This window comes from Labrus mixtus, chromosome 8, assembly GCF_963584025.1.
Source record: "Labrus mixtus chromosome 8, fLabMix1.1, whole genome shotgun sequence".
Classification (NCBI taxonomy): domain Eukaryota; kingdom Metazoa; phylum Chordata; class Actinopteri; order Labriformes; family Labridae; genus Labrus; species Labrus mixtus.
The window spans coordinates 24,468,921-24,537,524 of NC_083619.1; the positions used below are offsets into that span (position 1 = coordinate 24,468,921).

At 41.0% G+C, this 68,604-nt stretch overlaps 5 protein-coding genes across 6 annotated transcripts in view; 4 read left to right on the top strand and 1 right to left on the bottom strand.

Annotated features, from left to right (window-relative positions):
• The window catches only part of nfatc4 (nuclear factor of activated T cells 4), a 14,191-nt gene extending 7,976 nt beyond the window's left edge, over positions 1-6,215 (top strand). For both annotated transcript variants that reach the window (XM_061045342.1, XM_061045343.1), the window contains exons 5-13: positions 352-514; positions 793-893; positions 1,439-1,540; positions 1,828-2,015; positions 2,474-2,614; positions 3,522-3,577; positions 3,693-3,819; positions 4,398-5,120; positions 5,943-6,215. In XM_061045342.1, coding sequence (XP_060901325.1) covers positions 352-514; positions 793-893; positions 1,439-1,540; positions 1,828-2,015; positions 2,474-2,614; positions 3,522-3,577; positions 3,693-3,819; positions 4,398-5,120; positions 5,943-6,013 — 1,672 coding nt within the window. In that variant the 3' untranslated portion in view covers positions 6,014-6,215. The remainder of the gene's footprint in view (positions 1-351; positions 515-792; positions 894-1,438; positions 1,541-1,827; positions 2,016-2,473; positions 2,615-3,521; positions 3,578-3,692; positions 3,820-4,397; positions 5,121-5,942) is intronic.
• Positions 6,216-15,076: 8,861 nt separating this feature from the next.
• myadmb (myeloid associated differentiation marker b) lies at positions 15,077-22,113 on the bottom strand. Its single transcript, XM_061045344.1, has 2 exons — positions 21,972-22,113; positions 15,077-17,810 (listed from the first exon to the last, which is right to left on the bottom strand). Exon 2 carries the CDS (start codon positions 17,688-17,690, stop codon positions 16,809-16,811), a length of 882 nt encoding a protein of 293 aa, XP_060901327.1. The 5' UTR covers positions 17,691-17,810; positions 21,972-22,113; the 3' UTR covers positions 15,077-16,808.
• A 2,519-nt stretch (positions 22,114-24,632) lies between these two features.
• Positions 24,633-31,574, top strand: pex19 (peroxisomal biogenesis factor 19). The gene is made up of 8 exons (XM_061045347.1): positions 24,633-24,775; positions 26,512-26,600; positions 26,902-27,064; positions 27,660-27,745; positions 27,832-28,005; positions 28,089-28,259; positions 28,463-28,507; positions 29,940-31,574. Exons 1-8 carry the CDS (start codon positions 24,712-24,714, stop codon positions 30,024-30,026), a joined length of 879 nt encoding a protein of 292 aa, XP_060901330.1. The 5' UTR covers positions 24,633-24,711; the 3' UTR covers positions 30,027-31,574.
• A 1,652-nt stretch (positions 31,575-33,226) lies between these two features.
• Positions 33,227-47,107, top strand: copa (COPI coat complex subunit alpha). The gene is made up of 30 exons (XM_061045348.1): positions 33,227-33,419; positions 33,556-33,669; positions 33,761-33,834; positions 35,578-35,658; positions 35,756-35,832; positions 36,021-36,130; positions 37,822-37,931; positions 39,102-39,201; positions 39,502-39,720; positions 39,883-40,033; positions 40,140-40,206; positions 40,319-40,394; positions 40,575-40,657; positions 40,748-40,973; positions 41,535-41,673; positions 42,192-42,354; positions 42,541-42,687; positions 42,881-43,070; positions 43,159-43,254; positions 43,372-43,460; positions 43,586-43,709; positions 43,953-44,042; positions 44,158-44,261; positions 44,514-44,657; positions 44,770-44,910; positions 45,057-45,239; positions 45,446-45,556; positions 45,673-45,834; positions 45,957-46,151; positions 46,702-47,107. Exons 1-30 carry the CDS (start codon positions 33,380-33,382, stop codon positions 46,759-46,761), a joined length of 3,666 nt encoding a protein of 1,221 aa, XP_060901331.1. The 5' UTR covers positions 33,227-33,379; the 3' UTR covers positions 46,762-47,107.
• Positions 47,108-47,518: 411 nt separating this feature from the next.
• Positions 47,519-60,237, top strand: ncstn (nicastrin). The gene is made up of 17 exons (XM_061045349.1): positions 47,519-47,586; positions 50,544-50,645; positions 51,097-51,220; positions 51,576-51,697; positions 52,406-52,551; positions 53,504-53,648; positions 53,761-53,873; positions 54,428-54,580; positions 54,670-54,774; positions 55,775-55,852; positions 56,082-56,251; positions 56,347-56,449; positions 56,982-57,080; positions 57,241-57,328; positions 57,464-57,627; positions 57,929-58,141; positions 58,930-60,237. Exons 1-17 carry the CDS (start codon positions 47,529-47,531, stop codon positions 59,050-59,052), a joined length of 2,106 nt encoding a protein of 701 aa, XP_060901332.1. The 5' UTR covers positions 47,519-47,528; the 3' UTR covers positions 59,053-60,237.
• Positions 60,238-68,604: the final 8,367 nt, after the last annotated feature.

Below are 68,604 nucleotides of genomic sequence, written 5' to 3' on the forward strand. Positions count from 1 at the left end.
GAAATGATGCAATAATAAACTGTTTAAAGTTCAATGCAGATGATTCATCAAAGGGTATATATCTTTCCAGAGAGAGTTTCTCCAGTATTAAAAACAGAAAAGCTGCAAAAAATAAAAAATAATATAGATAAATAGTCTTAAATAAATGATGGTCCCTTTAGAGTAAAGTCGACCATTAAGCTTGATATGTGTGACTACATGCTATTAAACAGTCACTGCCACAGAGACTCTGCAAAAAATACTTCTTGTCCAAATATGGTCAACTCCTTCCCCTCCTTATATAGACTATAATGTTTCATTTATAAATCTAAATGTAAAACTGTAAATGTTACTGCTTTAACACACCTGTAGGTCCAGTGCTCTGCCGCCTCTCGACTGGCCGCTGCCGTCCCAGTTTGACCAGTACGAGCTGCGCATCGATGTGCAGCCCCGCCCACACCACAGGGCGCACTACGAGACGGAGGGGAGCAGAGGAGCCGTCAAAGCTACGCCGTCAGGACATCCTGTCGTCAAGGTGGAGCAAAAAAAAAAACCTGCTGAAAGAGCAGCCATTGCTAAACGGCGTCTTTAGGAATGATGCACATACTGGACACTTTTTATTATCGCTGTAGGTTTAACGTGAGAGCATCCTAAACGCTCCTACTGCCTTTGTATCAAATGTGATTTGTAACAAAGCCTAAGACAAAGATTTGGTGTGAATGTTGTGTTTTGTGTCTCAGTTTTGTGTTGTGGCCTGGTCACAGTTTGATTCCCCCCCCCCCCCCCCCCCCCCCCCTCTGTGTGTCTGTGCAGCTGTGTGGATACTCAGAGAGGAAGCCGCTCTCCCTTCAGGTTTTCGTTGGAACAGCTGACGACCGATCGATCAGGCCACATCCTTTCTATCAGATACACAGGTACTCAAGTGTATTTCTATATCAAAACGTATTTCCTGGCATTCACGTTCATGTTGATGATGTTCAGCGGAAGACGAGAACAACTGTCCGCTGTGGCTTTAACCATTGCGTAACCCACCACCAGCTGGTCCCGGAAATGACCCACACCAGTTATTTATCTGGATGAGGACATCAGCTTAATATAAGATATGTTAAATCTGTGAATGAAATGAACAAAAACAGACACAAAGGCAGGTAATTCTGTTGCAGGATTGTTTTTAGAGCAGATTTTTAATATAAAAGTCTGGTGGCGCAGTGGTTAGTGTGCGCGCCCCGTGTATGGAGGCTGTAGTCTTCCAAGCGGGCGGCCCAGGCTTGAATCCAGCCTGTGGCTCCTTTACCGCATGTCATTCCCCACTCTCTCTCTCTCCCTGATTTCTCATTCTATCCACTTCCCTATCTCTCCATTATAGGCACAAAAAGCCCCAAAAATAAAAATAAAAAGTCTGAGTTTTTTGTTTCAGCAAAAATGTGAGAAATTAAGGTTAAAACTTTTTCCCCCTCAGGGTGACGGGCAAGATGGTGGGCACTGCTAGTCATGAAAGCGTCCAGGCGGGGACCAAAATACTCGACATCCCCCTCAACCCTGAGAACAACATGACCGCGCTGTGAGTAACAGAGGGACGGGAAACTTCTTGTGCAAAAGCCTGACAAAAAAAAAAGTTCTTATTTGTGAATGCTTTTCAGCCTTTTACTTCAATTTCAAGGCTGCGGTTCACACTCGAGAGGGAGGAGATTGACAGATATTAGTTTAACCACACCAATATTTAAGACTGTGACTACATCAAATTGCTTTTAGGCATTGCAGCTGCTGACAGAGCGATGTGAATCAGGATGTTGCAGCATGTGGATCAACACTTGACTTGATATATAATGAGAAATGTTTGTCTTGTAGCATCGACTGTGCTGGGATTCTGAAGCTGAGGAACTCGGACATCGAGCTAAGAAAAGGAGAGACGGACGTTGGACGTAAGAACACGCGTGTACGGCTGGTTTTTCGTACCCACCTCCCTCTAGCGCCTCCTGTGGCCCCGCCTGGTCGAGTCCTGGCTCTGCAGGTCGCCTCCCAGCCCATCGAATGCTGTGAGTAGCTGCTCAGCTGCAGTTTCACCTTTTTACATGATGCATAACATAAAGCGACTGTATATTTGTGAGATTTTGACCTGCTTTCCACATTTTCCTTTAAAATAAGCAAGGCATGTTTATCTATAGAGCCTCATCTAACATGGAGAAACTCAAAATGCTTTACCCAGATAAAAAACAGAACATTAACAACATCATTAAGGCATTAGAATAAAAATTAAATTCAAATATGAGCCCCTTAAGGTCGCCTTCTAACACACACAAATACCAGATAAGCTTTTTCTGGTCAACTTGTCAGTTGCACGTTTTTGTTTGTGAAGGGCCTAAAACTCTGCAGGTTGTTTTCTTGAACAACCTTTTATCAAGCCTTTAACTCTGTTTATATATTCTAGAGGTACTTGAACCCTCAGAGTCAAAGTAAAGGTCTTACTTAAGTCGTCCGTCTCTCCTCGTTTCAGCCCAGCGATCGGCTCAGGAGCTGCCCGTCATCGAGTCCGTCAGTCTCACGTCCTGCTCTGTGGAGGGAGGGGAGGAGCTTCTGCTGAGCGGCAACAACTACCTGCCAATCTCCAGAGTCCTTTTCATGGAGAGAGGGACAGGTGAGAGGACACTCAAAATGATCTGATGTCACTTATGTTCCCCATAGGGTCCCCTGTTTAAAGTAAGCGCTTGAAAACTTTCAGAAATGAGATGGGGGACAAAAAATGTTTTGTCTGTTTAATCTGCACTTGAGTGAACTTTTGAAAAACCAAATAGAGGAGGCTGAAAATAGCCACAGTGTTATAACATCATGAAATTGTGAAATGATTTTTGTTAAAAACACTGTGTTGTGAAACAGGCTTAAGCTGTGGGAGAGGTATCAGGATTCTTAATAACACTACAAAAGGATTTTAGATCAAATTAAAGTAAGTTTTTTTGCGCGCTGATAGCCCAGCGGTTATATTGCGCACCTCATGTACAGAGGCTGTAGTCCTGGGTTTGAATCCAACCCTCGGCCCTTTGCTGCATGTCATCCCTCACTCTCTCTCCTCACAACATTTCCTGACTCTCTTTAGCTGTCCTAAATAATAAATTAAAAAAGGCTCAAAAGACTTGTTGATACAAATTTAACAAAAAGAGAAGAGGAGGAGGATTTTGATTTGAGGGTTTATTAAATTCTGGCAAGTAGAAATCATGTTTGAGAAAGGATCAACTCTTTATCTTTATGGTTTGAAACATGCAGGGCCTTTGAAAATCACTCCTCTGTCTCTCTCTGAGTACTTTTACTTTTGGTAAGATTTGAAAAGCGGGACATTTAGGAGTAATATTTCAACTTTACCAGGATAAAGATTTCAATGCTTCTTCCAGCACTGATCGCATCTACTTCGAAAGCAGGACCAACCGGGTTTAAATGTAACACTTTACCTTTGATGCAGTTACAACTCATCATATTCAATCAGCTGATTGTGTCTATGTGTTTGCAAGCAAAAACACAACAACACTTAATTCTATCTTTGTATCAATCAGATGGTAAATTGCAGTGGGAGGAGGAGGCTCATGTTGACCGAGACAACAGCAACGAGGTAATTTTGCACATAAAAAAAAAAATCTAAATTAAAATGTCAATTCTGGTCAAGCATGTAGAGATTCTCCTCCAATTAGGAGCATTCAAAATCTGCACCTCTTCTTTCCTTCTAGGGTTTGTTGTGTGTGAGGGTACCCGCCTACAGCGACCTGTCCGTCAATCGACCTGTGTCCGTTAGTCTTTACGTCTCCAACGGGAAGAGGAAAAGGAGCAGCACTCACTGCTTCAAGTATCTGCCCAGTGAGTGTCCCCTCTCCTCCTCCTCCGACTCACTTCAGTTTATTTCTTCTCTTTCTCGGGTTTTGTTAAGTTAGTGTGTTTACATTTCACGACGGTGTTAGCGGTCTTCTTAGAGGGAGACACATGAAGGAGAGATTTTCTTTGAAGTCCCAAATACTACAAAAAAAGAAAACGAATTAGTATAAAAACACCAAATGTATAAAAGACTTCATGATTTACTTCAATACAAATACATGTAAATATAACTCTGAATGTCCCTCAGTTATTGTGGTACTAATTCACACTGAGACTTTCTTTTGACGGACACAGAAGACACCTCCCCTCCCCCCCAAATCAACAAATCTAAATGAATAGTTCCTCAGCAAACTCTCCTTTTATTAATGAAAACTAATTCTGCCAACCCAATCTTTAAATGGTCGTTTTGTTTTTTTCCGAGAAAATATACATTTCTTTCTTTACTGAAAAGGCAAAAAATAATAATAATAATAATAAGCCATATTTAAATAATTAATGGGAAGGATATTTTAAGATAAATAATTCTCACTTATTAATTGGGATGTATTGTTTTTGTCTCACAGTTATGTTTAAAGAGGAGGACCCCCTGCTGTCCCGGCCCTCTGCTCTTCCCCTGCAGGGGGGGTCTGTGTGTCCCGTGGGGGATCAAACCAGGATGGATCGGGGCTTCCACATGAGAGGCGACCCCATGGCTGATGATCGAGGCCTGGGATTCCACCTGCCCCCCTACCCCTCCACCTACTCACCCCCCTGCCCGTCCATGAGTTACCATGACGACTACTGCTCGAAACCAGACTCTGTGCTGGAGGATCCCGGCGGGTCCAGGGCGTCTCTCTCTGAACGTCACCCCAGCTTCGAGAACCTGGAGCTGGGCTTCACCGAGCTCCTTCCTCCCTTGTACCCCCGCGGCCCGCAGCCTCCCTCCCCGTCCCCCTCACCGTGGCTGGACTCACCTTACCTGTCCTCCTCGCCCTCTCCCTCCCACTCCTCCTCCCTCAGCCCGTTTCCAACCGGCAGTCCCATCTCCACCTCCCCTCTGCCCCCCTTCCCGACCTCCCCGTACCCCCAGTACTCCCCGTATCCTCAGGAGGTGTGTCCATCCCCGCCGTCCAACCTCAGCCCGTATCAGGACATCTGCCCAGCGCACTACTCCCAATACGACGGCTGGGACCCCCAGGGAAGGGTGCTGGGGACAGGACATGGGGGAGAGAGGGATGCCAAGATCCAGGAGTTTCCTCTGGAGTTCACCAGCCCTACATCTATGCACCACATCACGTTTGAGGAAGGTGAGGACCACAATCAATTTAATTAGCTGATAATAAAACAACAGAAAAATGTCAAGTACGGATAAAAAGTGGGAGGAAAATGTTGAATTATAAACTGACTGGTTGGATGGAAATTGCTTCTGATTTAATTCTCCATATTTTTTAAGTTTCTCGTCTATTGTTACTGAATTATTATTAATAATCCTAACTGTATGCCACTGCCATAAAATGAGAGTCCTAATGTGAACAATCTGCCGAGTCCTCGCTCGTACCTCAACAGGTGAGAGTGAGCCAGAAACATCAGTAACTACTGCTGAGATATTTTACATTCATTCATTTGACTTTAAGGTTTATTTAAGTTTTCACATTGTGTCAATCCGCCTCAGCCCGAGTTCTGAATATGCTAGAGAACCACACAGCAGACGGATGCATCGACTCCATAGGGGTTAAGATCTGTCATTTATGCCAATCAATAATGCAAAACATTTAACCAACTTAAGTATTGAAACAATGTTTTATGGCCAGAGTCAGTATTTATTTATTGGACTTTCATCGTGGCTTCTTACTTTAGCAGCTCCACTGTTCAGTTCCTTTGAAATGTCCCTTTAAGGTTGAATCAGGGCATTCAAATTTAAAACTCTGATGATGATTTGAATTTCTCTGTCCGACCAATAAATGTGAATAAGAGGCTGAATCCCACGCTGATTCATGCAGGTCGATCACCTTTGATCTGAGCTGTGTGTAAGCTGAACTAACTTCATGATGTCGAGTATTTGAGGTGGATGAATGGATGGAGTGATAACCACGGTTGTGACTGTCTCCCCTCTTCTCTTCCCTCCACAGTGTCAGAGTTCATCGGCGAGGACATCCAGTCCTACCAGTCAGGCTCACAGATGGACAACCGGCCTAACTGACCTCTGAGCAGCTCATGACCCCCCTCTCCCCCCCCCTCTGGTATTCAGCATAACTTAAAATCCACTATGCACTTGCTATGAAGATGCATTGATGCATGACTGATCATCAGGACACTGTTGTAATTATGACCACAGGTAACTGTTTTATAAAGGGAAACTCATGTTTATAACATGTTTTCAATATAAATTATACAAGAAAGTGCTCGGGGGTTTGGTGTGTTTTTTTTCCCACAGAACCCAAAGTAACCGCTCGTACACGGTGAACTCAGATCAATCAGGAGAGACAGGTGAATAAAGAAAAGGATTTATTACAATGAATAACATGGAAATGTGACTTGGCAGAAACACTTTGGCGCTTGGACTCTATGGGGTGGTTGATGTGTTTGGCGAATGACAACAAATAAATCCCCCACATGGAGTCCAGACACTGGTGGTGGTGGTGAAGCTGATGACTTGGTGAGAATGGATGGATGATGAATCTGTGAAGATGGGCGGTGAAGGGGAGGTGGAGGGGCGTACAAAACATCCCAAGTAGGAACTAAGGCAGAGAAAGAATCATGTTTAACAGAGGAGCAGAGTGATGATAGGCTGATAATGACGGAGGAACGCCATGCCATTGGTTGCATGAGTACCGCTTACGAGACAGCTGATTATCCAATCACAGCCCCAGAAATGACAGCGGAAATGTGAGTGAGCGTAAGAGGGATGGATGAGAGATAGACTAAATATAAAGTCTTCATAACTGAACTTACACCAGAGCTTCAGATTAAAGGGACTGAGGGGGAAAAGTCTTAAAACTGGAAATTTTAAACGGTTTAATATGCAAGATAATGTTTTCACCACAATCCCACTTAACTACACACTTTATTTTCCTCTGTTTCATGAAATTGAGCTCTTCATTTTTCCTGAATGGGACTTTATTTTAGCAGATGACTTATCCATCTAGCTGTAAAAAAAAGTTTCTCTGCTTAACTCTTGAAAATAAATGTAATGGAGACAGGATTTAGGATACTGTTTTACAAACTTCGGACTTCCCTCCAGATTTTTGCAATGCAGCTACGAGCCAGCTTCATTTCGTTGATAAAGTTTAAAAACAACATTTCCGCTCCATCTTCTCTCAGTAGATGTCGGGTCTGAGGCTGGTGTAAATGTAAAGGGGTGAGACCTCAACGTGTAGTGTGGCCTCTTGAAAGGCTGATGTGACTCGGCTGTGTCTGTCGAAGCTGTTTGAAAGGTTTGTATGAGAAATAGTTTGTTAGATCCTCTGTAAACAGAGCGGGTTCGTCTGGAGGAAACAGTGCCACCTTGGGGGTGTGGGGGTGGGGGGGCACGAGACACCTCATCCTTAAATCATCGGCCAACTGTGTTTGAGATTTCACTCAATCTGCTGGCATGCTTCACAGGTCTGATTTTCTTTCCACTGTAACCAGTGTGGCCTCAAGAAAGACAGGCAGAAATGTGTAATCATAGCCGAGCAGAAAAGCAGTAAAAAATACATTAATGTAAGAAAAAGACACTAAAGTAGCATTCTATGTTTTCTTGACGGTTTTATGAGTCTCAAATGGTCGAGTGCAGCCAAACATGGGCATGTTAGGAGCCGGAGACCAAAAAAAGCCTTAATGGTAAGGGAAAGATAAAGCTGGAGACGAGCTTTGAACACGTTTTTAAAAAAGAGGAACTTTCTGTTTGAATCTGCAGCCATAACTCCTCCATGACACTGACTGTTCCAGGTCCAGCTTTTTCTCTCTCTGGCTGCAGCTCAGGAAAGGTCGTTACACACGGAAAGTTTATGAGGGGTGAATGTGGCAAACATAATGGAAGGAACGTCTCCGAGCACAAACCGCCGACCGACGTTATTTGATACGTTCCTTTTTAAACGAGATCGTTTTATAGATTAGACTGCACAGGAGCTGTTTTGTTTGTGGTGCTAAACCAAAGTCAATCTATTTATTTTTGGAGTCGTCAAGAAACATTTTAATGTTCCAGTTTGGTGGCCTTCTCCTCTTCTGATTTGTTCCTGCTCATCTCCTCTACAGGGGTGTGTCTAGAGGTGAACGCCCCCCTCCCCCCCCTCTTGTAAATTCTCCTGACCTTGCTGTTCACACATGCACCTCACAGCTGGAGGGTGACAGGGGAACTCCTGAGGGAAGACGTGAGGTAAAAAGTCAGCACAGACAATGAGAATATTTGCCTTTATATCGATGCTACTTGTAGTTCAAAAGGAATCACACTATCAACAAAAGAGCTGAGACATACAAACTGAATTCACCTGTTTAATTACAGTGCAAAGAGGTCGTAGTGGTCTTGGTCATACAGTCTATGCACAGTGCACCGGTCACAGGGTATAAACATCACCACCCTCTCCCACTCGCTCAAACTGAATTCTCCTGATTACATCCTGTTGAATTCTCACTTCAGCTCAATCTGGCTAGCTGTGATAAAAAAATAAATAAACTAGCGAACTGGCAGGAGAAACTCCGGCTGAAGTCCAAGTGAAAAACGTGGCTGTTTGCGTTCACACATGAAGCACAATAAAACATGCTTTGTCTGAAGCAGGACTTGTGTTAATATCAACTATTAGAGTTGTGTTGCAACATTCAATTAATTTAAATGTATATGAAAAGTGTGTGTGTGTGTGTGTTGCTATAGATTCTCCTTCCTGTGATTTGATCATCTCAGTTTGCTAACTTTAAGTACGTCTCGATTCCTGAAACACATCAAGGATAAAAAAGTAGGTGAAACCCCCCACCAGCAGACAGATGGTGATAATGCAGCTACGCTACACACACTATATAAATGATGTCAGTTTGAAATGATGGCCAGAAAGCACAGAGACTATTGATGGACAGGAGTTGGCAGCTGCATGGCTCAAAGGGTCACACACATACACATCTTTTGAGACCTTGATGAGATCCAGAATAAACAAGTGGAACTGCAGTTAGTCCACTTAGCAATAGAGATCTATGTTTGTGTATTTTGGTATTCAGATTTTCTTACCCAACAAACTTTTAAATAAGTCTATTTTGCTGAGTCAACAGTGTTTATTGTACAAAAGTTTTCCCACTGCTATTCTTGATAGTCCTGATAGGTGTTTTGTGCAGAATTGGGAAACATATACCCTTTTTTTTAAATTATTTAGATACAGTCCTCTGGTGTAATTTATCAGATATCTGAAAATAGAAAGCAGCTATACAGAGAAGACGCTTTAGAAAGTCTTATAATATGCATTTCTCTCCACTCTCTCCAAATGTACATCTTTAACTGCGGTTTAAAGACGCACATTCTTGACGTCTCTCACGGTTTCTCTTGTAGATTCTGTATTTTACTGTCTCTGATGTGATGCTGAGAAACACAAACCTTCATTTGTCCTTATATTATCTGTACAGCATACTTTCCCATCCGATAAATAGACATTTTAGGTCACACTGACTTAACTGACCTCCTGAAATAATTCATTTTAGTATGACACACAGCCCCATATGGGGGAATATTTCTTGAAACTTTTTTAATCCTTTATACAAGAATCAAACTGCTAAATGAAAAGAGTTGTAAATTATTGTATTGGCATCTGGGAACTTATTGTGCTCCTCTACTGGTCTTGTGTCAGCAGGGGGCAGTATAATCCCAAACATGAGACAGCAGCTCTGTCAGTCCGCCTGACTGACATGTACAGGTTCATGAAACAAAAGTCTGTAAGTAGCCTACCCAGCTGGAAATGCCTCCATTAAGATCAAAAGTGCCCCTCTACAGTATGTGTTAACAGAAAGCCTATTATGTCTAAAGCCATCCTCTAAAACTGGAAAGCTGTAGTCCCAAAAGGCAAGCTAACTATAGGATGACTGAGGTATGTGGGAGCCATACTGAGCTGGCCTCTGCTGCCTGTTCATGTGACTTTATACACTTCTGTATGGACTTTAATCAGTGAAAGAAGAAATACCCAGAACTTGACTTAAAATCCTTAATTAACCATATCAGACTATCAGTCACGTATACATATGAATTCCTACTCGAAATATAAGGACCTGTTGTTTCAATTGCACACTTTTCTTGCCATACAATTTATACTTTGAAAAGATTAATTGTTTTTCTTTTGGAGAAGTAGCCGAATGCTAATGCTAACCTTCTTCTCAGCTCTCATGCTTTGCTAAAACTGATGCTAATGCTAGCAAAACACAAATTCAGTAAATTAAATTAACTAAAATCAATTTATATTTTTTTATTTTTTAAAGCCGATTTCTATCGTACCACTTGAGACCATAAAACCTGTCCAAGAAATGTTACCCTCAGCTAAATTAAAACATTAGCCGTAAATCTTCCAGCGTAGTGCAGGCTCAATTCTCTTGCTCTCTCTTCTGTACAGAACCACTGAAGTAGTAATGGACCACACAAATCACATTAGAGTAATTTAGCATAGTAAGAGGACATCTGGACAAACAATTTACATTATTTATTGACTGAATAAAGGAGGGGAGATGGGTAGCCAGAGATTCTTTAAAACCTTGGGGACTAAAACAAGACACAGATTATAAGGAATAGTTTTATATTTTTGGTATCCATATAGAGTTATCTGAAAGGAACAAAGCCATTCTGAATGTCTGTATTGTCAGTTTAAAGTACAGCAGGTAGCAATATAGCTTAGCTTTACTAAGTGTGGTGACAGTTCTGACCACTAGAGGGCAGTGGCGGGAATGGCTCAGAGCTACAAACTACAGCGATGGATTAAAGTTGGACTAATAAGGAAAAAGGCACATTTGACTTTTGTCCACTAAACATAGATTTCTAAAGCTACAAATTAGATTAAAAAAAAGAGCAGCTTCTTTTTAATCTTTTTAATCTCTTCGTAATGGCATTATCGCACTTGTTAAACTAAAGTAGACTGATGCTTTCCTCATGATCTGTCACGTCTAAAGGCCTCTTTTCCAAAACTGGCAAAAAATAGGTCAATGTGTGGGAGTAATGTCAGCTGGAGTTTTTCTCACTAACTGGACTGTGCAATGCTCATCATGTTGTTTCCCTTGGCTAACAAAGCAAAAAGTAGTGTACCTTTGCATTCAAGAACTAGCAGAGTCAAAATGTGCTGTTACATTTGAGCTGCAGTCCTTTTCACTGAGCTAATTGTGCTATATTAGTCATGCTATTTCCATGTTAGGATTGTTTTTTGAAACGATTAAGATTTGTGCAATTACCCCAGTGCTGATATAATGCTTAGAAGAGCTTTGTTTTCTTAGCTGTTAAATATATATCCCCCCTCTACCACCACACTTTAACCAGTTAGTGCAAATGCTCTTACTTCACCATGTTCACACATCTGACATTTTCAGACTTCACAGGGTTTGAAGTTCAAAGAAAAACAAAAAAACAATTATTTCTTTATGTTTTAAGTTGTATGTTATCAGGCAATCTGATACTCCCCTATTTCCTATTTGATTTAAAATAGGAGAAATGTGATGTGAAGTAAAAATCTGGAGGGACCATGAGTTTATATTTAAAGTAAAAACAACATATTTGATAACCTGCTAGCTTCCAACAATGAAGCTACAATGACGCGGCATCCTAGCCAATTTCACTGTTTGCTAGCAGTGGCTAAAAAAAATGCTAACATAACCTTTTTCATGGCAAAGTAATGTTAGCAAGGAACCGCTTATGTTAGCTGTTGTGATAGTATCTATTGAGTTATCAAATATGATGTTTTTACTGAGTTAAATCTGTGTACGCCAGCTATAATCCTATAGGCTATCATATTTAAAAGGTAGTTTTAGCATTCAGCCACTTCCTAGCCAACGGGAGTATTAGCCAGAAAGGGGCTGAAATGCGATCATGGGCCTTTTGTATGGCCTTAGCTAATGGATTATAACATTACTGGGAAAGTGGCCTTTATAATAACTTTACATTTTTGGGATTTCCTACATATATACGACAATCTGGAAAACGGCAATAAAATATTATAACAGTGTTTGAGCCTCCAACTACAATGTAAGGGGGAAAGCGGCCGCCATGTCAATATGGTCTACTTCCCTGCGCCTTCAAAGAAATAGACCTGCACATGACCCCTATGAAACCATAACTTGTTTTCTCACAGGCCTTAGTAGTTCTTCCCCTGACAAATAAACCGACCTTCATGTGTTAATCTGGTCAAGTTCCCCTTTACAACCCGTGGAAAACAGGAGATCCTTTACTGGTAGCACCAAATTACAACACACCCAGGGGTCAATGTAGAGTCAGAGGACACAAATGTGTTAAAATGACTGTAAATGAGTTTGTTTGGGAACAACCCAACAAATTACTTCACTTGCAGCTCAGAAGAGCTTGCACAGCTGTTTGTATTTGAGACTCACAGTTTGGACAGAAAATAGGTTCAGGGCTGAAGCCAAGCAGAGGGCTACAAGCTGTGTCTGTGGGAAGACGAGGAAACATGCGCCTCAGCACTGAAGGAATGTCAGGCCTTTCCAACCACTCCACATATCTGTGTCTGTTTTAATTAGCAGCATGTTTTCAGTTGTGTTTTGTGTCGTCATTCAAGTGTGCTCGTTGTTAGACACTCGAGTCTTGGCAGAGTTTGGGAACAAAACACATCCATAAGAGTGGAAACAAGATGCTGGGTTTTAGAGTTCTTTCTATGGCCTCCCCGTTTGAGATTGCATCAAGCTATTGTAGTGCTGATGACTTACACTCTTTGTTCTTTTTATGGGTCAGAGTGGGAAGGCAGAGAGAATCAATTTAGTTACAACAGAAACTCCTCATGACTTTTTTTCACTCAATACAAGAGCAGCAAAGTAAGTATTTAGATAGAGTAGTTTATTTATACACACTATACACACTTATATACACACTATACACACGTTCTATATACAAAGGTCACAAAGTGCTTTACATCAACAAATTACAACATACATAAAAACAGGAACAAACAAGTAGTTCATGGGCCGACATTATGTCAAGACGACCAGGAACAATAATTGGCATAGTAAAACATAGATCATTAGGGTAGACTGGGTGGACATGATTAATCATAGGCCTATCTAAACATAAACTTAGCTGCTTTTTGAAGGATTTAACAGAATCAGAAGAACGTAAAGCTCACAGAGAGATTCTTTGAAAACAAAAGAAAACGTACCTAAATCTTATTAAAATCCACTTAAAAAGGCAAAATTGAAAGGATGGACAGTTAACATTTTTACTGATAGGGATAGGAGGAGACCTAAATAAAGAGAAAAGCTGAGATAAAGGATTGAATACTAATTTTGATCAAAAATACTGATGTAAAAAAAGAGAGATATTTTCGTTGATTTGATGTTAATTTTGTCGCTCATGGATCCTTTAGTCATGGTGCGTCTGCCTTGTGATCCATGTATAGGACTATGACTCCTTACATACCAGTGTGGTTGGGCTTGATATTGCGGTGTTTCCCTGCCAGAGGGTTCAACCCTTTCCTTAAACAAAACAAACTACATGACATGTTATTGTGTCAGAACTGGGCGTCATTTTGTCGCCTCCTTTCCTGGTCGCTGTATACTAGGAGGCTGAAATGTTTACTGTGTTCCTCTCTGGCCTTCAGAAGTGGTAGTATCCGAGTAGTAAATCCTCCTGACAGTCAAGGCTCTGGGTCACAAATCTGTAGATTGTTGTTCAATCTGCAGAGAGCTAAAGGGAATCTCACTGTGAAGGGAGTAAGTGGGGAAAGTTGAAAGGACAGTGAGAGATTAAGTATAAATAGTGTGCATAGAGCAGATTCTGATACAAACGTTCATTTGTTCCTTTGTACTATTCGTAAAATCCATTTATTTATAACACTTGTGAACGTTTTAAATGTATATGGCAACATGAATGACAGTTTTTATAGATCTATTACATTCATTAGTAGCAGGCAGGCAGCTCGGTAGTTTGCAGTTAGCCTTTGTTATGCAGAAGTGCAAAATCCTGCAGTTCATCAAGTGTCCACAGGGGGCTGGCTTCAGAAGCCCCCAAATTCACATACACACCCATTCAAAAATTCCCATCTTTGCAGCAGAAATAAACATGTTTAAATCCTGATTCAAACAACAAAATTGTTATGATAAGCTCAGGTCTTCATCGGCACACATGTAAGGAAGGTATTTTTTTTTAAAACTTACCAGTTTAGATTTTATGAGGAATAATAGTAATTCATAATTAAGTTTGTGGCGACCGCCATTGGTAGGGTTCCAGAGCACCCTTCAGTAACCAATGGGTGATGTCGCCCAGACTTCATCCAATATTAGTCCCTGTGCATTTTTTCATCTGCCAATCAAAAGAAAGAGCTGAATGTGTCTGAAAGCAACAAGGAGTGTTGATTCTCAGTGGTCTCAGCAAACCTTTTCAAATGAATTATAATCACGTATCAATGTTAAAGTACAGAATTTTGCATAATTGATATCTTAAATGTTCCTGTAATTCGATTAGTTAGAAGTTAGAAGAAATATTGACACAAATTCCTTCAATGAAATATTTTATTAACTCTATGAATTTAATTATTTGCAGCATTTTGAGAAACATCTGTGCTTTGAGCTGAATGCTAAAGTTTGCATGTTTACATCACAATGTCATAGCTAATGTGCTTATTATCTTAATTTAGCATGTTGAAATGTTAACATGTTATGGCAATGTCCTATCAGATCATAATTCTAAGTATTTGACTTATTAAATGTCTGACTTATCTCTGACTTGTCTGATGGCCACAGATGAAAAGTTATGGCATCACAATTTATAAAAGTTTCTCCTGAAGGGAACAGGATTGTCTGAAATAAAATGTTATCCAATAGTAGTTGAGATGTTTCGCTTCAGAATGAAAATATTGTCATTGTGACACTAGCAGTAATGTCAGGTGATCACCATAGTTTGTTGGATTCAAATGTTTTTTGAACACTTTCCTTTCAAACAAAACAGCAGTTCTACGGACAGTCAGGACCAAAGTTGTGCCGACAGTTGTTGTCAACGAGATCCCTTTGTAGCATGGCAAAATCAAGAAACTTGGTGATTTGGCGTTGAACAAAAAAAGTTAAATATACAAAAAAGAAAAACACACACACACACACACACACACACACATCTGTTTACCATGTGGTTTTATTGAAACACTGGATTATGTCTTCCTATAACACTGATGTGGAGTAGCACAAAACACAGACAGTGGACTATAAAAAGTTGAATATGGCACTAACAACATTGAGGGAGAGAAAAATCACCCTTAAATATATTTTTCTCTGTATTACAGCAGTACAAATCCAATAGATCCAATTTTTAATTGATGAAAGTTGTTATTAACCAGTTTCTTGGTATTTGGAGACACCTGGAATTTAACCACTACCGGACCAAGATTAAGTGCACTTTAAACATTGTTTTTAAATCCACTCTCTTGCATATGAACATATATATTCTTGCCATTCATTGAAGCATGCATATGCACATACATAACAGAGGAAAAAAAAGCTAGCCTAGCATTTATCATGTAGCCTAGCAATACCTTATTACCAACTTGTCCTTGTCTCAATTACAATCTGATCAGTCAACAACAACACTTTTAAAAAATAAACAGGTTTGAAACTTGGACTTGGATAAGTTGGTTTGCCAATTTGAAATCTTCAAATATATGTATTTTCTTGTTTTTATATGTTTCTATAATATAATGTATTTTATTCAGCGAGAAAAAGAATACTGCTCGACAATCTTTTTTATAGAAAACAAACTTAAGGCAGAGCACTGGCATAAAAAATATACAAAAAATTAAAACAAAATCACACGAGACGCCATCGTTTTAGGTTTTTCTTTGTATTTTAACACAGATTATGTTTGGAGTGTATGGGGCTGAGATTCTTTTTATAGCTTACTTACATCCAGATCCATAACACCTTATACATGATGCAATATTTTTACTTGACTATCACAACTGCTAACAAGGGTTATTACTGGAGAAATTAAGGTTTTTAGTATCAGAATGTTACAGCAATCACATTCAGGTCTCTCAAAGCCAAGACACAAGTCTATCAAGGCCTCTGAGATTGACATTTCCTCGCTCCCACACATGAACAGAAAGCCTCTGTAATTTAAGGGAATATTGATGTACGTGTAAACATATCCAATAACACAGCCTCTCCATCTCTTCTATCTCTGTGGTCCTAAGGCGGGCAGTACACTCCACACAAAATCAAATTTGGCACGTCTGTTGAGTTTGAGGGCATCAAAACATAAACCTTTTTATTTGACTACTTAAACCAGACAGCCGAACTTGCCATGTTTACTTCCTCCAAAGCATTATCTGGTACATCCTCAACTACTACAGAAGCACTTTGGACAACTTTAGGACTGCAGTAAACTCTTGTAGAACAAATTAACTGCAAATTAAGTTACATTGCAATTTTACAAAAAACTAGTTTGGGTATAACTCCAACAGTCTGCTATGGGGTTGTAAGAATAAAAGTATTTAAACTGAGGTATGATACAACAAGTCAAAATCAAAAGATATTCCTGTTCCTGATTTTTGGATGTTGTAAAGCTTTGGTGCTCTTATCGATTGATCATTAAAATATCAGATTATATCATTCTAAAACAAGTGGAATCACAAAGTACTGAAGTATGAAACATATTGTCGGCGTCAGTCCACTGCGATTACGCCCCAAAAAACCTCCTTCAGCTTTTGTGGATTCAACTGAACCAACAGACGAGACATATTTGCTTTGAAGCACTGTACTGTATTTAATAGCGCGTTCAGAACCTTTTACAAAAATGCCAAATTTGAATCTTATCTGGAGCTAACTGCGGGTCTGGCGAGCTCTTTCTCCACTCAGGCGCTGACAAACACCAGGCGGGTGGAGTAGATCAGATCCACCAGGTAGAGGATGAAGTTAAGTGCGGTGAGCACGGCCACCGTTAAGCACTTATCCCATGTGCAGACACCGATAGCGCTGCTGCAGTTGTAGGGCCTTTGTTTCGATCCGCCATTGTTGGGATCAAAATTAAAGATGGGCCAGATGATGGTTGCGGACAGATATAGGACGACCGCCAGCAGGGCGTAGGCGGACAGGAAACGAGCAAATGGGAAAGGAAGGCAGCCGGTGCATTCGCCAATGCAGAGCAGGATGATGGCCGCTGACAAGATGAAGCAGATGCAGTAGACGGACATGCAGTACTTGAGGGCATGGTGGCGGTCGTACAGCACGGGGTCGCTGATGAACACGAAGATGATGCAGGCCACGAAGGTCTCGCAGACTTTCAACAGGCCGGGGGCGGTGGCCATGTAGCCCGCCACCTCTCCTGGACGCGCCTTGCTGATGCTCACCTCGCTCATGTAGGCGATGGTGGCCAGGCAGGAGAAGACGGTCGCCACGATGCGGTAGTCGCGGATCTCGCTCTGGCCTCCACTGCCTTTGAGGAAGTAGAGCGGGAAGATGATGGAGGCGGACAGGCAGAGCAAGGCGGCGTAACAGGCGAAGGTGATGGGGAAGTTCTTCCAGGAGACGGGCGCTCTGGTCTGAAGGCCAAACAGTTCCACCAGGAGGACGAGCAGAGTGCCGGCGAAGGAGAAGGCCCAGCAGAAGATGCACCAGTCACCGGTGCCGTGGAAGATATGGGCGCCGTGGATGGCCACGGAGAAGGCCACGCAGGAGAAGACCATGGCGGCCAACCGTGTCCATAGGAGGGGGCTGGATTGGACGACTATAGCCATGATGGGAGATTGAGTAGGCGATGAGAAGAATGTTCCTGTAGGGTATGAGTCACTTCTGTTTTTTTGGGGCGTCACTTCCTCAGATTTTCACCATCTGCTGCTCAAAGAAGGCAGAGAAAACTGTAAGGAGAAAAAAAAAGAATTAGTAAACGTAGTTCTGATGTAATTGTTATGACCTTTAGATTGAGTACAGGATATATCCACATGAGGGCAACAGCTTGTAACTTTGCTCAAACTGTCTCCATATACTCCCACTTGAGATTTCTGAAACACACAATGTTGTTATTGTGCCGTTCATGAACGGTTGAAGCAACAAGTGAAACCTTGAAAACACAATTACGTCAGGAATAAAGACTGCACTGTGGAAACACGCATCGCAGCACATTTTAGGTCTGGTCAAATCAGCTGGTGAACACTGGTGTTAGTATTTTTCTTCCTCGCGTCAAACTTTAGTCCTGCTCTCCTAACAGCATTCCTGTCCAGAGTGCAGACTGCTTCCACCCTCACATTCCCCCCATGGTCATGGTCGTTGGTGACGGGCGTGGCGCAGCGACCCTACAGTGTGTCTGTCATCACGCTGTAAACATGACCCTCTTCATTTGTTCCACTCCCACTCCCACAGACTTCATTTATACTGCATACTAATGTTAGCAGCGCTTAACAAGTCTCTGAATCTAGAGACCAATGTTGAACTCTAAGAAAAGAAACAGCTTCTTGAAGTCCCCTAAAGCAGTTGCAGTAAACTTTTCAGAGACTTTTTATTTATTTATTCATATTTTTTGCCATTTTCAGTGGGCATGGCTTAACTGGAAGGGAGGTAAAGCCACATAACTCAGTACACCTTTAAGGATAAGCTGTGTTTTTTTTTAAATATTAAACTAGGTTTTAAACATTCCTAGAGAAATGTTTTGCCTAACTAAAATATCTATTTATGTCTCATTTATTCAGGAGTTTTTTTATTGTTAAAAAGAAAAAGACACAAAGCTCTCAGAGGTTTTAAAGATAACAGAAACTTCCCTTCAAGAGGACAATAAAGCATATCGTATATAATAGGGCTGGCCGATGTCACGATATAAACATGTCATATCAGTCGATGTCAAATCATTATTTCGTTTAAATGTAAAGGCTGATTTTTGCTCCTCAGTGAAAGGTGAAAAAGCCAGATGGTTAATTGTGGTTTCATTATTCTTAATTGTCAGAACATGTCTACTGGAACATGAACATTTCCCCATCATAACCACAGTGTAGGAAAACGCTTATTATCATTGTTGCGTTATCACCCAGGCCACAATTATGTCGCCATAATTATCGTTTTATACTCCAGTCCTATTGTATCATATCATATAGTATAGAATCATATGGTATCGTTTTATTTTGTTTTGTTTCCTATCATATCATATCCCTTCATTTTGTTTCATTTCTTTTGTTATGTTGCGTATCGTATCGTTTTGTTTTTTCATTTCATTTGCTTCATTATTTGAGCGTTTCTTTGAGCTTGAGTTGTTTAGTTATTGTTTGACAAGCAACCAGGATGCAACACCTTCTCTCTAATCTTAACTTTGTGGTTGATGTGACTCAACTCCATTTTTCAGATAACTTTAGTACGTCACGTTTTCAACATGAATTATCGACATTGACTCGAGACCAGGTGGTCTGCAAACAGCTGTAACTAATGCAAAGGAAGTGAAGGGGTTTTCCCCCGTTCTTACAAATGAATCAAACCTCAACGGGTTGTGCAACTACATTACACTGTGATCTCACTGTTAGAACAGTAAAGTATGAATTATCCTTCTATTTATCAATTGGGGTCTATTGAATGTTGATGCATAATGATGTATGTATGAAAATAATTTAGATTCTGAGGGGGACATCTGATGTTTTTGCTGAATGTTTTCTGATGTCACAGCATTTCTAGACGTTTTACATCTTTCAGGGGCTCAACAGTAGAACTTTAAAGTTGCTTGTTTCTTGTTAGTTGCAGTAAGATTTGAAGTCAAAGGAGACATTTAATGAGATAAGATAGACATTTTCACAGTTCATAAACACCATGACCACACTGGCTTGCCTCCTCCCTCCTTCCCTCCTGACACCCATCGCCCACTTGGCTCCTCCAGCGCTGCGCTCTCAGTTTATATTAGGAGACAGTTGTAAACAAGGAGAAAAAGGCCTGTTTACATTAGTTCCATTAGACACCGATAAAACACGGGAGAAGCTGAACTGGTGGTGAGGCGATGACTGGAAAGGAAAGTGCAAAAAAAAAAAAAGAGACAGAAATGGAAAAAGTGAACTCTGAATCCCCTGCAGGACGACTCCTTTGAGGTCATCGGGGAGTGGATGTGAGAGTAGGGGAGTGAAAAAAAAGAGGGAGGAACACGGGGGAAGCCCTGTGCTTCGGCTCCACAAGGACACAAAGTTTAAACACGGTGATGGAGTGGGATAGCAGAGAAATGAGTCACCACTGGGCCCCCTTTCTTTCACCACTCCTCCTTTCTCTCCCCCTTCCTCTCTTAATTCTTGTAAGATTTTCCAACTTACTGATGCGTTCCAGATGTGCGGCAGTCTGGCTGCTGCCGAAACAACTGCTAACTTTGTCACATCTGCCAAGTTCTTTCCTTTCCTTTTTTTTCCCTTTCCTTTCCTTCCCTCCTTATAGTCTCATTTGGTGGTTACTCCATCTCTTTTCCATCAGTTGTTCCTCTTTCTCCCTCCCTCCCTTCTTCTCCTAGCTCAATGCTCCCACTCCAGCTTTAAAGTCAGGGTACCAATTATGCCTCATGTAAACCACTCAAAATAAACGTATACCGAGGGTCGTAATGGAAAAATCAATCGCGCCACTTCGGCTGCATTTACTTTTTTGCTGCTTATGGAATCGAGTCAGGAAAGAAATTTGAGAGGAAACTGACCGAGGAATAGAGAATGAAACAGGAGTACAGTTTGGAAAATGTGTCCTTTTTTTTTTTTTTTTTACAGGTCAGCATGGAAATCAGGGCAGGATCATACAAAGAGGGGAAGAGGTGCTGAAAATAGTTTTTCACACATCAGGATGGCAGCAGGACAGCAAACAGGCTGTGACAATATCATGCTTCTATGCACGTTCACTTTTTCATGCAACAGGAGGGTTGTCCTGAACGCGCACACAAACACACACTTCAACTGAGACACACACACACACACACACACACACACACACACACACACACACACACACACACACACACACACACACACACACACACACAAATCTAACGAGACAAATGTTTCTCTCAGGCACTGGGGTCATACGCGCTGCTTGTTTGGTTGTCATGACAGAACATCCCTAACTTGATTTTACCTATAATCCACTTAGAGGGGATCGTTGGGTCGAAGCACAGGAGGAGCTCTGTTATCGAACCATCTCAGTGTGTGAGCGTACAGTGTGTGTGTGAGAGATTTATGTTTGTAGATTACCTGCCATTGTGTGTTTTTTTAAAATGCTAAATTTTCACATTTTAACTATTAAAAAACAAAAAAAGTTCCTAACAATATTCACCAGACTACCTTTTTTTTTTTTTAACACACTGGTAAACAATCTGAAGACCTTTAAAAGACACCCAATGCCTAAAGAAACACCTCATCCTTTTTTCTTTTTTTTTTTTACCTGACTTGCCAAACCTACTTAATAAAGAGGATTAACTTTCTGCATTTAAATCAAGAACATTAAGAGGCTTGTTTTTTGTTTTTTTTGTCACACTCTGACTAAATTCTTTCAACACATCTTAGGCTTGTTTGCAAAACTTCCAAAAACCTTGAAAGAGACAGTAAAAGTCCCCTCAAGCCAACTTGTGGCACTGTGACAGCGGTGTGTTCGGGCTGCCTCTGAGGTTCATTCATTGACAGTGAAGGTGGGTGTGCCTGCCGCACCCAGCTCACACCACACCACATACACTACACCACGCTGCAACTGACACAAACTGATGCAAAACACAGAAAAACTATTGAGGAAAGTTCCATACTCATTTTAGAAGTGGACTAATCCTTAGCTGTAAAATTAAAAAAACAATAAACTGTTTTTTTGTTTTTTTGTTTTTTTCTCTGTGAAAACGTCCTCTAACATGCAAAAAATTACAACTCTAGGGCTGCTCAGTATTATTATTACATTCGTCCCATGAAGCATGCAGGTAAGCAAGATGCAACAAGTTGCAGCATAAGTCTGTTCTCGGCACAAGTTCACATTATCAATCTTTAAAAATCTGTTTCCTTATTCTGCACAATCATCATAGCTAGTGTTACATTGTTGCTTACCTTCCTGTTTCTTGGCTGCAGATAGTCTCTGTGCTCCAGGACGACCGGTGGTGGACTGTAACTCCTCAGCTCTATGCCCAGCAGCTCAGAGTAGAGAGCTCCCCGCCCAGAAAACCAAATAAGGAATCAAATGTCTGCACCGTTATTCACATCTGCCTGACTCTCCTCCTCCTTCTTGCTCCTCCAGCCTGCTGGACACACCCAGTGTAGTGCAGCTGAAGTTCACCTCCTGTCAACGTTATTGCCTTGATTTGTGTTTTACATTTTCACAGCCTGCCGCTTCAGCATGGACAGAATTAAAATAGCACTAAAAATGTATTTATTTATTTTTTTACAAGTAACCTATGTCGTTGTGTTTGAAGCCTATAGCCTGCACGTGGGTCCTATGTGTCAACAAAAAAACCGGTTTTTTTTTAAACGCCATTCATTGCGACACATAATGACGACTGGATAGGCTATATCTTTAAAACTGTGTTGAAATTTTTTATTTAAAAAAAAAAAAAATTGTAGCCTAACAAAACATACCATAAAGCAAAGACGTAATCGAAATGTTGCTGATTAACTCATGGAAACCCCCCTCCGTTAAATGTGACTAACAACAATGTCGTCATCTTTATTTCAAGCCTCTCCACCGGGGTTACCATCGACACGGACCGTGATAAAGTTAAATATTTGTCAACGCTCTTGTCTGAATCATCGAGCCGTCAAATTATTTGTATGCGTTACCTAGCAACTGCTACGCGGTTACCATGACAACAGTTTTGTATTTACTCTTCTCAGAAATCGACGCGTTTCCTGAATCTACAGAAAAAAAAGACCATGCAAGTAATGGTCCTATGTTCATTTGTTTTAATTTTTCACATTTCATCCCTGATTTATATTATGTTCTGTATATCCTTCTGTTCTAAGGTAGCCTAACTTTTATTGATATAGCAAATTGTTACAGCAGCTCAATAGTAGGCTAAATAAAGGGTAAAAATTTAACAATACAGGATGCAAAAAAAGAGTGATGAGAGGTAAATAGAGTGAGAGAGTGGAAAAATAATTATAGTAATAAAGACTACTGACTATATTCACCAATAAACTGTTTTTAAAAGTTATTGCACAGAAGGGTTGCACTCATTATTTCACAGCAATGATTCAAAAATGTTGTATAAATAACAGACATAAAAATCAATCCTGAGAAGAATAGATGTAGGCTATGTAAAGTGAATGATATGTGAGAAAAACAGTGCTGTAAGTCAATTCTTAGTGATAATATTGTAGACTATTGTTCTATTCTATTCTTGTATTCACTGAATTTGTTACAGCACAGTGGAGAAACATCAAGTAAATGTTGTGTTTCCAAATGATACCTGTAGGTGAAAGTACAAATTTATATCCTTTTAAATATATATCTCACCACTGGTATTAAAACAATAACAGGTATTTTAAAAAACACAATACTTCATCTCACTACTCTTGGTTAGGGAATGCTCCAGCTTTGCCACTTTCAATGGTCATCTGAAGTTGTGGCTCAGAACACACCAGATCTGTGACCATGTCTAAAAATATATTTTTATGTATGCGTGCATGCATACATCTATGTATTTATCCCCAGTGCAATACTTCGTACAGAGACACAGCTATGTATGCTAACCCTGTGCAATAGGATGTGCATGTCTATGCAAACTCTGTACCATATTCTATGTGCAATCACAGCAGCACTTTAAAGTTACAGGCTCTACAGCAAATGTGCAATTTACATCAGTATCTCATAATTCTGTTCAATACTCCAGCACTTTTGCACTTTATGACCCACAGCAAGCACTTTATGCACTCCAACTCTGAATGTCAATTTATCCTGGTTTGTTTCAAACTATCGCAGAGCCACTTTTAATGCTTGTATGTGTCTCTCACTAATGTACAATATATGTAGTTTTCTGGTCATTACCTGTTGTTTGGGTTTTGCCTGTCATTGATGTTTTATGTAAATTTGTATTTGTGTGTATCACCAACCTGCCAAGGGACTACAGATGGAAATTAGCACATGGCTACAATCTAGCATATTAACATGTTTATGTTCATTAATGTGCACTGCCCCTTTAAAATACATAAAGATTTGACTTTTTAATTAACCCATCTGTCACATAATTACATTTTTGTATTACATGTTTACTTCACTGCACTATTATCTTATTTAGTCTTGTACATATTAGTCTTTGCTTATTTTGTGTTGAGCCTATTTTGTGTTTATTGTGATATTTAAAGTTATACCTGTAGAGAGCACAGTTCCCCGAAGTTAGATTCATTGTTTGTGTAAGCATACCTGGCAAATAAAGCTGATTCTGATTTAAATTTTCTGTTTTTTTTCTGTTTTTATTTTTATTTTTATTTATATATTATTATTTATATAATAATTATTATAATTTATATAGTAATAATAATAATAATATAATAATTATTATTATTATAATTTATATAATAATTAATATAATTTATGTAATAATAATATAATTATTATTATTATTATAATTTATATAATAATAATATATATATTTTTTATATATATTATTATTTATATTTTATTTTTATCTGGTTTTACATTTTCTGGTTTCATTTTTATTTTTCTACCACCAGATGTCGCCAGAGCTCAAATCAACACTGTTGTTATGACGTAATTGTTTGTGCGACATTATTAAAAACCAGAAACGTCAGTTTTCGGGGACTACAGTATTCGGTGCTTGGAGAGGGTAACATCATGGCGTCGGGAGCAGGAGACCAGTCCGCCGGACACGATGCAGAACTGGACGAGTTATTGGACAGTAAGGAATGACAACACGTGTTCAAAGCGGTTCTCCGTGTACGGGTTGTCCTGGTGTTTAAAACGATGCAGGGAGCTCATGTGTGTGTCGGGACCTAATGTTTGGGTCACAAGAAGCTCCAAGTGACGGCCTGTCAGATCAGAGTTTCCTCTGTGTGTGTGTGTGTGTGTGTGTGTGTGTGTGTGTGTGTGTGTGTGTCTGTGAGTGTGTGTGATACATTACTGCATGGTTGTTATGCTGTGATCCTAAATAACCAGTTTCAATCTGTAAGCCGGTGTCCTTGAATTTGTTGATCCAGATTTAATGAAAACCTGATAATTTAACATGGCGGCTAAGCTGTCAATGAAAGTATTGTTGCTGCAGTCCGGCTTTGTTTTCTTACCTTTGGGCTTTTCTGTTTGGTTCAGTTTTTTATTTTGAATAGTACAGTATACCCCCGTGGTGTCTCAAGATGTCAATCAACCAATCTGCATTTGTGTAGCAACAATTTATAACACTTTTTTTTTTTATTTTTTTTTATCTCAAGACACTTTCCAAACAGCAGGTAAAAGACCTTACTCTTTGTTGTGTTCTCTTAAAAGACCCAACTTTAATCCAGCATGAATGCTGAGCAACATTCAGCAAATGACTTTAAGAGGCAGAGGCAGACTCGTGTTGCAGAAACTGTGTTGGTCTTGGATATTGGGAGGTGCAGGAAGAAGGATAGGGACGAGCAACAACTCAGTTCAGTTATGGATACATGCACGTGTGGATTTTAAATGGCATTACAGTGTGTTCCCCATTTAGTTTACTTAAAGTATTAACTAACAGCACAGTTACTGTTTCCATTACATTTCTAAACATCAGTGATGAACGTCGTGTTTTTAATGCTGTAGAAAAGCTTCAGGTGGCTGAGACACGACACGATAAACTATTTATTATTTTATGATGGTGTCAAAGTGCTGCCAAACATTCAGCTGCTTAAATAAAAACAGAAAGGCACAAACCAATGCAAAACAACACAACATATATTGCACGTTACCCATAGACAGGAACATTCTGCAGTATTATTATTATTATTGTTATTATTATCAGAGAGGAAGACTCGATACAAATTTCCCTGATGAGCTTGTGGACATGATCGTTAGAATCGTTTGGAATGAGGTTGTCAAACTTGTCGATGCTCTGATCCTTTTGTTTTTAATAAAATACAATCTCTGATCATTTTTTTTTATTGATTGTAGAAAAGTCTAAAATATAAAAAAAAAAAAACTTCAGATCTTCGGTCATATTTTAACCCATAGTTGTGAGCGAGCGAGAGAGCGGTGGTGATCTTTTAAAATCTTAGCAAATGTTGACTCAAGTCTTTTTTGGCGTCGCGTAGAGATACAGAAGTTATGCTGATGTCTCTTACAAACGCACAGAGAGCCGAGGAGGTGACGCCTTCTAGGTTCTATAAAAACATTGGCAACATTTCAGTTAGGAACTGCGCTAATGTGCAATTTAAACAGTGTGCAGGAGTTTGCCTGCAAGTTTTGGTCATTAAAAAACAAGAAATAACCCGATATTGAATGCCTAGGAATTCTATTTTTGTTACGGTTATATCAAGCAGGTATTGATTTCTAGAATCATATCAAAGTTTAAAATTGATTTGTGCCACCGTTAACTGTTCTGCAGCTTCAGCCTCATTTTGAGTATGAATAGAGAAGGCTACATCTTCAGAGAGTTAGTGTTCTCATGTTGTCCCCGTGTCACAGGTGCCTTGGATGACTTTGACAAGACGTCGGCCCCTCCAGCCCCAGAACCTGCAGCTGCTTCCTCCTCAGCCAGCAGTGGTGCAGAAAAGGTGCGTGTAGGTGTTTGTGTAGTGGTGGTGCTGTTTCAGTATCCACGTCACAAATTGTGCTGAGACTACAAATCGACAGCCTCAAATGTTGTTAGAACTACAGGGTGTGTTTTGGGCGTGAAAACTGAACCCAAAGATCCAAATTTGGAAAAAGAATTGTCTTGCAAATTCTGTTTATTGAATCAAAACATCTTCAAGTTGCATTTGATAGCTCAGTGTATCTCCCAGTCTTTAGAAAGTGTGTGATTAAAAAGGTGCTTTTACGATGTGTGTGTGTGTGTGTGTTTTCCTCTCTATGTAGCCACCCTTGCTTGAAGATTGCAAACTCTTCGAGACTCTCTTCGAGGGTGACATGGCGACACAAGCCAAGGAGGAGTGGGAGAAGGCCATGACTGAGCTGGCTCACGAGGAGCCAGAACTACTGCAGCACTTTCATAAACTGTCCGAGGCTGCAGGAAAAGTCGGTAAGGCTCGCTGCTTGCATGATTTGTGATTTTGAAAACAGGAAAGGTGGAGTCAGCAGGAATGTTTGTTGCAGCTTGTAAACACAATATTCAAATCGGGCTCATCCCCGCTAGAAGCTAATGCCCCCCCCCGCTGCAGGACTTAGCATGCATGTTTTACTGCTGGTACCTACACTGCAAGCCACCAGAGAATATCACATTTGTTGTAATGGAAAAGCCGATGATTTAGCGAGTTAGCACAAGCTCACCGCCGGTGTTTGTCTAACAGAAAGCAAGCTAACTCTGTGCCCACGGGCGAATGCCAAAGCAAGGTTCACTCTCCATTTAGAGAAAGCTTTTTATGAGTGGTGTTTCACCTGACAGAGCGCAGAGCTGCAGAAACTCACCTGTGCTCTGTCATTGGTGGGAGGAAATACTCCCGGTCCCCACCCCACGAAACAACCTGAGTCAACCAAAACATGAAAATCCAGCAGTCACCATCACACGTGTATGCAGCATTATGTTTTTCTAAATCTATATATTCGTAGGAAAAAGCTACTGACTCTATCTTTACACGTACCTTGCCTGTAGCCTGAGTGCTGTGTGTTTTGTACAGGCACTGACACCGCCTCCCAACAAGAATTCACCTCTTGTCTTAAAGACACCCTGCGTGGTTTGGCCAAAAATGCAGACAACCTGCAGGTGGGTAAAGTCTCGACTCCAACAAATGTCATGAAATTGTTCACAGTGACCGAAACGGTTTACTGACTGTGTTGTTCTTCACACAGTCATCAGGACTGGCCGGAGACGACCTCGTCAAAGCCCTCGAAGGCCTGGGATTGGATGAGGGTGGTGAAAGAGGCGGCGACGACGGAAACATCCTGCCCATCATGCAGTCCATCATGCAGAATCTCCTCTCTAAGGAAGTGCTTTATCCGTCTCTCAAAGAGATCACTGCCAAGGTTTGTGTTTTTAACTCGGCCTCGCCGCGCTCTCCGGTTTCACTGCATCGCGCCACTCATAAATCTCCCTCCCCCTTTTATAGTACCCGGAGTGGTTGGACGCCAATAAACCGAGCCTTAGCCCAGAGGACTACCAGCGCTATGAGAAGCAGGCCAAAATCATGGGAGAGATCTGTAAGCTCTTTGAGAAGGAGGAGGAGACGGCGGAGGATAAAGAGAGCACGTTCGAGAACATCATGGACCTGATGCAAAAGGTCGACGCGCTCTGCATTTCACTCCCACAAATCAAAGTCACTGTGATGAAGAAAATCAATCATTTACCAAGGATTCAATCTTACATTAAGAAGATATAACACACTAAAAAGACAGTTTCAGCGCACACAGATGTTCTGTTTACTCTCTGGTGAATGTTAAGAATGAAACTCTCCACTGATTTAAAAAATCGTTTTCCTTACAGCTGCAGGACCTGGGCCAACCACCCAAGGAGCTGGCAGGTGACGCGGTGAGTTTTTCCATGTCCATCAAGTCGAGTTTTTTTTTTATTTTTTTTATAGAGCACATTTCAGGAACAAGGCAATTCAAACAAGACATCAAAAACATGAAGACGAAGGGAAAGTCTTCAGCAGTTAAATCAGTGTTCGTATAGAGGATCGTATATGACTGAAGTGAACATGGACAGTGTTCTGCTGTGGCAAGTTTTGATGACGTTATGGTGCAGGAATAAAGCCAGCTCGGTTCCTACAGAGAATGGTTGCAAAAATGTAATAACAGCACATCTATAACACTTTCTGTCTAGAAGGGATGTTTGCATGTTTGCCCACTAGTTATGGAAAACATTCCACATTAGACGTGCTCAGTATCACTGTGGCCCTTTTCATGCATGCTCTACACTCCTGATAAGTCATGAAATGTCCCCGGTTGGCTGCATGTGTGAATGCAAATGGACACATTTTTCACCCTGACATTATCGGCCCTGTTTCCTGCCAATCAAAAAATATCTGCATGAATTCAAGGTGAGCCAATGTGTGAATGCAGCCGGTAATATTCAGGAACATTCACAGTGAGCGAGCGAGCGAGCGAGCAGGCAGGCGTGATGCCATTTATGTCATGCAACGGATGCAAAAACCCGATGGAATCTTAGTGCATGTAGTGAGGCTTTCTCATACTCTTTTCTGCTCGCCTGTTCTTTTCCACTCTTTCATGATAATGTGTGTACGTCCAGTAAAACATCCAATAACTCCCCGCCATCTAAATTATCTGCAGTGCATTTGTGATGGGCCCATAGACATATCACACAGTTGACTTACATTACTAGTGATTTATGTGTGTTTTGTTATTTTTAGCAGTGATATAGATATTTTAATTCCACCGCTCAGCTCCACATGTGCATTGTTCCACCAAAACAAGTTGTCTCCTGACGCTGTTTAACAAGGGCAACGTTCCAAAATGCTGTGTTTACAAAGCCCTGGATCATGATGGCTTCATCCAAACCTTTCTCTATTGCTGGCAAAGCACTTCAATAATGTAGAGAATAAAAAGGTCTGACTGTAGCTTTTTCCACTCGTGCACGTCTGAAAATTACTAGAAACTTTCAGGACAGCCTTCCCCTGAAATTTCCCAAAGTTGTTATTCACAAATGTCCCTCACAGCGGGACGTTTTTGAATGAATGTTTTTATTTTGGTCATTCATTAAAGAAGGACAAGAGTCAAAAATATTTGTGCAAATAGTCCACTTACAGAAATAGAAAGAAAATAACTTTACATGTTTACTTGTCCGTTTCACACACTGTTTGTAATTCTTTTACTTCATAAGCGGTAATGTAAAATCTCTTGACTGTTAACAAATGTGCATTCTCTTGGTACACACTTTCATTTGTCCCTACCCTTACTTAATAATGACCACATCCTCCTCCCTCCTTCCTCTTCCCCACCAGCCTCCAGGCTTTAACTTCGACATGGAGTCCCTCAACCTCCCAGGAGGCCCTGGGGCGGGGGCGGCAGATCAGTGCTCCGTCATGTGAAGGAGGTACTGGTGCAGTCCATCATAAGCACTGGAGCCAGAGGGTCACTCTGTGTGGGCGTCAGCGACAGTCAGGCGGCAAAGAAAGGAGAGAGAAGCAAATATCAGACAGGTGTGACCAGACCGTCGACACTGTTCTCCCTCAAGCAGAATGTGTGTGTGTGTGTGTGAGTGCAGTAACAACAGGAGGAGGCAGGAAAAAAAAAAAAAAAACAACAGAAACCACACAAACTCTCCTGTCCAAAATCACTGACCTCACAGCTGTAAAGATTTGAACATCTCTGCGTTATAGTTTGTCAGCGGTTTGTTTAGCGCTTTAACTTGATAATTTTAAGCATCATTCCTTTACTGAAACGCAGCAGAAGCGCTGTGTTGTCTCAACTGTTTAGCCTCATGGTAAAAAAAAATCTATCACACCACTTCACGGGTATAAACAGTGCCTTGGCAAACTTTGAAGTTCTTATTTTAGTTTCTCACTACAGGGAGAGATTTAAGATCATAGATCAGAAACCAAATTTGCAATATCATCCCAGATTAACGTGACCTTAGTGACAATTTCTTTGGTTCTTCATTCATTAATTGCACACCTCTGTTTGTGTACAGACTGTATAGGAGTTGAATTAAGAGTTAATCACTTATTAACATGTAAGGAAACAGGAAGTAACCGAGTGTACATGTGTTAATTATTTAAATAATTGAAAAAGACTAAAGAGGATTGAACACCTCTTAAAACGTTCTCTACTGTAATCCAGCCAACTAATGTGGCAAAAAAAGACCCATTCCCCCTATTTAGTCTCCCCCCGTTCCCAGGTATAGATTTAACGTGATTGCAATGATGATATCCGGATGCCTTTGCTGTGGTGACAGTGATCATTATAGTGTAGAGTTACTGTGCAAAGTGCTTCCCTTGTGATTCCCTGTGTTTTAAATGTGCAGAGTGATTGTTTTCTTTGGTACGGGGGGGGGGGTCCCAGCTAGGAAAGAATAACACTTCAGAGGTATTCACGAGCTGTTTACCTCCTGATAACAGAGAACATGAATCATGTCCCCCTCCATTTCAAAAAAAAAAAAAAAAAAAAAAAAAAGTACATCATGTTCTTTCCAGAGAAAGGTGGGGTGAGATCAGTCTGATGTTAGCACATTTTCGCCTGTGGTTTGTTTACTCCAGCGTCCACGTTTCACCAGCTGCTAACACCAGTGGACGGTTTTTTTTCACTGCGGAGACCATAGACAGAGAGGTCTCTCGAATTCACACGGCCATCAGCGCATCAATAACTGTACGATAAAGGGTCACTGTGAAAGGATTCAGTCAGCTGTGCACTGAAAGGAGTTCAGATTTACATGAAACACACGCTGCTGCTGTGGAGGTCCATGAAGGCCTGTGGTCGTCACTGATGGAAGGGGGGGGGGGGGGGGGGGGGTGCAATCTGTTCAACACTCAGGGCCGATGTAAACATGCCCAGAGCACCGTCAAAGAAATGCAGCCTGATATTTGACACTATTTTGTTTTGTAAATATATGAAATGAAATAAAGATATGATGCAATTTATGTTTGTTTTTTGTCGTGGATTGTCAGAAGAATGATGGAGTTACTGCACTGACATTTTAAAATGCTTGATGCTCAACTTGTTTTATTGTAGATTTACTTTTTAACATTCAGAAACCATGATCAGCTTGATGTTAAAAAGTTTCAGGCTTTAGGGTATATTTAAATAAAATAAATATTAGTTTATATGCTGGTCTTTACTTACAGAGTATATTTTCATTGTTGAAGTGCATAAACTCTGTATTAGAAAATCTTAAATCCACATCCACTGAACTTGCATTTCAGGAATTTTCAGTTGCGTTTCCCCAGTTATTGGTAAGTTTTTGTCCAGTTTGTTTACTTACTCACTATCATCACTGATGAAAACACAGTAAATAGAAAGAAGACCTTGTTTTTTGTTTTTAAATCTCAACATCTAAAGACTTATTCCAACAACGGCATTGACAGTAAAAAGTACAGCTAAGATCATTTGTCTCTTTTGCCCACTGAAACAACACGTGGAGAAGTTAGTATCTGTTAATCATACGTAGTGTAGTACAAATATCCATTAGGGAACCACCAAGCCTCCCTCTACACACCATCTACAGGTCTATCCCAAGGCAGCAGTATCTCAGTCTGTAGGGACTTGGGTTGGGAACTGGAGGGTCGCCGGTTCAAGTCCCGGTGCGGACCAAAAATGGAAGTTGGTCTGGTAGCTGGAGAGGTGCCCCTGAGCAAGGAACCAGACCCCCTCCCCACCATCAGCTCAGGAGCGCCCGCTGTGGGCAGCTGACATCTCTCCATTAGTGCATGTCCATAGGATCCTGTTTGTGCATGTGTGTGTATTTCAGCCTTTGTGTGTGTTGCATGACTTACAGAGTGTAAAAACAAAACGGAATTTCCCCTTGCAGGATCAATAAAAGTAAATCTTAATCTTAATGTGGGCCTGACAAGTACGTCTATTTAACAAGACCTCATAGAAATAGAATATTTAGATCAGTTGCATTAATAATCAAGTGTAAAAATCTAAGACTGTAGGTAAAAATCCAATTAATATCTGTGGGAAAAAAACGATGTAAAACACCCCCAAAACAAATGAATTCAGGATGTACAGTTGTCAGTTTGGTGGTAAGTGCTCCTCTCTCACAGTTTATATTTATATTTGGTGCATGAATATTACTATCAATTTCTTTTTTCTTTTTTTTGTGTTAATGTATTTATTTTTTAATTACAAGGACCAACAAATTAACACAATACACAACAACCCACAATAACAACATACAGACACATTACAACAAAACAGAACAAAGATTAACAACAGCAGTTTTCGCAATCAGTAAATAAAATCATTCATATTCTATTCAACTGTATTTGATGCTCCTATACACATTACCCTGAACCATTCCTCTTTTAGAAATATCTATCAATTTATATTATTATTGTATTCTGTGTTATAATGTTCTTTGGTAATATTGTCATATTAATGCCAAATAGCTCTGTCTGAAAAGAAATGAAGTATGTAGATCAGTTAACATTATAAAGTAAGTAGTACCTACAATATGACTCACGGCAGTCCAGCTCTATGTGCTGTATTTCTATCCGCCGCCGCCGTGGAGCTTTCCGCGTCACATTTTTCACAGCCAAAACTTTATTGTTCCAAACCGGAAGACAAAACGGGGCTACGTGTCAGGAGGAAAAGGAGAATCAGCTAACAGAGTGAAGGCGATCCGGCCGCCTGAGCTCACCTGTTTGGAGTATTCTGAAGTGTTTTAACTGTTCTTTTTTGGAGTTATTTTCAACATTACGACTTGGTATCTCATCAGGCGACGATGTTGACAAAATTTGAGACAAAGTCGGCCCGTGTGAAAGGTAAGAGTTATCCCACTGCTGCTAGCATGTAGGCTAGCGTTAGCACCCTGACGTTAACAGTGTTTGTTATTCATCCTGATGTTCAAGTTTTCAGCTCATATTATGAGATATTTGATTATATAATGTTGTTTTTCAGGCCTGAGTTTCCATCCCAAGAGGCCATGGGTTCTTGCCAGTTTGCACAACGGGGTGATCCAGCTGTGGGATTATCGGATGTGCACACTGATTGATAAGTTTGATGAGCATGATGGTGAGACAGCAGCGTGTCTGATGTATGAATATTAATATGTGTTGCTCCTGGTAGATGTGTGATTATTATGCTGGTGTGTCTTTGCCCACAGGCCCCGTCAGAGGAATTGATTTCCACAAACAGCAGCCTCTGTTTGTGTCTGGAGGAGATGACTACAAGATCAAGGTGAGGCTCCTCTTCACACCTCATCAGATTTGTTTCTATGAACCTGACTTTATTGTTCTTCTTTAATGATAACATTTCTGCAAAGGATGGACTTAAATGTCCTTTATGTGTAAATAAGTTATAAGAGATGTGTTATTAATAGAATAGATGTTTATTGCCATTTGCACAGGTACAGGACAGTACAGGTACACTGGAATTATTTTCTCCCTGAGTCAGCTTCTACAAAAAAAGTTAAAATTATATATAAAATAGAATAGCATTATAAGAAAAAAAGAGTACAAAAACGTACAAAAAAATTAAAACGATATATAAAAAAAAATAGAAAAGTACAAAAAGATTTAAATTATATATAAAAAAAAATAGAAAAGTACAAAACATTTTAAATTATATTAAAAAAAAATAGAAAAGTACAAAAAAAGTAAAAGTAAAAATAAACAAGTTGTAGTAACAGCTAAGTGATTTAAAATAAACTGTACAGAAGTTATACACTGTGTTAAAGCAAAGATATACAAAAAAAATAACAAGGGGAACACTGTACAATGAAATGAAAATATAAATATGTTTTCTTGTCTCTAACTTTCTACATCTCTTATTGCACGCATATTTTTCACATTATATAATTGCACTGTTTTCAAAAAAAAAAATTATAAATATTATTTATAAACATTTTTGATTTTACAATACTTAAGTACAGACAGAAAAGATAAACACAACAACAGCACAAGTCAAACTGCCAGCTTAAGAAAAGAAAGGGGAGTATGTGACCATGTAGTCCAAATGTAGATGTCCTTCGGTGCATTGATGATCAGGGATGGAGTCCGCAAAAACAAGATAAAGCAAGACTGAAGGAAAAACAAGGCCAAGGCAGGAGAACCAGGATTCAAAGAAATTAAAATATCAATAAAAAGCAGCACAGTTCAGGGTAGCACAGTACAATATAGAGCATTAAAATACGATCAGTTCACAGTTTGATTTCTCTCCTTCTTAATGTGCTCAATGAAAGGACCCCAAATCTTAAGGAACTTGGGTTGCGTTTTTGACAATGTGTACCGAATTTCTTCAAGATATAAACAAGACATCAGCCATTTTTTAAAACAAGGAGAGGGGGCTGATTTCCACTCTCTCAGGATAACTCTTTTTGCTACAACCAGACCGAACCTCAAAGCTTGTTGTAAAGCAGAAGGAAGAGTCGAAACATGATTCGAGAAACCCAATATTACAGACAGGCTGTCAGGAATTAGCTGTATGTTATACATATCACTGTACAGCTGAAAGATGTATCCCAAAATACATTAAGTTTTGGACAGGACCAGAAATAGTGACCTAGGGTCCCAACCTCCGAGTTGCCTGTTTTTTTGTTTTTAAGGTTAATATTGCACTGTGAGGTGGTCAACTGTCCATTTAGTCTGTGAGGTGTGGGGGTGAAGTACTTCCTTCACCATCTTAATGTCCTGTGCTACAAGTCTCCCAGTAGCAGGGAAAAAAACTGTTGTGGTGTAGCGGGCCGTGTGGGTGGAGATGCTCTCTGGCCTGTGGTGTCGCAGGTTATAGCCCGAGTTCTTCCACCTGAACAGAGCATGAGCTGGGTGCTGTTTGTCCTTGAGGATGCTTTGTGCTTTAACAATGTTCTGTCCATTACACTGTTTTTTCTTGCCGTGTTATTGCATTGTTGTTTTATATAATTGTGGCGTTATATCAGTAAACATGCACTATATGCTAAAGCAACATTCCCTTTTTGAACAGGTATGGAACTACAAGCTGAGACGCTGCCTCTTCACTCTCCTTGGACACCTTGACTACATCAGAACCACCTTCTTCCACCATGTGAGTTGTCCTGAAACTCCATCTGTCCCATCTCACACCCTGCATCCTGTTTATACCAGAAAACAAACACTTAATGCAACCTTTCCACTTTCTGTAGGAGTATCCCTGGATCCTGAGTGCCTCAGATGACCAGACCATTCGCATCTGGAACTGGCAGTCCAGGACCTGCGTCTGGTAAGACACACTGAGAAACACATTTTAAACAGTTACCAAATAGATTCAAAAGTAATTAAAATTAAGCTTGTCTTAATCAAGCAACACTCTTATTCCTGCTCAAACTTTCAGCACCTCAATCATTTTAATGGTCATTGCCAAGGAGAAAAACAGATGTGCTCTAAAACTCTCTCGCTCCTCGTCCACAGTGTGCTGACTGGCCATAACCACTACGTGATGTGCGCCCAGTTCCACCCATCGGAGGACCTGGTGGTGTCAGCCAGTCTGGATCAGACCGTGCGAGTGTGGGATATTTCTGGTGAGAGCCCGGGCGAAGGTGGACCGGAGGACAGTGGTTCTGGGTTGAGGAAGGGGTTGTTGGGAGGGCAGAGTGGTATGAAGGATGAGGAAGAAGCAGGATGATGAACGTCAAGTCGTGCATCGCCTCTTCTTCCTCTCCTACTTGTAGAGGACAAAACTCTGTGGGCCGTTTACAGAAACATCTCTCGTTTAGGAAAGGCAGAAAGATAGACAAAGATACAATGTCAGAACAAATTCACAGTATGGTATTTCATTAATGAGATACTGTACAGGTAAGTGTTCTGAATGAAGGAATAGTTAACATAGTGATAGGATGCAGTTAAAAACACAAGAATAGGAAGTAGGAGAGGTGTTTCTGTGCCTTTGCATGCTCTTGGAATGTGTGTTTGTTGATTTTGTTTCTTGCTTCTTGCTAACTGTTAATTTGCTCACTTGTACTAACACTTTCTTACATGTGAACGTGCATAACATGCAGATCTATAACTCTCTCCTCTGTCCCTGTGCATTCATGTGCTTTCACATTTTATGGCATTAAGCATGATAGCAGACGTTCATACAGTTTTTAATGAGCTTCTAGTTTGTAAAACATCGTAACAAGCCTGAGAAATTTTACATACTTGACTCAATCTGTCACTTGCACGGCACCACTATAACACAGAAAAGTTCCTTTGCACTCTTAATTGTATTACAGGAAGTCCATTCTGCATCCCATATTACTATTAACTTGCATCAAGAAAAACTGTCGTTACTAACTGGTTTTAAACTGTACCTCATACTTAGTTAACCTTGTTGATACTGAAATATTTGTACCCCCCCTCCCTCCCTCACATGGCATGAAAGCTGCACAGCTGGCTCTACTACTTGAAATATACAAACCATGTTTATATTTCTCTTAGCTTCAAGTCACCAACTTATTTCCTAACCTTAAACGATGTCAGGTTCTTTTTTTAACTCTGCATGTGACTCACTCAGTCGTGTGCAGAAGCATGCATGAGCCTCTAAAGAAAACGACAAACCTCCTCATATTCCTATCATCCAACGCCCCATCAGAGCACGTCTTCACAACGCCAACCCCCCTCCACCCACCCACCCACTCCATCCCCACATCTCCCAAGAGCCACACGCTCCCTGCGTCCTCCCTGATCCCATGCTCTCTGCCTGGAAACATCCACACCTGCACGTGGGGTTCCTAGTTCCATCTCCACACTCGCGTCCCTTCATGCTGTTGAACCATCTGTTCACCACACAGCTTTAATGGGCAGGAATCATCAACACACGCCGTGTTTTCTCAATCATTTCTCCTTTTCCTGATCTCATTTGAGTCTGGGAAGAAATCCCTTTCTTGCTTTGCTCTCCAATCAACTCATGAGTAACTGTAATTCATCTGTTTGCCAGTGATTCATTAACCCAATCAGCAGTACTGTTACAGCCATGATTGTTTCCAGACTCAAGTCGGTGTGGTAAATGAGAGAGCAGAGGTTGTGTTGCTGTGTTTCCACCCTATGTGTGTGTGTTCAGTGGTCCAACACGTCTCCCTCCTTGCAATCTTCTCCACAGCTTCATGTTTTATTATTTAATAATTTTTTGATCTTGTTTTTTTCTTCTTCTTCCCCTGTACTGTGGTTGTGCCCTGTGTAACATAAATATGGCTCCCTCCTTTGCACACGTTGCCTTGAATGTTGGTTCCAGGTCTGAGGAAGAAGAATCTGTCTCCGGGCGCCGTGGAGACGGAGGTGCGCGGCATCTCTGGTGTCGACTTGTTCGGTGCCTCCGATGCTGTTGTCAAGCATGTCCTCGAGGTGAGCAGTCAGTTCCACGTGTTAGTCAGGGTTTTTTTTTTTTGTATTTGTGCAGAATTACACAACTTTTAACTCAACAGGTGTGTGTCAGAATTTGTTCTGAATGCCTCAGGGTTTTGTGCTCCTTTAAAAGTTTCTTTATTTGCACTAGTTGGTGGAAATGAATCATACTATTTTTAAAGTATTTTCACTTTAATGTTCTTTTGGCTTAAGCTGCAATATTTCCAAAATGCCTCCAGTGACACCAGTAGTGATGAAATTATACCACCTCAGTTTTTAAAAGACTGGCATGTACCTTTCTGGTGAAAAGCCAAAAGAGAAACAAGTGAACCATTATGAAGAGATTTTTCCAAGTTGTCACTGACTTCCAAGTTTCTGTCGATTTCATGGAAAATACTAATTAAATGTGTTTTTGGGTTAAATAGAGCAAACACTGGCAGTTCTGTGTTTTTAAGACCTGAGCTGTTACTCCCGTGGTTGAAAAAATGAAATCAGGAAATAAAATTAGTCACCTGGGTTGGGCTTCAACATCAGTAAAGAACGGAGTGTCATGTGGTGAAAGCGATGGAAAGTTGGGACAGAACCAGGCACAGTCACACCATGTCTGATGAAAGAGGAAAATGTCTACTGGAGAGTAATAGTTTCTTTTATTTCAATGTTTTTTGTACACAAAGTTCCTTTTGTTTCTGTGAGGACAGATACTGTTCTAATAAGGATGTTTTATTTGCTTCATTGCGGGCACAGCTGTAGGATCATATTATTATTTATTTTTTTAGGATCAGTTTTGTGTCAGGTTTTCAAATATTTGATACTTTTCTCTACTTTTTGATGCAATGTGTTTTGGAACTATACAATCTCCATTATTTTAATGATTGATAGTTCAGAAAAGCACAGAAGCTTTCAGAAAAAGTACAAAGCTGCTGCTGGTGCTAAAACTGGCACTGAAACTTAGTTAATATATTTGTGTATTTAAGACATTGTGCAGTAGTTTGCTTGTAATTTTTGTTGATTAAAAACCAGAAATGGACAGTTATTAGTTGCCTAGGACTTCTATTTTTGTTGCCGTGGTATTTAACCAGGTATCAATACTGTCTAATTTATACTAGTATACTGGATTCTAAGTTTAAAATTGTATATATCGTCACAGCCCTGTGTGTTTTTTTTGTCCAGGGTCACGACCGCGGGGTCAATTGGGCCGCCTTCCATCCCACTATGCCCCTCATTGTGTCTGGAGCCGACGACAGGCAGGTCAAAATCTGGAGAATGAACGGTGAGAGACTCAGAAGATAAATGTTCATTTCCAGTCTGCTGCACAGTGTCCTTTCTCCTGTTGACATTTTCAGATTTTTATATGAATTAAAAGCATGGATCATTTATGATAAATATAAACCCAAAGGATGAGCAACACAATGTATCATCACACCAGCTTCCCTCACAGCAACATTTATTTCATATCTCCATTTATTTCACTGCAGCGTGTAGGAATATGAGTGCAACTAACACCCTCTGTTTACGTATATGTCAGTTAAATGTTAACATTGATGGTCTCTCCCCCCCCCCCCCCCTCCAGAATCAAAGGCATGGGAGCTGGACACGTGCCGCGGTCACTACAACAACGTGTCCTGTGCCGTCTTCCACCCGCGCCAGGAGCTCATCCTGTCCAACTCGGAGGACAAGAGCATCCGTGTGTGGGACATGTCCAAACGGACTGGAGTGCAGACCTTCCGCCGGGACCATGATCGCTTCTGGGTGCTGGGAGCTCACCCAAACCTCAACCTGTTTGCTGCTGGTAGGTGGAGCCTCTGCATTTTGTTTTATTAAAAAAAACGATCCCCATGGAGGATTTGAACATCTCAGGAGTGTTAGCTGCAGCAGGGCGACCTTTAACCCCTAACTGTGAAATCATGTATATGCGACTGTTACACTAAAAAAACGTTGGTGTGTCCTTCAGGTCACGACAGCGGCATGATTGTGTTCAAGCTGGAGCGTGAGCGTCCAGCATACGCCGTGCACGGCAACATGCTGTACTACGTCAAGGACCGCTTCCTCCGCCAGCTGGACTTCAACAGCAGCAAGGACACGGCTGTCATGCAGCTTCGCAGGTAGGTCAACCCTAACCCATTATTCTCCAGATTTGAAGCTCTTTGTTAAAGATTTTATACCTACTGAGTGTAACAATGTTGTGTTTTATACATTGTCTTCTCCTAGTGGGTCCAAGTTCCCGGTCTTCAGCATGTCGTACAACCCGGCTGAGAACGCTGTCCTGCTCTGCACTGTAAGAATCTCTTCATTAAGGAGCTCAAAACTTGAATCTCTCTCTGGTGTTCACAGTCACTGAAGTTACTTGTTTTCTGTATATTTCATGTAATACTTTTAACCTCCTGCAGAGGGCGACAAACCTGGAGAACAGCACCTATGACCTGTACTCTATTCCCAAAGAAAGCGACTCTCAGAACCCTGATGGTAAAACATTTTTTTTTATCACTTTTGTCACAAGGTACTCACATATATTGTATGATTATAAAGTGATTATGTTTTATTTGTTTCATGTTTTCGTTTTACTGTACCACTGCTCTAACTTTATTATGCTTTAAGAACTTCATTAGATAGCAACAGGTTGTTAAAACTGACTGTCTTTTTTAGCACCTGAGGGGAAGCGGTCCTCTGGTCTGACCGCAGTCTGGGTGGCCAGGAACAGATTTGCCGTTCTGGACCGTATGCACTCTGTAAGCCCTCATACAGGTCTCAAAAGCACTGAAATATATATAATATATCCCATTATCTTCATATTTAACATCTCTCTCTCCTTTTTACAGCTGCTGATTAAGAACCTGAAGAACGAAATCGTGAAGAAAGTCCAGGTGCCGAGCTGCGAGGAGATCTTCTACGCCGGCACGGGCTCTCTGCTGCTGCGCGATGCCGACGGTGTCACGCTGTTTGATGTGCAGCAGAAACGCTCTCTGGCCACCGTCAAGATCGCCAAGGTCAAGTACGTGGTGTGGAGCGCCGACACCAGCCACGTGGCCCTGCTGGCTAAACACGGTGGGTAGATAAGATGAATATCTTGGGATAAAAACACAGATACTCAGAACAGAGTCACAGCATTCTTATCTTCTTGTTTGTGATGCGTGGGCTCTGAAACATCTCTCTGACATTATAGACTTGTTTAGACAGCATCGTAAGAATCCAGTGGCAGGCACTAATTTAATTTCACCGCTGCTTATCATGAGGCTGCTCTGAAGGTTTCTGGAGAAATTGTTTCCAGTATAAGGCAAAACATATTTTTGTAACTCCTGATGCGGTCCTGCTCATATTTAATTTCTGCATCAAATTCAGCTTAAAAGTTTGAGTTACTCAAAGAAGGGGAAGATGTGTTTTAGGCGTTTAGTTTGTATGAAAGTGAGAGAGTGTATGTTGACAAGAGCACGGCTGTGTGGTTTTTAAGCTCTAGACTTTAGAAGAGCTAAAAGAATTTGTCTTGAAAATTATGCTATGACTCTTTGCTCAAGCTCAAACCTGACATGCATCTTCAGTGATATTAAAAAAAGACAAAAACAGAGTATAAATCTATTTGCTCGTTTTTTTTTATTTTTCATCCCTCAGCCATCATGATCTGCAACCGCAAGCTGGAGAGTCTGTGCAACATTCACGAGAACATCCGCGTGAAGAGCGGAGCCTGGGACGAGAGCGGAGTCTTCATCTACACCACCTCCAACCACATCAAATACGCCCTCACCTCCGGGTACGTGCCATCTGAACCTCTCATTTAACACAACCCTGAGAGAAGTCAGTCATCAGTAATGCAGGGCCTCAACTTTGTAAAGAATTTAAGATCCATCCTCTACTGTTTTACACTTTGATCTGCAAACTAGATGTGCAGAAAAGAGATCTGAGAACTTTCTTACATGGTGCAGTGTTAGTGCAAAACAACCTGCTGCTCAAGGTTCACAAGTACACACATACAGTGAGCATCTTTAAGAGGTAAATATAGGTGTCTCCTACCATAAAAAGACTTTACTCATCTGCCTTTTAAACAACATGATAACTACAGAGACTTAGCGTGTTAATAGTGTATTTGTAGCTGAAATATTTTTAAAAAGACAACATATTTATCTTTAGATCGTACAATAAACCCCAATATGTCATGTTTTCGATGTCCTTGTTCTTTTCTGAAAAAGGAAGCCTGCAACATTTCATGTCAAAATGATCATGATGGATAATTCTCTAACACTGCGCTTTCATTGTGTTTCCCCCCCTTAGTGACCACGGCATCATCAGGACCCTGGACCTCCCCATCTACGTGACCCGTGTGAGAGGAAACAGCGTTTACTGTCTGGACAGAGAGTGCAGGCCCCGCGTCCTCACCATCGACCCCACCGAGTACCGCTTCAAGCTGGCTCTGGTCAATCGCAAATACGATGAGGTGAGTCCGTGGTCGCTGTGCTGTTTAACGACTTATTGGGGTTAACTTCTTCTTCCATGGATAGCAGTATTTTTTTTTTTAACTCTTAGTTCATAGTTTCACAGACATTTTTTACCTTCATGCTTCAGTGCTGGCAATCATTTAGTCCTTAGATGTTTTTTCTGACTCTTTTCTGTGTCCCTCCAGGTGCTCCACATGGTGCGTAATGCTAAGCTGGTGGGCCAGTCCATCATCGCCTACCTGCAGAAGAAGGGTTACCCTGAGGTGGCTCTGCACTTTGTCAAAGATGAGAAGACTCGTTTTAGTCTGGCTCTGGAATGTGGAAACATCGAGGTGAGGAAAAACTGTTCCATCAGGAAAATGTTGGTAATATTGGACAACATGCACTTTTGTATATTGTGTTTCCTGTTGGGATACGTACATCATGCTGCTGCTGTATTTTCAGATGAGCACTACTAGGGATTCTCTCTCTGCGTTAAAGGTCACTTTTTTTTTTTTAACCCTTTCTCTGTCTCCATTCTTCCAGGTGGCTCTGGAGGCAGCTAAGGCTCTGGATGAGCGCAGCTGCTGGGAGCGTCTGGGCGAGGCGGCACTGCTGCAGGGACACCACCAGGTCGTTGAAATGTGCTACCAGAGGACCAAGAACTTTGACAAGCTCACCTTCCTCTACCTCATCACTGGCAACCTGGCCAAGCTGCGCAAGATGATGAAGATCGGTGAGAGCTGGAGGCTCACTGGTTAGTTTCTATATCTTGTATCTTGTTTGACTTAAATCTAATGTTTGTGTGTCTTCTTTGAATGTAGCTGAGATCAGGAAGGACATGAGCGGTCACTACCAGGCTGCTCTCTACCTGGGAGACGTCAGTGAGAGGGTCCGCATCCTGAAGAACTGTGGACAGAGTGAGTTCAACTTTCAGCTTCATTTAAAAGAATACTCAGATTTAGGCTTTGTAATGTCTTTCTTGTGCTGTCGACAATGAAATAAGAAAATGAACATGAGGAACCTTCTGCTTCCAGAGTCTCTGGCTTACCTGACTGCAGCCACACATGGGCTGGATGAAGAGGCTGAGGCGCTGAAGGAGACCTTTGACCCCGAGAAGGAGACGGTGTGTTTTTTTTTAAAACAAACACTGAAATACTTACACCACTAAATATTTGGAATAAACTATAACTACTCTGCTGTGAATGGATAACTGCTTCATTTCGATGATCTTGATTGTCGGTCTTGCAGGTCCCGGAGGTCGATCCCAACGCTCAGCTGCTGCAGCCGTCTCCACCCATCAATCCTCTGGACACAAACTGGCCCCTGCTCACCGTGTCAAAGGGATTCTTTGAAGGAGCCATCGCAGCAAAGGGTGAGTCATGGGTCTGGACAGATCCATACAAACAAACACACATTTCCCCTCATGTAATTACAGAACATTTGAGTACAGTGTTCATGTTCAGTGATCAGTTGTGACATGTTTCACTTTACAGTTCTTACACGAGTGAGAAATGTTTTCCAAGAGATGAAAGTCAAAATGAAATTACTCGTATAAGTTGTGGAAACATGTTGCAGCTGACTCTGCCGGAGTGAGAACAGTGGATTTGTGTTGTAGGCAAGGCGGGTCAGATGGCCGCAGACGTGGACATGGAAGCCCCGGGAGGCGAGGGCTGGGGAGACGATGCTGAGCTTCAGCTGGATGAAGGTACATTCAGCATCATCACTATGAAAAAAAAAAAAAAAATCAATATCTTTGTGTTTAATGAATGAATGTTTAACCTGTCCCGCCTTTCTCTGTTTGTTTGGGGGTTTTTTTTCAGATGGCTTCATGGATGCCCAGGAAGGATTAGGAGAGGAAGGAGTGGGCAAAGAGGAGGGAGGAGGATGGGAGGTGGAGGAAGACCTGGACCTTCCTCCCGAGCTGGTGAGAGCAGATACACTGTTAAAAAAAAACCCATAACCAAAAATCAGGCATGAGAATAGTGATGATAGATTACTGTTGTGTCTGCTGAAGTGAAAGACCTGCATTTGGTGTAATATGTCCTCACAAGTCACCAATCATCCTCAGAGACGTGAAAGTGATCCCCTTTACCACTCTACTGTAGTCTACTATAAATCATTCTGGTGTGATGCTATGAGATAATCGTTTATACGATGTCTTCCTCCCCACCACCAGGACATGCCGGCTGCCGGTGGAGGAGCAGAAGACGGCTTCTTCGTTCCACCCACCAAGGGCATGAGTCCTACGCAGATGTGGTGCAACAACTCCCAGCTGCCGGTGGATCACGTCCTGGCTGGCTCTTTCGAAACGGCCATGAGAGTATGTACATACCTTCTCTATTTTTGTGTGGTTCAGGCACGTTTGGATGACGGTACTGTGATGTAACTTCCTGCATTCAACTGACCTTTACCCTCCAACTGTGGCGTCACAGCTGCTCCACGACCAGGTGGGAGTCGTGAGCTTCGGCCCCTACAAGACGCTGTTCATGCAGACGCTGTCCAGAGGGCGCACCTGTTACCTGGGGCTGCCTTCCCTGCCCTGCCTGCGTAGCCAACCCCAGAGAAACTGGAAGGTACGGCTGTAGATGTGCATTTACTTTCTGGTGTCTTTGAGTTGAGAAGTCCTTATTAGTTTATATTGACTCCCTCACGTCTGTTCCTGCTTTTTTCTTTTGCTCGTCAAAGAGAATCTAAATGTTTCAAATATGTTTTTTTTAAGGACTGTGGGGCTAAACAAGGACTGCCGGCTGTGGGCCTGCGCCTCTCCGACCTCATAGCCCGCCTGCAGCAGTGCTACCAGCTGACCACTTCTGGGCGCTTTGAAGAAGCTGTTGAGCGCTTCAGAGTGATCCTTCTGTCTGTCCCTCTGCTGGTGGTCGATAACAAACAAGAGATTGCAGAGGTAAGCACTTAACATGCCGGGAATCGCAGTCCGTATTCATTCTAAATACACTGCAACTGTGTGCAATCGCTCCTTTAAAACCCATATTGTGTTAAAGAATACTTACTTTTAAATCAAGAAATGCAATTCACTCACGAGGATGCACTTGGTTTTATTTACCTGTACATATTTGACCGGTGGGATTGGTGCCTGTGTGTCTGTTTCAGGCTCAGCAGCTGATCACAATTTGCAGAGAGTACATCGTTGGTCTGACGATGGAGACCGAGAGGAAGAAGCTGCCTAAAGACACTTTGGATCAGCAGAAGAGGCTGTGTGAGGTAAATATCTGAGACTTTGTAACGTGTCTACCCAAATGTGTCTACAAATTGATTATTACTCAAACTACTCATTTGGAATCTAATTTTCTCATGTATGTCTGTGTTTCCCTTTTTAGATGGCTGCTTACTTCACCCACTGTAATCTCCAGCCAGTCCACATGGTGCTGGTGTTGCGCACAGCTCTGAATCTCTTCTTCAAGCTGCGTAACTTCAAGACGGCCGCAAACTTTGCGCGCCGCCTGCTTGAGCTGGGTCCCAAACCAGATGTTGCACAGCAGGTTGGTAGTGTGACAAAGCAGTAGTTTTGTTTATTTTATAAGATGTATTTCCTTTTAATTGGACCATCTTGCAGCGTGTTTTCATTTCTTACCAAAATGTTAAACGTCTCTTTTCTTTTCAGACCCGTAAGATTTTGTCAGCCTGTGAGAAGACTCTGACAGACGCCCACCAGCTGAACTACGATCCCCACAATCCGTTTGACCTGTGCGCTGCCTCCTTCGTTCCTCTGTACCGTGGACGCCCTGTTGAGAAGTGTCCTCTCTCTGGAGCCTGCTACTGTCCTCCATACAAAGGACAGATCTGCAGGGTCACACAGGTAGGTCCAGCAGAGGCACACATGGAAAAAAAAAAACTCCCCAGAACAAGTTAGCATTTATTTTAGCCTCGTAAAGAAGTGCATTTTCAAGACTATCGCAGTAAGGAAGGTTTTAAGAAAAAATACTCCCTATTGTAGTTACATACACAATTTAATAGCAAATTATTTCCAATTTAATTCACTTCATAATGTCTGCAGAATACTGACCATATCATGTTGGGCTGTATCTGTGGATGAAGATTTGTGAGCACAGTTAAAAAAATGATCATACTCAGTTAATCATATTTTATTTGTGGGTCATGAAACACATTTGTCACTTGTATTGAAACTATTTTCTCTTCAAACGAGAGGAAGTAGAGTTAAGTACAGCCTTTAATAAAATACCACTTCATCTGTCTTCCTGGTGGTTTTTGTCTATGTCTGTTCCTCCACCATTACTTGACATTAGAAAGGCAAAATGCCAAAAAAAAAAAAAAAAAAAGCTGTAGAGAGATGATGTTATTCTTTCCTTCTTGTGACCTCTAATTTTTGATTTCATCTTATTTTCAAGGCGACTGAGATCGGTAAGGACGTCATCGGCCTGCGTGTGAGTCCCCTTCAGTTCCGCTAAGAAGAAGCCGAGAAGACAAAAGGAAGAGCAACTCTGTTTAAACACAACCTCTATACTCTGTAGAAATAACACAAATAATGAAAATGAGAAATAAAAGCAGCGATATATTGGTTTGCTCACAGTGATGTTAAAACCGCTTTAATCCTTCTTAACCGTCTTATTTCATGCATCACCTATCCTGCTAAAGGCTTTTTCTTGTACTGTGTGTCATCTCTGTACTGTGGCTGAAACTTCACTGGTTATCTTTTTTTTCTGACTTGTATGAGATAAATAATTTAATGTGGGCAGCACTGCTTTCTGTATCTGGATGACAACGACAATAAAGATGCCTGTTCGTCAACGGAAATGCAGAGTGTATGTGTGTTTTTGATGTGGTACGTAGGCACTGATTTATGGCCAATGATAAAGGAGGATATTGGTTTTATGGTTAACATGTACAATAAATGTGATATCCAAAGGGCACGTATGTGATATCCAAAGGGCACCACAGGATTGAGTCATCACTGGTATGAGTTGACTCACCATTTTGGTTTGTATGACACTGATTCATTAAAATACAAATTTAAAAAAAATCATTAAAATAATAAACATCTTGATTACCAAACATTTAAAATCAATTAAAATACAGAAATTATAAATATTTCCAGTAAAGAGAAGTCGCTGCCATTTTGACTGAGTCCGGAATAGCGGAACCAAACAGCGGAACACCGGACAGTTTTCACGGCAACACCTACTGTTGTGTTTTTCCTGCTTTTCAAACCAGGAAGATGGAGCTGCAGTCGAACAAATGGATGATTAATTTGCTAGTTTGTTGCTTTTTCATCGGTAAGTTGTAGCTGGACAGCGTTGACACTTCATGTGGACACGTATTTGTTCACGTTCATGTGTGTGTTTCCGTTTCGGGCTTGATTTGCTTTAATTGGTTTCTTTGTGCTCGGAGCTAGCCGGATGCTAAGCTAATCAGTGCTAACCAAAAGAAAACTGCCCTGTTTAGCTTCACTTCCTATTTGCCGGTTTTTAACTACAAATGTTACAATGGGATAAACTTTACAACAGTTCTTGGCTCATTGCAGTCAACTTGAACTTCGTATTTTACCCCGTACGTTTTGAAATATGTATTTTTTAAAGAGTTTTCTGTAAGTACGTGAGGCTGGCTCTGCCCTCTTTTACTCTCGTCAGCATCAGCGTGACTTCGCGTGATTTCCGGGCTGCGGCCGAGCAGAGCTCAAAGGATTAAAAGAAAGATCACAACACAGAACTACATGCAATGTTTTTACCCTTTGTCTTTGTTTTAATCATCACGAAACACAAATTAAGTCATTATAGGAGATGTAGGATTACCTGATGCATTCAGCAGGGGCGATTCTACCTCTGCTGGGGGCCCAGACTAAAAACACCACAGGGGGCCCCTCCAACCACAGGGGGCCCCTCCAACCAGTGTGTTATAAATTATCTGACAGGGTAAACTTCACTCTAAAAATGGCATTCACAGAGGGTGAGTTCGAATTGTCCCTCCTCTCTCCTTTCACTATCCACTTCACCTTAACCCCGGGGAAAACGTCACGAGGTTAAGGAAAGATGTCAGGAGAATTCATAAAGGACTTAGGGAAAGGCGATCTCGTTGCGCTGACAATCCGACCACATTTTCCACTAGGCCACGTCATTAAATGCGACGGGCCGGCGGAGGTTAATGACGTGAGTCCGCCGTGTTGAAACTACAATGTTCTGAAAATGGACTACAAAAAGCGCGTCTAAAAAACTTTCCCCTGTCCCTTCTTACCGGTGAAACAATCCTAATCACCACAAGGTTGGGATTGAAATAAAAGAAATATAGAATACCAGGCTACGAGTAAGAAAAGTGAAACCATCAGCTTCCTGTCCACTCAGAAATCAACATCAACATAAATATGAAATTATTTGTTACATTTATGCGAGACAAGAAGAAATGCACAAAACATTCTTAATTGAATTAAATATGTTGAATAAAACATTCATAGTTCACCTACGGGTTAAAGATTGTTGAAAGTTGTTCAAGGCGTATTATTGCAATGGTAACTTACATGATCTCCCTTTTCTGTCATCGTTAATGTCCGTGAACGGTCGGATGCGCGACTCGCTTTAAATGTTGAGGCCGCGAGGAATTGTGCGGCGTCATATCTCATCTCCTTTCGTAAAGGATGGTCCGGTCTATCCTATCCCATGGCCGCCACTTAAATGCTTCCGGGGTTACGGTAAATTGGATAGTGAAAGGAGATAGGAGGAACAATTCGAACGCACCTAGAGACCATGTTTAGTGTTTACTGCCCACGACCAAATTGACTGGATAAAAAGTGTTAAAGGTGAACTGTGCAGTTTTGGTAGTGAAATGTGAAAGTTGGAGAAACGTTCAGATTCTGTGGTATATGTTCATAACTCTGTACACAAACTGTCCTCAGAGGAAGATTTGGTCCCTGGAAAACTGTTTGAATTAAAGAGCCCATATTCTGTCTTTTTTGGGGTTCGTATATTTAATCTATGTACCTACTTTTGTACGTTCACAATAGCTAAAGTCCGAAAAAAGTGTCTGTTTTCATGAACTGCTCCTCCTTGCTCCCTCTCCGCTCTGAGTCCGTCAGCTGCACTCTGCTGAGCCCCCACTGTTAGACCCCACGTGGGCCAAGTCTGCTCTGATTGGTCTGCCGATCCGCTCTGTCGTTATTGGTCAGTTGCTCAGCACGCGTCTCGGAAATTTCAACATGAGCTGCAGGGCTCGCCACAACGAGCCAATGGGCTTAGATCAGTGATCTCACACTGACAATGACGTCGCACTGACACATTTTTATCGAGGGGGGCTAGAACCGAGCGTTACATGCAGCTAATGCTACAGCTAACAGGAGGACGTAGGAGAAGCTGCGTTTCCGCAGACTTTGAATTTTTGCACATAGATGTTCCTAAACATGCACAGGACACTTAAGAAAACACACTAAAGAGCATAAAAAAACAGAAAAAGCATAAAATGGGACCTTTAAACTGATACACAAGAATTTATGATGGGGGGGCCGCAACAGTGAAAGCGTAACTCTCCTGGTAGCTTTTTAGCTCCAAACAGAGTTCAGGGACTCATTTTTTTCTTTGAGTAAAGTTTGTGTATTTATTTCAGGAAATAAAGCACAAAATTGTTTCACTTCTCCAACCTTCACATTTCACTACCAAATCTACACAGTGCACCTTTAATAGTGTAACTACTAACTTCAGTGGAAGTTAATTTTTATAACTGTCTGTCCTCCAAAGTTAAGGCTAAACTTGCAGCTTTCAGTCATTTATTATTATATTTAATTGTCATTATCTGTTCCACTTCATTCTTTCCCTTTTTTTAAACCTCCAGACAGATAATGTATCTTCATCCTTTTGTGACTTTCATTTACAATCTTCAGTTTTTGCTGGAATAATGGATGAATCAGTGATCTCAGATGGGGCCTCTTTAGGGAGGTTTCCTACTGTCAGTGCAAAATTTGAGCCACTGCTGTGGTTGAAAGTTTGTCACTTTTTTTTTTTGCGTTAAAAGAGTTTAATTTCTTATAGCAGAAAGTAATTGCTTTTTCATTGAGTGCTAGAGGGGAAGGATCATTTGGAAGAACAAGTGATGCAAACAGAAAGTAGATATTTATTTAACTGAATTATTCAATTGTGATAGAAATGTTATTTTTATCTTGTTGTGCTGCTTTTGTAAATAAAAATCATGTTCGTCCTGAAGTCATGTTGCTGTTGTTGTGCGGTTGTTTAAGTGATTTCTCCCTTTGCAGGCGTCAGCTGTAATTCAGTGGAAAAGAAGATTTATATACACCTCAACTACACTGTCCCGTGTGTTCGACTTCTCAACGCAACACATCAAATAGGATGCCAGTGTGAGTAAAGCAATAGACTAAAGTGATACAGCAGCAGTCCGAGATGTGTTTTGGACAGCGACAAAGCTTTGCACAAAGTGTCGTTATTTGTTTTTGTAGTGAAATGCTTTCTCCTCAACCTATTAGATAAAGTGATTTCAATGAATAGTCTGTGCCGCTCCAGGCAGCTCAAGCTTCAACTCTCAAACTTACAAATAAATGCTTAAGAAGATGACATCACACTCATTACAGATAAACGGGTATTTCCTTTTATCAATATCTGGTTATCTAACGGTGCAAACATCGGTCATACTACAAACGCCCCATCAGCTGCTCCATCAAAACCCCTACAACCAAATCCTGAGCAGTCAGGTGACACACACATTGATATACATGCTTGTAGGACATATTGTTCTGTTACTGCTGTTTGTATCTCAGATGCTAATGCTGCATAATCTCTGTTGGATTTCAGCCTCTTTGTCCGGTGATGTGGGTGTGCTCCATGTACTCGAGTCAGAGGAAAACCTAGACTGGGTCCTGCGCACCGGTCGCAATCCTCCTTACCTGGTTATCCTGGAGTACCCGCTCTTCACCAGGTACAGTTGGCATATATCTCAACCTGCAGAGGGAGTGCCTTGAGTAGTTTTTTAATGAGAGTGAGGCTGTGATTTACATGATCTTATTCAGAAAGATGTGTGTAGGGGTTTCTTGATAAATACAACCTTAAAGTCGTTCACTTATAGAAGCACATTTTTCTATTAAGCATAGGATGAAGTGGAGGAGTTAAACCTCAAGAACATCCCGATGAGTGTCAGTCACAGAAATGTAACATAAATTCTGTCTGTCTGTAACCCTGAGGAAAGTAACTCACACCAGATTTCAAACCCACGTCTCACCTGTATTTATACCCGTATCGTTTACTCTCCCCCGTGCCGCCTGTCTGCTCGTCAGGTCCGTCATGATGAAGCTGAAGAACGGCTCCAGCAGGGTGGCAGGCGTTGCTGTGGTGGCACCAAATACAAACCCGCCAGAGGGCTTCTCGCCGCACACCTCCTGTCCCAACGAGAACACAGGTGGGTGGGGGGTTTACCTGTCAGGACTAGTCCCTCAGTGTTACATCAGTTACAGAAAATAATTGTAGGTTGGTGAACTACACCATGTAATTACAACCTGTTTTTTGAATGTTCTGTTAACTTTGTTCTGTAACATTATAACTTCACCATAAAGTCCTGTTTCACCTACAGCGTGGATTTTTATTCCAAACTGTATATTTCTTAGTTTTCTATCTCTCTTTTTTTAAAGAAACAATTATAAATTGACAGTCAGTTTGGCAGATAGCTCTAAATAACACAGTTCCCATGACCCTCTCCCACCATTACTTGTAGGAAAAGTCAGTCCTGAAAGTTTGTTTTTCCTATAAACCATGGAGTCTTTATTGCCTAATGAATCCAAATTAACCACAAATCAAAAAGTTAGGTGACTTGAACTGCAGATTACAGATCAACCCTAATCTTTAGTAGAGCCCAAGCCGATAATATCAGCCGATATTTGCATATCCAGTGAATCAGTATCGACTAATCTTTAGCTTTAGCATTATTTGAGGCCTGGTGTTTTGATGTCTCTTGCTGAAAGGTGCGCTGGGTTTTACCTTTGACCTTTTTATTGAAGAATTTGAATGTTTTATTTTTTTGAATTTCATGCCAGTTTACTTGGATTTAAAGAAACATGTTTATTTGGTACACACTTCAGTGTTACAGCTGCTGACTATGCGTTACCCTCAGGTGTGTACACAGATTCCTACGATCCCGCCCTGGCTCACTGTAACGGGACGGTGTGGAACCCTTTGGGAAACGGATTGTCCTACGAGGAGTACGACTTCCCCATATTCTCCCTGAAAGACGACAATGACACTCGGGTCATCCGGCAGGTAACGCGTCACCATAAAAATCAGATATTTTGTCTGTTATCGATTTCATTGCAGTAACTTTATTCTTACAGTCATTGCATTGTTGAACTTTGTTCATCACAGCACTGTTTGAATGTTTCCCGGTTGCCCCGGGTAATAAATCAGTACAGTTGCATTAAAGTCTGATCTGAACTTGGTTTGGAGAAGAAGTGATATCAATGAATCTGTTTCTGCAGCGTCGTCTTTCCAAATAAAACATGTCGAGGCACATTATGTCATTTGTCAGAAGAAGCCACAAATCATTAGCTTCTCCTCGACTGTTTTGTGACAAAAACAGACGGATCATGTTTCAGGTTTATAATAAACCTGATCTCATGCAGTACCAATGTGTTTAGGATTGTCTTTCTCTGCAGGCTTCATGTGAACAGACAACAGAGCTAACACTTCTTAACCAAAGAGGTCAACACAGGCTTCCTCTTTCAGTTTCAGATCATAGATTTAGTCAAACTTTAGATTTAAACCAATCTTTATAACAGTCTGTGAGGTGTTTTTAGTGACTGTTTGTTTCTTCTCCAGAGAGTTAAGAGTAAATTTGCTATAAAACAACAACTTTAAGTTACCTGCTGCTGCATAAACGTTGACGGGGTAGACGAGGGAAACCTTAAATCAAACTGACAGTTTCAGGTTTGACAGTGTCGGGACCGCTTCTGTTCCAAAGTGATAAATGAAGTCTTATAAATGATAGTGAGAGACTTTCTGTGCCAAACCTTCCAGTGCTCCCTTGAGCAAGAGCTACAGACCCATTTTTATATGTTCAAACTTGTTCTAGGGATTGACAACTATTTGAGGTTTTTCCAAAAGAAGAAAGAAAAAGAAGAAAAAAAAACAGTGATGTTGTTGTGGTTCCTCTGTCAGTAAAAAAACCCCCACAAACAAAGAGGTTTCATATGTGTGTGCTTTCCCCGGTTTGCAGTGCTACTTCGATCATAACCGTGCAGTGAACGGCAGCACTCCTCAGTACCCGCTGTGTGCCATGCAGCTCTACTCCCACATGTCCGCCGTCACCGACACGGCCACCTGCATGAGGAGGAACGACCTCAACTTCAGCATCAGCCCGGGTATTTACACAACATGAAGAAATATAAAACTGTATCTCTTACTATTTAAGGGGATCTAAGAGTGGGATTATTCATCTTTATTCAACTTTGTCTTGATTTTGTTTTCCTTTAGAGATGGTGTGTGACCCACTGGGTGACTATAATGTTTGGGCCTCCACCAGGCCTCTCAACAACACAGTCAAGGGCCACAAGATGTGGGAGAGTGTGGTCATAGCAGCAGCCAGGGTGAGTCACAGAGAAAAGAACTGCGATCTCATGTTGTGTCTTTCATGGTTGCACACTCACTCCGAAACTTTCGTGCATTATTCCTTTTTTTTTTTTTTTTCAGAACAGGTTCGATTTTCCAAAATGTGTGTTTGTGTGTGTGTTGTCCCTTACCTCAAACATGCTGCCAGCAGCTGTTCAGGATCAATCGCCTCGAGTAAATTGATTTTGATGTGTAGTTCCAGTAAAGCTAGCAGTGTATCAAACTGGACATCCTGCTATCGGGATAATCCTGCAGCTTTCTCTATCAACAGCTGAAACTCCGCTTGTTCTTGTTTTGTTTTCATGTAGACAGACCCCGTCTATTAGTTGTTTAAACATGTATGCATTACATTGTAGGTAAACAAACTACAGGATGGGCTGCGTTCCACATAGTTTAAGGCCATAAAAAAAAACAGGTCATGGCATGTAGATCTGAACGAGTTAAACCAGATGTGACCCCTGCTTGATGGCTCTCCTCTTATCTCCTCTCCCCATGTCTCTGTTCTCTGTCTTTTTTCCTCTCCTCTCCTCAGTTGGACAGCAGGTCTTTTTTCTTCGACATCGCTCCAGGAGCAGAAAGCGGCGTCTCCGGGTTCGTCACTCTGCTCGCGGCCGCTCACGCTCTGAAGAACGTCACCCAGGAGGCCCCGCCAAACCGCACCATCCTCTACACCTTCTTTCAGGGGGTCAGTTGTTTCCACACCTTTTTTGATATGAACCACCTGTAACATCGTCCACTCAGCAGTACTCATGATTTCTGTCTCTGTCATTTCAGGAAACCTTCGACTACATTGGCAGTTCGAGGCTGGTGTATGATATGCAGAACAACCAGTTCACAGTGGACCTGGACAATGTCCACTCAGTAGTGGAGGTTGGACAGGTGTGTATTATAGACTCTTCCAGAAAACGACATTGTACTTCATTATTATCATCTACAGACAGCTGATTCAAGGTCACAATTAAAGAGACATTATTTAAAACCAGAGTATCTAAAGGACATCAAAATGTTGTTTAAAAGTTAAAACCACAATGAGGTTTTTTTAAGGTCTAAGGTCTTTTTAACAATTAAATGCATTCAATTGATTACTTTTACCACGATGGAGGGTGGATATATGCACAACACGCAGGGGATCGGCGACCTGAATTACAGTTTGAAGAAGCAGGAAAGCCCACCCACTCCCTCAATGACACGTAAAGCTTAACAAACAAAACATTTCAACCAGGGGTCGTCTTCAGGTGATGGTTCTTGAACTTACCACTTCTGAGAAGCGCTGGGAGGCTTTGGAGGCTTTTCTCTCTTTTCTACGTTTGACAGGAAAAAAAAAAACATTTAAAAGATCTCTCGTTATAATACTACTACTACATTTAAAAAAACAAATGGCTAATAAGTGTGAAGAGGCGGTCTAAACTGAAAGTCTGAGGCACTCTGATGTCGTATAGAAATCCTTTTATTAAACCATTACGTTTTCACACTTTGTCATCAGGACAGTCAACTTTCTTATTAGCTATTTGAATTCTCTCCTCTGTTCTTGAAGAGCACCTGATTCCTCTACTTTGTTCCTCTCAACCTATTTTCAACACTCACAGTTAAGCTAAACTGATGTTGCACATTGAACCTTAAACTTTTCCATTGTGGACAAAACCAGTGAAGTCTATTTGCTCTGATTCAGATTCTTTATTGTCCCACGAGGGGAAATTTGCATTGCAGCAGGAGCACCCAGAAGAAAAGAAACACAAGAACAACATCAACATCAATGAAAACAAATTAAAAAAATCAGACAACTCAACAAAATATAAAACATCGCAATAAAATGAGATTCTTAATGAATGTTATTTTGTTGTGTTTATCTTATCGTGTGTGTTATTTTTGTTCCCCACAGGTCGGACTCCGCGCTGACTCAAAGCTCTGGCTTCACTCTGATCCTGTGTCGAGGAAGAACAGCAGCGTCAATGAGGAGGTTTGTGTCTCTGCGCTCTGCTCTCATACAGCTTCTCATTCATCACCACAGCCACAACATATGAACTCCAATTCTTTTGGATGAAAAATTCAATGAAATGAAAATGAAAAGTTGGATAAGGATTTTGATGTTCCCGGGAAACAAAAAAGTACAAACAGATGTCAAGGTTAGAAACAGTTTGTGCGTTACGGTGTGTTTCATTATTTTTTTCTTGAATGTTTTCTTTCAGGTGATGAAGCTAATCGATAACTTTCAGTCGGCTGCTGCGGGTGGAAGGGTCTCGGTGGAAGAGCCGGGTTTCTCTCAGCCCCTCCCGCCCTCGTCCTTCCAACGTTTCCTCCGAGCTCGACCAATCCCTGGCGTCGTCATTGAGGATCATCAGTCCGCTTTCACCAACAGGTGACACGGACTTTCTCCTGAACACATGCCAGTTCCTTCATTTCATTGAAGGATCTTGCGTGTTTCCTTACTGCGTTTTCCTGTTCTGTGTGCAGGTTCTATGAAAGCATGTACGATACTGCAGAGTACCTGAACATTTCCTACCCGTCCCACCTGACGGCAGAGGAGCAGCTGGAGTTTGTCACTGACACGGCACAGGTACGTCTGCACATCACAAAGATTCACCAGCGTCACGTGTTTGTGTATTTATTCTCCACGGGCCACACATCTACTTCTGCTCTCACTTTGGTCAGATTGGTGTCATCTGATTTGATTTCAGACGACTGAAAGTTTTCTTCTTTCCTCTGATATGATTATGAACCCGTCTGTTTCCGACTAAATTGATGCCGCACTCTTGGGCCTCTTGTTTGTCTTTCTCCTACGTCCGGCTGTAGATGTAAAAGAGAAGTAACAGCTCCACCTGTCAATCATCAGATGAATGGAGTAAATTGTCTGACATGTGTTCTGCTTTTAAAAGTCGTTCTAAAAGTTTGAGAGTTGTGAGCAGCAGGTAGTCGTGTCGTCTCATTTCTATTTGAAAAATCTGGTTTAAAATGTTGAATTGAAAACTTCTCAGGCAGTATATTCAAGCCCTAAAGAAGCCTTTATGATGCAACTACAACTCTTTTATTTAGAACTTCACACAGTTGGCGTTTGGAAGCATTGAATGTGTTCTGTGTTTCTCTGTCAGGCTCTGACGGATGTGGCCACCCTGGTAGCTCGGGCTCTCTACATGCAGGCCGGAGGACTAGAATCTCAGCTCAGCAGCATCAGAGCAGACCCTCAAATAGTAAGACTGCTGGATTCAATTTTAGAATCAATAACACGTGTGTCACACTATCCATTGTTTTCTACAATTTCACTTTTCCTACATCTTTCTCCTCAACTTCAACTTTTATTTGACTGATAACAAAAACACTGTCCCTTTCTAACTGTTTTCTCCTCCTCAGGTGACCGGGATGCTGTATGGTTTTCTTGTTCGGTCGAATAACTCCTGGTTCCAACAGATTGTCCCCTCTGACCTCATGAGCCATCTAGGTAAGTGAGGGGGAAAGTTTTTAAATATTAAATACACTCATTCAAGTGAACACTGCTGGTACTGCTTATCTTGGAACACAATATTTTTAGGCAAAAAAAAAAAAACCATAATTTTTCTCGTCTTCTGTTCATCAGCTGACAGGCCGACAAACTTCTATGTCGGCGTCCACCAGCAGTCCAGTGAGCCGACCCTTCTGGTCCAGTACCTGCTGGCTAACCTGACTGGAAACACCCCAAACATCACGCAGAACGACTGCCAGAACCAGAGGGAGGACGAGAAGGACACAGAGAGCAAACATGTAAGACATTTATGAACAAAGGAAAGAAAGAAAAATGTAATATTTTTAGTCAATAAAAAGTGAGAAGAGATGATGTGGATGACAAGTCCATGATCACATCTTCAAACTTCCTGAGTTCTTTTTTTAAATAGAATGATTCATATAAACGCTGGATTAATACAGATGAGTGATTAATTCTGAATTACACTGAACTGAAACATCAGCAGCCTTTAACTCATGTTCTTCTTGTTTCAAAAATAAATGAAAAATCTATCTTGTCCTGTGACCCCCCCCCCCCCCCCTCCCTCACCTCCTCCCTCAGATGTACACCTACATGTGGGTTCAAGGCACAGCGCCTCCCAACAGCACCAAGAGGGATGGTTTCTGCGTCCGCTCCACCGTCCGTCTGTCTAAAGCACTTTCCCCAGCCTTCGACCTGCAAGAGTTCACCTCCAAAGAATATTCAACGTGGACAGAGTCCCGGTGGAAGACCATCAAAGGACGCATATTCCTCGTGGCCAGTCATGAACTGGAGGTAAACTTGGTTTTTCACTCCTCACACACGTATCCAGGATTAATGCAGATTTAAAGGGGACATATTATGAAAAATCCACTTTCACAGTTTTTTTGAACATATATTTGGGTAACCTGAGTGGCTACAAAATGTGAAATAAACCCATCCAGTCCTTTGTTTGTGGTCTGCATAAGTCTTACAACACAGAGAAACATGCTCTGTTTAAAATTTTCTCAGTTTTTGATGTCACAAGTTGGATTCTGGTAAAAAAAAAAAATCCCCTCCCCTCCCCTGATATCTTCACCCATGGACTCCACCCCCAGCCTAGAACAAAACTGTTGCGCATGTCCGCCATTTTCAGTCACCCTACAGAGGAGTGATGTCCACAGGGAAAACTCAGGGGGGGTCATTACATTTAAAGAGACACACACACCAAAACGGAGCGTTCTGAGAGAGCTGGTTTATACAGGGTCACAAACCTCCTCTGGTGCTTGACTCATGTTATATTTTGACCAAAGCACAGCACAGATGTTTCATTTAGACCACAGGGGGACTGTTTGAAAAGGTAGAAAAGGGGGATGATATGTCCTCTTTAACACACATTGTTTATCTCACATGACAGAGTATTTGTTATCGGCCCTTTTCAAAATGAGATTCTGCGACAGCACTCGACGCACTGCCGTCCATTACATCTTTTTTTACATTCATATTGATCAAGCAATGGCGTATAAAAAATAAAATAAAACCATATAAAGTATTTAAACAGTTTTTTTTAAAAAAGGTCTAACTGTTCTTTTGACCCGTCTCAGATGTTGACGTTGGGCGTGGGTGTCGGCATCTTGATCTCGTCCCTGCTCATCACGTACATCGTCAGCTCCAAGGCCGACATGCTCTTCAGCGCGGGGAGGGAACCCGCAAACGCCACCTACTGATCCCCCAACAGCAACCGCAGGCCCACGACCACTACTTCTACTACTTTTACTACTTGTACTACAACTACTACTCCTATCCCGTACCAGACATGGACCGTCCCCCTTCTCTTCAAAAACGCAGCACGTGCAGGTACACAGAAAGGTTAGACAGCAGCAGCAGCAGCAGAGAGCGGGGTTATTTTTTTAAGACGACGACTCCATGTTTGTGGACTCACTCGGGTGAGACGTGACATGAGGACTGGACCGGCCTGGATGGATCTGGACTCATTCAGGGTCAGAAATCACTGGTCAGGCACCAGCAGGCCCTGCCAGTGGAAAAGATGTTAATATTTCTTTTTAAGCTTTTTTTTTTTTTTTTTTTCCCCCTTTTTATTGTCGAAGAATGTTTTGTTTACCGTGTCACAGGATAGACACTAAACATGGAGCATTATTTGAGCATTAATTTAGCGGGCGTGTCTGATTGTGAATATGTATATGTGAATAAGTGTGTGAGCGTCTGACCGTGGGATTCAGTGTGTACGGAAATGAAGAGCGTGTGTGTAAATGTGTGTGTGTGTGAGGATTGCAATGGTATGTGCAATACTGTAGCTGTCTTCTCTGTCATTGTAGTTTAACTTATCAATCAGTTCTAATGATAAGAAACCACTTTTTTGAGTCGGTGAACAAGTAGTAACATTTCAAATTTTAAGGTTTTGCAAATCCAGAAATGTGTGGTGAAGTGTTTCGATTGAACTGTTGGTTCTGGGAAGTTGACAACAACCTAAATATTTATACTGTTCAGTCCCAGCACACATATGTTCACAGGTTTATGTAGTGACAGACTCAACTCCATTTCACATATTGTGATATTGGTGTGGAGGAGGAAAAGAAGAAGAATTTCCCCCTTCAGAGTCTGGGGGGGGGGGCGGCTGACAAACACTTTTCTGCATATCGATCAGCTGCCAAAAAAAAAAAATCCAGTCAGAAAATGTGTTTCTACAAAAAAAAAAGCGCTGGTACTCAGGCTGTGCACTCGTTTTTGTTTCGTACCATTGTGACAAGGTTTCTTTTAACGATAACTTCTGAAAAATGTGGCATCTTGCGAGAAGATTTTCAATTTTTGTGAAGGAGTGATCATTTGATGGCTCAAAATCAGCGACCAATTGTGATGCCTTGATGAGGAAATAAACATGGCTTCTTTTCCAATTTGTCTTTATTTGTCACTGAAATCTAAATGTCTTGATTTATGAATGATGGGAGTGTGGATGGAATCATGACACCACAAAAAAGTCATAAATCATGTGTTTTCCTCTCACTCCAGTTATTACTAAGATTATCTCTATTTTTATTTTTAAAGCACCAACTCAACAAATGGTATCTCGAGACGCTGAACAAAAGAGCAGGTAAAAGACTCCACTCCTTGTTATATTAGATTATAAAAGAGCAGGTAAAAGACTCCACTCCTTGTTATATTAGATTATAAAAGAGCAGGTAAAAGACTCCACTCCTTGTTATATTAGATTATAAAAGAGCAGGTAGAAGACTCCACTCCTCTGAGTGTAAAACCAGAATTTCCCTCAGGTATTTATAAAGTATGTAAAAAAAGAAAGAAGAGAGAGAGAGAAATATATATATAAAAAAAGATGAAAACCTTGAGGCAGAAACTGAATTATAGAGAACAGGATTTCATTCATGTGCTGCACTTCAGAGCTTCTAACATCTGTTTGTGCTGAGAACACTTCTGAGGTGCCCTGTTGAATATGTTATCACCAAATTGAAACAGGAAAAGGAAATGAACGGTTAACATGGTCATAAAGGTTCAGGTTTTCTAGCCTTGATGTGCCACAGTAACAGTGAATAAGTAAACCTTGTATTAGTCACACCGAGCCACAGTAATGATCTTACTTTGCATTCATAAATGAAAATGCATAAACCTTTTTCAGAAACATTTTCAACTTTGATATGATCCTAATAAAAATGAATCGATAGAAATGTCTCTTTTAGTATCATGGTAGCAAAGATTTAAGTATTATAGGCACCCAGTATGTGGTCATGTCTCGTTTTTCATTTTAAAAACTAAAAGCAAACTCATGCAAAATGTCTGAATTGCACAAACACATTGTATTGGTACAATTTAGACAGTGCTCTCTCTTTTACTTGAGGCAGCTTTGATATAAGAATGATGATATTAAGGGGCGCTGGATAGCCTAGTGGCTACATTGTGCGCCCCATGTACAGAGGCTATAGACCTCAGCAGTGGCTGTGGGTTCAAATCTGACGTCAGCCCTTTGCTGCATGTCATCCTCCACTCTCTCTCATCCCAACATTTCCTCTCCTGTCCTATCCAATAAAAGAAAAAGTCTACAAATTAAATAAAAAGAAGAATGAAGATATTAAATTGTTTTTTTAAGCCTCGGTCCTTTTTGATCGTATCGAGCATCTAAATAACAGAGATTGTATCGTCTAACAACATGTGTTATCAAACATGTTGACAATCTTATCACATATAAACCATCAGTTTTCAATTTCTTAAACACCACTAATGAATAAGCTAGGAGGAGCCGTTCATCAGAGAAATGTATTATGATCTATCCAGTTTATAATGACAGAACTACAGTGTGTTTTTTAATCCTGCTAATCATCTTATGAATATACAGATTTATTGTGTGAGCTCATGAAACCCCCAAAAGACTAACAATTTATCATGATAAGAAAGTATCCTGATAATACAGTTAAAGTCATGTTTTATTTAATTTAATTCATAAAGCTAGAAAGCAAAACTATGGAAGCTCAAAGTGGACATATCCCTTCTTTCTTTTTTACTGCAAAATTTTGGTTGTATTTTTTTTTTTTAGATCTGGACTTATGTATCTCGTTATCTCAGGGTAATGACGCTGGTTCTCCCATAAAAACAAGTTTATTTCACAACATCTTGAGAAAACGGAATCAAATAAAATGTTTGGATGCATTGTCCTCTTTGGGCTTCCGTAAAAAAAATTCTCTCTGCAGGGCTCTACAGTATATGAACAACATTTGACAGACAGATGAACTGAATCAAAAGAACACCTTTAACCAAATGTATCCAGCTTTAAAAAATAAAATAGTATAATAATAATAATAATAATAATAATAATAATAATAGTAATTTGACAAAAAATAATCTTGCAGTTTGTAGCCTACTATCAAATAAATTGAATTTTTACAAGAAAGGCATTAAATAAATCCTTTTTCTCTTTTGATCTCTTCTGTGCTTTTCTTAATATGTAATGAAAATAAGTGGATGAAGGACATTATTCACAGAATTTTAGATTTAAGCTGCAGGGGGCTATAACTTCTTATTTTTAAGATTTGACATTAAAATAAAGACTTATTCTAAAGTTTCTTTGGTTAGGAGGGATGTTCTTACATCTCAAAAGTTCTGCTCTATATTAATAAATGTTGTTTCATGATCCACAAAGTAAAACCTACTGAGGAAAGATTTTGAGCCTTTTCCTCACAAGCAGCGTCTTGAACAGTTTCTTACTTTGAGACATTCTCCTGACTGTCCTGCACACAGAGAAACATCACAGCCGTGATAAATGAGTTGTGGCTGAACCCACAGACAGTTTAGGGCTGAACCACAGCGTTTCTCAGGCCTCGGCCCCCTCTGTGGGGGAGAAAACAGAGGAGGGGCCAAAGTGGAGCTGGAGGCGGGGCGCACGGTGCTACGGCTGAGTGGAAAGAAAGTGGAAAGTGAGAAAATACCTGAATGGACAATCCGGAATAAGTAAGTAGATTTTTACGTGTGGAAAATGTCTCTTAATACTACGGGTTGTGGTGTGTGTGTGTGTGTGTACATGTACATGTGTGCTGCGGTGAGAGAGAGAGAGGAGGATTGGAGGCGCCTGAGCTCTCCGGTTTCCACAAACAATAGTCGCCAGGACGCGATGGTCGCCTTTTTCTAGACCGCAGGGAAGTTTAGGACCCTCATCGGCTCTATTGTTGTTCCCACCGAGGCCACGTAGCTCTGCGGGCCGATTTCGAAACGTGGGAGGAAGGGTACGCTCTTTAGAAATGTTTATTGAGGGTGATAAGGATCCGGAGAGAGATGCGCATGGAGGGAATAACGCGTCCACTTTGAATGTAGGCCGGAGGATTTTTGAATTTTCTCCTCGCTGAAGGACTGATGGGAATCTGAGCAGCCTCACGTCCATTCATTTACAGTGAGTACGTCCTGTTTTGGGAAAAGGAGAGGAGGAAGAAAACAGGGGAACGAGCTTTTGGAGATAATTGGGCATCAGGACGCGAGCGGTGGGGCCTGGGAGTCTCCCATTGTCCTGCTCTACTACAACACCCTCCTTTTTCTGTTTAGTAGGTCGCACAACTCTTTTATATTCGTCCTGAATGCTCACAGTAAGTTGGCCTTTTGGTTAGCCCCCTTTTGTGTGTGATATTGTTGAATTATTGATGCAGCTTGACTCCTGATACACATTACCTCATCCGGCACTGAAATGTGTCCTGATGGCTTTAAGCATGAAGACATTCAAAGAGAAACAGACACAGCAACAGGCCCTGATTTCATTTACTGTAGTCACTCTTTAATGTTCCTGCTGGCTTTACAAGTCATTTCTTTTCCTCCAGAGTGAGACCTGGGTTTGAACTATAAAATGCATTTACTGTTACAGTGATAGCAGGACATACATCACCATTTCAGAGGGTCAGTGTGACAGGGCTTTAAATGTAACATCAGAGTGAAACTAGTTCACTGTAAAAAGGTTTTTGTTGACACTGTTGTGTTTAGTGTTATACTGGGAAGACTCACGCGTGTGTATTATACTGTCCTGTTGGGACCGAGATGACTAACTTTATTTTTCCTTCAGTCAAACAATGATTCAAAATGTCTCTAATAATCGATAAGGTAAACATTAACGAGTCCAAGGAGACCAGAAATCCCTCGTGTTGTCCAACCAGCAGTCTTAACCCCTGGATTTGATATTCAAAATAAACGAGAGGATCATCAAACTCTTAAATTAGAGAAGAATGAAGCAGCACGTGATAAGACGTGACACCATTCCCCTTAAAAGCACTTAAAATATCATTCACTTCAGTCTGTACGTAAAGGATCAGTTCACCAAAAATCACAGGGAAAAGAGATTTTTTTTATTGACACATTTAAGGACGATAATAAATTCAAGAGACACTCCTCTGGAAGATAAAGTGTTAATTCATCATGAACATGCTAAAAACATCCAGTAGATACGTCATGTTGAAAAATACGCTTTTTCCCATTAGCGTGCCTCGATCTTTTCACCTTTACTGAATTATTTTATTCCTCACCAAAGAGCACCTTCATAACACTTAGTTTGAACTCCTAATCCTGCATATTAACTCATTTTAAGGACGATTAAGTCACGAGCAGTCAACATTTTTATGCTCAAACACGAGACAAAAGTCTGAATGAAGGGGAAAAGAGTGTCCCGGTGTTTTTATAATACACACATTAACATGTAGCAGACCAGGTTCAGGACATTGTTATCATTCCTGTGTCTGTAATCACGTCTGTTATGTAACATTGTTGAACTCCAGTGGTAACGATTTAAGCCTTGTTGTTTTTTTTTTTTTTGAAGTTCAACAAGTTGGTAAAAAAAAATGTCCACAGTGACGTCTTTGAGCGTTTAGTTCTGTCTGAAAAACGTAGAAATATTCATTATACGAGTTCTAGAGAGATTATCATGTAGCACAAAGCTCATCAACATGTTGGAGGAACAAGAATATAATCATTATGAGTCGCTTCCTCAAGTTGCTGCACGTAAAGTTTCTGTCTGATTCAGAGAATAATTGTGTTCAATGGATGAAGTGACCAAACCCAGATCTGTCTCTTCTCCTCTGCTTGATTTGTACAGCGACTGTTTTCAACAGATTATATTCTGATCATTGGCTTCAGCAAAGACATGTAGGGCCTACATTCTTTTACAAATATCCCCTAAAGCAGTGGTACTCAACTGCACTAGCCTTTAAGGACTCACCGTCAACTCCTTCATGAACAATCGCGATCCAAATTTCAGATATTTAAAAAAAACCAAACAGATTTATAAAATGACAAACTGAAGTTTGGACCTCAGGCGGTACAAAACCTACGACAGAACAAAGACAGAACTGAACAAACAAGTTTTTAAAAGCGCTTCAAGTGCTCACCTTCACTGAAAATTGGCTCCGCGACCCACTTTTGGGCCCCCGACCCCCCCCCCAGTTGAGAACCACTAAGGCTTAATATAGTTTTAAGAATCTAATAGAAATCTTAGATTTACATGATTTAAAATTGTTTATAGAGCGCACATCAAAGCTTTCCTGGACATAAATCTGAAACTATCTTGACAGCGCTGCCGGGGCAGCTGGGAAATATGACTGGTGTTTAGAGGGAAGCAGCTCTTTAATATGTTTGTTTTACTGTAGTTTAAATAGATTACACCCCCCCCCCTCCCCCACGCTGTCTAATGGAGCCGAGTCCTGGCTCTGAACCACATCTATCTCCTCTCCGCTCTTCCGCTCCCTTTAATTCTTTGTTTGGATTTGAAGACGGACTGTGTGCAGGGGTCTCTGCGAATCACAGCACTGAGCAGAGCACAGGCCTGTTGATTCAACTGTATCCTGTTAGACTTGTACACACACACACACACACACACACCTGCTCCGGTTTGCTGGCCATGTGTGTAGAAGGCTGACAGTAGCAGTTGTCTTGTTTTTTCGTTGGTTTTACTGATGTCATCACAGGCAGCAGTGGGTGGTGGTCCACCCTGTGTGTGTGTGTGTGTGTGTGTGTGTGTGTCAGTGTGTGTGTGTGTGTGTGTGTGTGTGTGTGTGTGTGTGTGTCAGTGTGTGTGTGTGTGTGTGTGGCCTTGTTACAGTGATGAGCCTCTTCCCCTTATGTGTGTGTTGCACGCTTATTTTCACAGTTGGTATATCAGGCCTCAAATGGCTGTTGAATGGAGCGGGTCCTTTCAGAGACGGCCCAGATTGCTTTTCCACCCTGACAGCTGCCGCCTCAGTGCCAGCAGCTCGAAAAGTTCGATGACAGCTTGATTTCTTTTCTGCCTGTGGGAAAAACAGAAGCTGTAAAATCCTACATCTGCCTCTTTGAAACTTTAATGTGACTCGAGCTGCGTGTTTCACTGCCGAATTCCTGATTAAGTTTGGCTCTTTTATTAGTCAAAAAGAACTTTGAGTTTTGAGTCACATAATATCAGAAGCTTCACTTTGTTGATGGAAGTTTAGTTCATTTCTGTGACACTTTAATAACATGGGAACATCAGAGGGCTCAGGAGACATTACATCACTTATATAGGACAACAGAAAGATTGGATATTAGGGATAAATGTGAGTGATAAGCAGCAGAAACATAATAAATACAATACATTTTAAAAATAGAAACTCAAATATTTGTGAATATTAAGGTCATTTTTGGGCTTTAATCGAGAGATAGGACAGTGGACAGAGTCGGAAACCAGGGAGAGAGAGAGTGGGGAATGACATGCGGGAAAGGAGCCACAGGCCGGACTCGATCCCGGGCCGCCCGCTTGAGACTACAGCCTCCATGCATGGGGCGCGCGCCCTAACCACTGCGCCACCAGCACCCCAGATCTTTTGATATTTAGATACTTTTCTATTCCAGTTGTTTTTAAAACTATACAATGTTTGTTATTTAATGATCGATAGTGTTGAAAAGAATCAAAGCTTTGAGAAAACTTCAGATCTTCAGTCATATTTCACTTAAATCTTCCATGAGTCAAAGAGAGAGAGAGAGAGAGAGACTGAAATACACAGATTTATTTTGAAATATCGACAGTGTTCAGAAGTTTGACTGCATGTTTTTGGTAATTTAAAAACAAGAACTGACCCAATATTGAATATCTAGGACTTCTACCTTTCTTTCCATTGTGTCAAAAACAGGTATCGATAACGTTTGATCTTTACTGAAATCATATCGATATTTAAAAATCATCTGCTCATGTGAAACTGAATATTTATTTTAAAACTACACTTTTTAATCTTACTGCTGGATAAATCTCCAGTGCGATATTTAAGTTCAGTATCTATACCAAAACAAACTATTTTTTCTTGGATATTTAACTCTCATTTAAATCCTTTATATCGGCTTAGAGCCTGTTTTCATATTTTTTTTAAAAAGAGTGATTTTACTCTCAGTTATTAAACGTGTCTGGACTGAACGCAGCCAAACAGAATCTTATCGCTTTGAATTAAAACGATCAAAAGAAACATTTTGAATCAGCTCTGAAGTTGATATGATCAACAACATGGGTTAACAGGAATACAAACCGGCTCAGGTGATGACTGATCCGTCCCCTCAACTGAGTTATTTTTATTTTTAAATATAGAAATGTCTCGGTCGTTACATGTTTTGAATCATGGATGGTTTAAGCCTTGAAGCTCCTCAATAGACGCTCGTAATGAAAAGTGAAAGTGAGTATAATCGATCCCCTTTAAGGTTTGTAGTGTGTTATAATTGAGGTGTTTATGACATCATTTATTGTGGGATTATATTGAGTAGGGGGACAGCGGGTCACATGGGTATGGACCGAGGTGTCGTATTGATTTAACTCACCTGTTCACCTTTTGTTCTCAGTGGAGGAGAGACGCTGAGCTGGCTCGCTGTAGTTTTTTGTTGACGGCTATTCTTTTGTCTACTTTTGACTATCAGTGAATTCACGTTCTCATCAATTGATTATCTTTATTTGTTTATAAAAGGTCAAACCTATTTCTTGTGACCCACCCCGTTAAAACAAACAGATGAACTAATGGCGTAACGTTTCCACCAGGAGCTGGTTTCTAATGTCGTTTCTTCAGACGGGGCGGTGCAGCAGCTGTAGCTTTCACTGGAAACATGAAGGTCATGTCCTCATTAAACATCTCCAAATCTAATGAGGGAAGAATATATATTAAAACTATACACATGTTACATAACGTTGATTTTTATTATGAAGACAGAAAAATGAAACAGCACAAGACCATAAACATGTTTCATTTTAAATGTGATGTTTGTTTCTAAAACACTTTAAAAACTTATTTCCATCTACTGCATGTCTATAAGATGTATTATGTTGTTGTAATGAGGTAGCATTAGCAGCTTAGCTGAAGCAGAAAACAGTCATCATTGCCATGAGGTAATGATAGATATTAAACGGCTTTACTCTCCCTTTGGCCTAATCCATGAAAACCATCCAACCGGGAAATTAGCAGACGTGAAGCCCGACATTACGACTGTGTGAGACCACACACCTGCACAGATTACTGAACCAGACTGTTGTGGGCTTTTTTCAACTCAGCCCATTGTGGTGTGAACAAGAGTGCATTTCTCTTTTGGGATCAGACTTTCACTTTGAGACAGCAGGGTTGTGAAAAATGAACAAATCGTGAATGTGGGGGGGGAAAAAAATCCAGAAATAAGCGGATGAATCGACCTCTGTTTGAGGAACAAAGGCAGGAACAGTAACAGAGTATTTGTGTTCAGAGCATATGGACTGTGTGTGTGTGTGTTAGTTTAAAGTGAGCGCTGCTGACTGAAGTCGATGAGACGAA

What these genes read in the sequence shown, in the direction of transcription:
- myadmb (XM_061045344.1), bottom strand. Translation starts at nt 17,690, where the DNA reads ATGGCTATAGTCGTCCAATCCAGCCCCCTCCTATGGACACGGTTGGCC.
- pex19 (XM_061045347.1), top strand. Translation starts at nt 24,712, where the DNA reads ATGGCGTCGGGAGCAGGAGACCAGTCCGCCGGACACGATGCAGAACTG. An exon ending in CGAGGCTGCAGGAAAAGTCG is followed by an intron (nt 27,065 to 27,659) that starts GTAAGGCTCGCT and finishes TGTTTTGTACAG; the next exon opens with GCACTGACACCGCCTCCCAA. An exon ending in TCATGGACCTGATGCAAAAG is followed by an intron (nt 28,260 to 28,462) that starts GTCGACGCGCTC and finishes TTTTCCTTACAG; the next exon opens with CTGCAGGACCTGGGCCAACC.
- copa (XM_061045348.1), top strand. Translation starts at nt 33,380, where the DNA reads ATGTTGACAAAATTTGAGACAAAGTCGGCCCGTGTGAAAG. An exon ending in AGGAGCCATCGCAGCAAAGG is followed by an intron (nt 43,710 to 43,952) that starts GTGAGTCATGGG and finishes TTTGTGTTGTAG; the next exon opens with GCAAGGCGGGTCAGATGGCC. An exon ending in AACCAGATGTTGCACAGCAG is followed by an intron (nt 45,835 to 45,956) that starts GTTGGTAGTGTG and finishes TTTTCTTTTCAG; the next exon opens with ACCCGTAAGATTTTGTCAGC.
- ncstn (XM_061045349.1), top strand. Translation starts at nt 47,529, where the DNA reads ATGGAGCTGCAGTCGAACAAATGGATGATTAATTTGCTAGTTTGTTGC. An exon ending in ACATCAAATAGGATGCCAGT is followed by an intron (nt 50,646 to 51,096) that starts GTGAGTAAAGCA and finishes GTTGGATTTCAG; the next exon opens with CCTCTTTGTCCGGTGATGTG. An exon ending in CTGTCCCAACGAGAACACAG is followed by an intron (nt 51,698 to 52,405) that starts GTGGGTGGGGGG and finishes CGTTACCCTCAG; the next exon opens with GTGTGTACACAGATTCCTAC.